The sequence below is a fragment of the Canis aureus genome, chromosome 30 (assembly GCF_053574225.1).
Source record: "Canis aureus isolate CA01 chromosome 30, VMU_Caureus_v.1.0, whole genome shotgun sequence".
NCBI classification, from domain to species: domain Eukaryota; kingdom Metazoa; phylum Chordata; class Mammalia; order Carnivora; family Canidae; genus Canis; species Canis aureus.
The window spans coordinates 38,547,275-38,619,363 of record NC_135640.1 but is presented as its reverse complement, the minus strand read 5'-3'; the positions used below and the strand labels follow the sequence as shown (position 1 = coordinate 38,619,363).

The following is a 72,089-nucleotide window of genomic DNA, read 5'->3' as shown; positions in this document are numbered from 1 at the left end:
TTGCTCAGAATGCTCTAACTGTGCAGAAACATAAAAATATTTTCTCTACAGTTCCCCAGATAATAATAACGATGGAGTGTCCAAGTTTCCATAAAAAAAAGTGACCAGAAGACGAGCAGAGGACCGTGACAGGACAGTATGGTGTGATGACTGGTTGTACATGTTACAGGGCATCCCAATATTTGGTTAAACTTTCTTCTAGGTATGTCTGTAAGGGGGTTTCTGGATGAGATTAACATCTGGATCAGTAGGCTGAGTAAAACAGAATGCCGTCTCCCATTAGAGGAGGCTGCATCCAATCGTTGAGGGTTCAGATAGAACGAAAGACAGAATAAGAAAGAATCTTTTCTCTCTGCCTCGTGGTCTTTGAGCTGAGACGTTTGTCTTCTCCTGACTTCAGTCTCCGATTCAGACAGGATTTTACACAAATTTGCTCTCCTAGTTCTCAAGTCTTTGAACTCAAACTAGAACTACACCCTTAGCTCTCCTGGGTCTTCACTGGCCCATTACAGATTTTAGACTCCTCCGTAATCATGTGAGCCAGTTCCTTACTGCAAATATGTAGACAATGTATCACATATTTTTTTTCTAATATGACATAATAATATTTTCTATTAGAGGAGGTTGGTTCTGTTTCTCTGGAAAACCCAGCCTAATACATATGGTAATGGAAGCTATCTGACAAGGCCAGAATTTTTGAGGAAAGTAGGAAGAAAATGGTAGGAAGAGGCCATGAGAAACAGAAAGGATATCCACCCTCCTCCCAGTCCTGTGCTCCACGGAGAATGAGAAGAAATAGCCAACGATGAAAAGGACTACAGTGTCCCCGGGGGAGAGCAGATCTCATTCTGAGAAAGAAGGAAACTTCCTGAGAGCTTGAAGGTCCAGGAAATCTTGCTGTGCCAGATCACATTGCAGAGGACACAGTAGAATGTTTTGAGTGGTAGGGAAGGGGTGGGAGACTGAGTCCTCTCAAAAGATATAAAGAATCTTGTGAGGCACAAATCAGGATAGGAAAAGATCACTAAAAGTCTTGGGGCTCTGGTGGAGAATGACCTAAAGAGAGATATGCATACTGAGTGATAAGATTGTTTCTGTTGGTCTTTTAGGAGAAATTTGGTAAACAGCTCTCATTTCATCTCAAGCAGGGAGGCTGGGGGAGGGGAGGTCTTGCTAGGATTGCCATGCCCTGTGCGCCCCTCCCCCTTAATTGCTGCAATGAGATGTGTGGCAGAGACATGTAGTGTCACTTGCAGAAATCGCTGGCTAAGCACTTGGCCAGGACTGAGGGGCTCCTACCAGGTGGCCTGTTTCCATCAGACTCAGTCCAAGTCACCAGCAACCTGCTCTTAACCACCAGGAGAATGAAAGGCGAATGAAACTCAGCACTTTGATTACACAATGGAAGATGATTCATGGTCAAAGTTCTCCAAAGAGGATCTGGCCATTCAGAAAGCCTCCCTCAGAAGATCCCCAGGAACCATCACACACTAATTATGGAAGAACCAGCCAAGGGTAGGTCCTTCCTAACGTTTCCCACCTTCCCCACTCTGGGTTCCACCCTGCTCCTCACTGACACCTGCTCTTCACTGGTCCACTGTCTGCTGCTTAGACTTCTCTTGGACTGTCCTCTGACCCCTGGGAATGTTACTTCCTCTTCCAGTGACTCCTTTCCCATGGTGCCCTTCCTCTCTTGCACAGTAAATCAGTACAAACCCACCACTTTGCTGTTGTCTTCCATCCTTCCCTTCTGCTTATGCACATCACATACTATGTCTCTTTATCCATTCCTCCAACATGGCTAAAATCCTGCCTTCCAACAACAAATCTTTCAAGCTGCCTAAAATGTGTGTTCTTCTCTAGAAAACATATTCAGTGTAGCGTTGGCCATGGTTCCATCTCCAAGTCATCTCTGGAGTCCCACTCTAGCCATGGATGCTCTCTCTTATCATCATCTCTTCCTAAAGGCAAGCAGTCCTTGAAACCCAGGAATTCACCATTACAGGAAAACAACAGCAAAATCTCCCAGCCACCCTCCCCTAAACATGAATTCGTAACCACACTCACAACCTTACCACTTGGTAATGACACTAATAGCTCACTCTTTTAAACATTCATTTAACTGTTTTCCTGGTTGACTCTACATTACTTAACCTCTCCCCTCAGTAGTGTCTTCTATATTTAAGCTTTTAAGAAGCCACATATCATAGCTTTATATTATGTAGTATCACATTCAGACAGATGTTACTATTTTTATCTTGATGATGAAATAAAAAGTCAAGGGTATGTTGGTGCTATCCTAAGCCATGACCAACAGTAGCCATGCAGATGCTCTCCACCACAATTGGCCATTAGTCTTTGAAACTCAGAATTGTGCATTTTCCAGAGAATGGATCTAAATTTTGCATTTTTCAGGTTGCGGTTGCACCTGCCCTTGTTTTCTCTGAAAAGACATATGAGTTAAAACATGTTACCCTCATTACTTTTTAAGTGTAGTTAGTCCTATAGGTCTTTAAGAGAACCACTTGCATAGCCATGACAATGGAAGAATGCTCGTCAATGCCCCCAGGCTTCTTCATTAATTTGTTTCCTTATAATTATCATGATCTAAGTGCAGCTGCAAGGACTGCACACTTTCTCAACAGTTTACCAAAAAAAAAAAAAAAAAAAGCAAGACTTAGACTATGGGAGTCCTTTTTTTTTTTTTTTTTTTTTTTTTTTTTTTTTTTATTTTTTTTGACTATGGGAGTCCTATGGGAGTCTTGAGATCAGAAGCTTGAGTCCTCCCTCTACTCTCTTCTGATCTTGGCTTGTTTGGCTATGGAGTCGGATAGGAAAAGGAAGGGGGAGACAAAGTCACTTGAGGCCAATGCTCCTGGTACTGCAAATCTTGTCTCCCTGATGCAGTGTCACAGATGTAGTGAAGAGTTCCCAGTGCACTCAAACTCATCCTGCACTGTGCAGCACCCCATCTCAGGCAGCCACCTGAGCCTCCCCTATTTGCACCCCAGCATTTTCTTGGCAGCTGGGAGGAAGGGAGGAAGACGTTAATGTCCCCAGTCAGTGTGAATGGAGCTCATGAATAAACCTGCTGTCCTTCAGGTGAATCTTTCTGGGGGTACCCATGCTCCTTGCAGGAGCAGCCTGGGCCTGGGCCCTCACGTCACAATTGCAAGTCCTTTTGGCTTGTGTGTATTATGGATAACATTCATACCCTCTACCTTCCCGCTCCCTACCTCACTTCCCTACTCCCTAAATCCTGCTTCCTGAAATCACCTTCTTTACAGGTGAACTAAAACCCTCCCCCCCCCCATCAATTCTGCTATGTGCATATGTCAGGAAATTGGGCAAGGAGGTAACTGGATTCATGAGCCAATTTAACATTAAATGACAATTTTGGATCATCTGAAAATTTCCCTATTCCCTCTAAAAGTCCTGATCTGTACATTGACTGCAATATAGCCAGTCTTTGAGGAAACATCGACAAACCTGAGAAGCAGAGATGTATTTCTCTTTCAGATGATGTAACTCATGTGAGAACCCAGGGGCAAGTCCCTAGTGTACCATCATGAGCAGTAGTCAGCCTTAGAACAGCACTTTGACAAAACCAATGATTCAAAAAGTCCATGCAGACAGTACCTTATTCTTTGCATCCTAAGAAACCTTGGAAAATCAATAAATGTTCATTGACTGACTGTAGCTTCGATTGAAGACAGCAACAAAGGCTCTGAAGCAAAATCTGATCCTCCATCCAAGTGATACTCCCGTGGTCCCAGAGCAGCCATATCGCAGGGGGAACCAAGGGTTCATCTTCAAAGTCGGATCATCTAATGATAGCCAATCTCTCCTTGGCTATTCATTTTTAATTTTTACATAATTTTCACTCCTCATATTTGCCAACACACATGACAGAAAAGTGTTGCATTGAGGTTTTCCTCTCTGTGTTTTAAACTAATGCAAATCTAGTGAAAGCAATAAGTATTCAGAGAATACTCCTTGTGTATTAAAGACACAGAAAAATATACTTTGGGAAAATGTCTGCTAAAATATTTATAGGGTTTAGTCACAAATTCTTATAACTCCAGGGGTTTTTTAGTTTGAGGGGTTTTGGGCTTTCTTGGGTTTCAGTTTGGTTTTAGTCATGTGGTCATATGTACATGAAAGGGCTGATCTAAAAGAAAAAAGAAGGAAATGTCTGAATTCGGTTACTGCTTTGTTATTGATAAGCTTAAAGATACAAAAATCATGAATTTTAATTGTAGGATATCAGTGCTAAAATCCGACATATATCTGCATAAATTATCTACATGAAGGAGTGCATTTGAATATCCTGTTTATAGATGACAGAAAAGTCATTCAGAGGGAGTCATACAGAGAAGTTTGTGTAAATGGCCAGAAGAAAATGTAGGTGACTTCATTACGGGCAAGAGCATTTATGGATAATTAATGTATGTGTAATGTGTAAAAGGGGTTGTAGTGGTCTGCTCTGGCTGTGTGCTCACATGGCCTTTCTGTGGGCACACGCTGGGGATGAGGGTGGGGAGAAGGAGCTGGCGCCTCCTTCTCCTCCTACAAGAACACTGTAGGGTTAGGGGCCCACCCTCATGGCCCTGTTTAACCCTAATTATCTCCCCAAATCCCCACCTCCAAATGCCATTGTAATGGGAATTAGGGCTTCAATACATGAATTTGCAGGAAATATAATTTGGCACATGAAAAAGGTCATCCCCTTCCATGCACTAATTTCTCTTTTTAGAATCTATCCTAATGTCCTGTTCTCAACTATCGAAAATACATGCATAAAAAAATCTTCCTTGCAAAAAAAAACAAATAGGGGAACTAACCTAAAATGTGCAACAGCAGGAAAAGACATAAGAATGACAAGTCCAGTCTAAGAATTATTATGTAATCTTTAACCATGGCAACCATAGTGACTGCAGCAATGGGGAAACACTTATAATAGGATGAGAGGTGATTTTTTTTTTTAAGTGGGGAGGCTTGAGTAAATCTAGTTAAGATGGAACTGGGTTTGGGCTGTTTTAGTTCTTGGTATCATTATGGACTGAATTATTTCCCCCCAAGAGTATATGTGTTGAAGCCCTACCCCAGCACTTCAGAATGTGACTGTATTTGGTGACACGACCTTTACAGAAATGATGAGGGTAAAATGAGGTCATAAGGAGTGTACTCTAATCCAATCTGACTGGTGTCCTTATAAGAAGAGAAAGAGACACCAAGAATGCATATGCACAGAGGCACAACCATGTGAGGATGCAAGGAGAAGGTGGCCTCTCAAGGTCTCTCCAGCCTCCCACCCTGGTCTTTCTGGAGAGTTCCTGATGGAGGTACAAGGAACAGAGTCTGTGAGTGCATGTGAATCCTCTTGCATCTGCAGCTCCCAGGGTCTCTGGGCTGACACGCTGGAGTCCATCCTGGGGCCAGGTGTAGTTACTTAAAATTTTAGCTGATTTCTTTGAAACACTTCTCTAGTAGAGGGGGCTTCCTCCTATGCTCTGCCAACTGCTATGTCCTGCCTTTGCTGGAGGGGAAGGGCTCTGTCCCTTTGGGTTTCAGGCTACTCAGTTGCCCTGAGCTCTCTGACTTCTGATGGCTCCAGGAAAAGCTACAATTTGGTACTTTCTCCAGCATGTTCTCACTGAAGTCTGAGTGACGTTCTTTCCAGCTGTCTACACCCCAGGCAAAAGTAGAGCCCCTCTCCAATGTTAAGCAGCCAGTTTGCGGCATATAAATACTGAATTCAGAACCAGAAGTTGCGAATAGACAATGTCAAGCGCAGTGCTATAAAGGTCTCCCGTGAAACTCTGATGTCACTGATAATTCTCCAACGCTCAAAACATTTTCAAAAAATGTGTAAATATCCAGGTAAAAGGAACACAGCTGGAAAGAGAAGAAATCCATACCTGAACATGCTAACTTGGAGGCTTCCTCTTCTTGGCTTTTGCCAAACCTCCTCCGGAAGTCAAATGTGATGCTATGGGAATGGGGGAGATGCAGAGATACCGTGAAGCTAGAAGGACATTGACAGATAGTGGAAAAGCTCTTGCCCTTTCGAATGCAACACCAGTTTGATAACAATTATTCTGCAATGCCTGTTTTACCATTCTGAAATTAAATTCATAGATAACTTACCTGTATACCTAAATTTCAAGATTAAATAAAACTCCAACATAACGCCCTGTATATGGTATAAAAGAGGTTTAACAGGGAAGCTGTTTATAAGACAGCAAAATGCAATGCTCAGTGGAACTCCATGTAGGACACAAGAGACAGTCAAATCCCTGCCTCCACACTGCGAATCACCAGAATGCGGCAGCTATAACTCTAGAGCGATCGCTGGGTCTCATGACAGCAGCTCAGATAGTGCAGGTGGTGGTGCTGCTGGTGATGCAGTTTGCCAAAATGGCAAACCGCCCTGGATGAAGCTCCTCACAAAGCCAACCACAGTCTTTCCAAGGTCATTGCATTTGTGGAAAATTTGGTTCCTTAGATGCACAACAAACACATTCTATGCTTTTACTTCTTGTGACACATTTACAGCGAAACATAAGCTCATATAAACAGATCTATCACTATCATTTTAAAGAAACCTGCCCTCAACTGGAAGCCACTGGCACCTGTCAATCATTAAGAACTTCAAGCACCCAACCATGCTCACACTTTTTACCAATGGGATTTAGCTCACACGAGTCAGGTGACATTCCCAAGGTCACCTGCGCAGCAAGCTTCTCTCTAGCTGTTTCACCTGGATCGTGCTGCTAGGAGCCTCCAGGCCTCCAAAAGAGAAAATCCCACTCAACAATGACCCTCTGACCAAGAAAACTCATGGTGATTACCTTAACAGTGTGTGTCTCTAGCAGTAGGTGGATGCTTGTGCCTCCTTCGTTTGTGGCATCAGGTGAGACAGTGAGTGGAAAGTGGCTGCTAACGTGCATCAGTTCATGGACCTTGACAGCCTAGGGATTTCAAAAACATGTGAACAATTGCCTAAAAACAAAATCAAGGTTCATGTGCCCTCACTGCTTTTGGAATAAATCATTCATTCGGCAGGTATTTATGGACCCCCATGGAATGTGCCTGCCCTGGTGGAATTAGTGCCCGGGCTGCAAGGGAGCAAGGCAGATGTGGAGCTGCCCACCCTCACAGAATCTAATGGGAAAGGAGGCATTCAGCAAATCGTTATACAAACAATTATGTCACCAGGTAGCACAATGAAGACATCTAAGGTGATGTGTTAACGCAGTCCAGGCATCAACCCAACAGGGAGTAGGTTTGTTAGAGTTGCATCAGGGAAGCACAACACTCCAAGTAACACAGAGTAAGGGATTCATTATAGGGACTCAACTTCACCCAATCATAGGAGACGCTGGGGAAGTAAAGGCCCAGAAGGGGAAGGTGAGAGGATCAGGAGAATCACTAACCAGGGACTATGAGGCGAGGCCCACGAGGAGTCCATGGCAAGCTCCTGCCTCTGCATCCAGGATGGGCCTGTAGTCATTGCCATCAGCAAGAAGAGTTGGGACCGCAGGGATGCAAACTTGGACCTGCGAAGAAAAACTGGGACCCCTGCCTTTCTCCCAGCTCTCCTAGCCCCCATGACACAGGCACCTGCGGAAACACACAGACACAGCACATATATGCATACACACACATGCATATGCACAACACACACACACATACCACACACACAGAGCTGCAAACACACACAAAGCATACACATGCATGCACACCACATACATGCATACACACACATCCACACTGCATACCCACACATGCACACCACATACACATACCACACACAGAGAGATGCAAACACAACCATAGCACACACACATGCATGTACATCACACACACGCACCACACAACTGTGAAGATGCAGAAGGGATGGGCACATTCTTCCAACACCTGCTACTGTCAGGTTACAAGCCTTCAGGCTAACCACATTTCACCTATTCCCACTCTATTTGCATTTTCCAAGGAAAAAAACTAGACCAACTCTAATGTTTAGAATCAGTTTTTGACTTAGACAATAATTTGCTATTATTTGAACTACCTCAGATTTTATTAGCCATGAAATTGAAGCATAATATTACCAATTGTTCTCAAATTAAGTTACCCTATAAAATACCATACTTTCTTAAGGTTCCTGAACATAAATATAATCAATACATTCTGCGCTGTATTTCTCCCCCCAGGCGTTACTGGAATCACTCATTTTCTGCTCTGTCAGCCCAGTAGGATTAGACGCCGGTCATGAATCTCTCAGTCTGAAGCCACTGGCTGGGCAGTAATTCTCACAAATCCTCCCACCAGTCCGTGGGTTCCAAATCCCATTGTGTTGCTAGAAATAACATGCCTCCACCAACGAAGGAAGGAAGGCAAATGTGAGGTGGCTTGCAGCCCAGGACCCAGCCTGCCGCTTCCCACTCTGCATTTCGCCCAGGTCCGGGGAGACACTGGAGCGCCTGCTTCATAAATGTTGGAGGGTGTGCCTCACCCGAGGCCATGGGCCGTGGTGTGATTTACAGGCCGAACTGGGTGAGAGTTAAATACTTACCATCTGCAGATGAGCACAGCTCTCTCCCCAGGCAGCAGGGACGGGGGATGTCTGCACACACACACGTGAGAGGAGCTTTGGTCCCAACAGCTGGGCCATGTCAGGTGAGGACGGGGCAGGTGTGTATGTGCGTGTGTGTGCATGCGTGTGTGAGCACCTCTCTGAAGGTAGGCACCAGGAAGAGACTTCAGGAGCCCATCAATCCCTTTGTTCTACTGATGTGTCATCAAAGCCGTGACCCTCTCAGGTTTAGTGCAGCCAAATTCCTCTCTTTCCCCCCAGTGGTGTCCTCTCTTGGTAAATGGATTCAGTGTTACGGAAAGGAAAAAGTGGAATGTTGCTCAGCCGTGTGTCTTTGCCCATGACTCTACAAACACATTCTCCATTCCTTGATCTCTGTTTCATAAATGTTGCCAGATGCTCCAGGCAGGGTATCTCCTACCTGCCTTCCATCCACATTCATTTCCTGCCCTTCTCCATCCTGTATGGATGACATCAGCTGACCCCATGGACCTCTGGCTCTGGTTGTGCTTGTTCAATGGGAGGCATGAGCAGGAGAGTGAGGAGAAGGAGTCTTGGTCACCTCACTCTCCACTGCCAAGTTTCCTACTTGGCAGCAACCCTGTATCTAAGGCCCAGCAACTGGCAGAGGCCTTCTCTAGACCAGTCTAGCCACCTCTCCCTGTCCTGTCAGCCCCATGGATAATAACAGCTCCTCAGGTCCTGCCCCAGTCCTTTTTTTTTTTTTTTTTTTTTTTTACTGGACTTCAATTTGCCAACATATAGCATAACACCCAGTGCTCATCCCATCAAGTGCCCCCCTCAGTGCCCAACACCCAGTCACCCCCACCCCCCCACCCACCTCCCTTTCCACCACCCCTCGTTCGTTTCCCAGAGTTAGGAGTCTCATGTTCTGTCTCCAGTCCTGCTTGTCACCCTGTCTATTCCATTCTACTGACCCCAACCCTTCCTACCATCCTGTCCCCCCTATCCCTTTCATCTCTGCTGCAAGTTCTCACAGGGAGAGCCGTCCTCCCCCTTCACACAGGATGGAGCGACATCCCCCTTCATGACATCCTGAGCACTTACATGGCATGATTCAGTTGCTGACACAGCATCTCCTATATGCTTGGCAGCACCCATTCACCCTTTTGGTCATCAGACTCTCAGGGTCTGGCAAGGCAACTTCAGCAACTCTAACGGTGTCCAAGGTCAGGGCCACACAGAGCGAAGGAAGTGCATCTATTCAATCCCTCCAATCACTTTCCATGTGTTGATGTTACCACTTAGGCCCTACTCTAAGTAAACTGTGGAAGGTCCCTGAGTTCAGGGGCAGGCTTGGAATCTGACAGAGGGACCAAGGTCAAAGATGCCTGGGAGGATGGACAGTGTTTTTGCACTGCTAGGATTTATGACACACACCTGTGAGAGATACTAGTTAAAGTAAACCTGCACCTCATAGCCACCCCTTAGCAGTCACCCCATCTGCCTTTCTGAGGAACACCCTTGGCCGTGACATTTTGCTGTGACTGACCCCTCTCACCTCATCCCCCTGAGCTTGCTTCAGCTCTCAGCAGTGCAGAAGTAAGAGATGAATTTACCACATCAGCAAAATACCATTTTCAGTTGAGAGCTGCCTTGGGGTTTACAGGGTTCCTAAATAGAAGCTGGCAAGTATACAGACATAACACTAACAGAAAACACCGATTGAGTGTTTGTGTAAAAAGAGGCCACCCTTGGCCCATCAAGGTCATTTCTAAGTAGCTAACTCCAGGTCAGCACAGTCCTATAGAATTTTCTGCAGCAGTGAAACCTTCTATCTACACTGTCCAACCCAGTAGCCACTGGCCATGCACGGCGACTGAGTACTTCACCTGTGGCAAGAAAATGGATCTTGTCTTTTATTTACTTTCAAATAACTTAAATGTAAATAACCACACATGCTAAGGTTTTGGACAGCGGAGCTACAGATAGCTCTGTTCAAATAACTTGCCACCTCTTGTGCAGTAAGCACTGGCTGGGGATCCCTTTAAGAAGCCTTACTCCAGAACAAGCTACTGTAGGAAAGTAGAAAAACACAGAAAAACTTCCCAGAGTCTGATAAATATTTTGAGGGTGATTCAACACGCACAAACCAAGTCGGAGACAATTCCATGAAACTCATTTGGCACCGGTCTGCAGAGTTCAAAACTTAAAGTTCAAGCATATTCTACATGCAACTCCCGCTGACTCCTAAAATAACCACAGAAATATGATTCTTATAGCAGGCGAATATTCGTTACACTTCGATATACTGTCTTTCTCAATATTGACCTGTTTGATCTGAATATTTACGAAATGCCTACAGAATGCTAGCTTCTGTAAAGGTTACAAAAGTCATGGATGACATGATATTTGCCTTGTCTTGGGATCTAGGCTCTGTGGTGGTTTAAGGAGAGCAAACCATGAAGTGAAAAGTATGGTGTTCACTCATTGAACTGCCCAAAGGGTCTCAGGACCCTTGTCTTTCCTCTTGACTTGTACCCATTCAGGATAGTGGTGGGAGACAAAAGAGTAAAGAAGAAGCTATATTAAGCAAGAGACTCATTCTTAAGCAAGTGAATTAGCAATTTTTTCCATATAAATTACCTTAAGAAAGTGACTCAGCAATAATCATGGGTTTTAGAAATTTTGTATTTTAGCTCTACTTCAGAGAAAATAGGCAGCCAATTCCCTCACTTTAGGGACATAGTCCTAGAAGAGATGACATTTTTTTCGGGATCCTCCAAGCAGTGGTGATATTCAAAATATTTGACAACCAGTACAACATGAACAATAGCCACTCAGAACAGATACTTATGAGCACCGTGGGTCAGAAGAGATACCTGCCACAGCCCCATTTGCGCCAGCAATTAGCCCTGGAATTAGTAATAACCAATTCCAAGAGGGGGCTCAGGGTAGAGGCAGCATGTATAAGATCATAAAAATATTTTCTAAATCATGGTGGTACATAGTTTTGTTAATCATTGAGTGGATTAGCAAGCAGGAGTGTTAAGTGATAAGAAACATCACCCTGATGAATTCACATCATTTAAGGAATCACTAAAATCTTAACACATCTGGAGGCAAAAGGTGACCTGTGAGGAAGGGGCAGATAGTGATTTGAGGGGGATGGGGAGGCCGGGGTGCTAAGGGGCTCTAGTTCTGCATGTCCCCACTCAAGGCTCATATACTTTGTGAAAAGTAACCAGGCTATATTACCTACAATTTGTGTGCTTTTCTGGACTTATGCTTCAATCAAATATTTTTATTAAGCAAATAAAGCTAAAATGTCATAGGCAATTATAAATCTTCAGGATTACGTCAAATGAGAAGAGCAATCTATGAAATAAGGTTTATGATGATCCAAATCTCACAAAATGCACATGTGTATGCATCTATGCAAACACGTGTGTGTGAACAGACACATACTTACCTAACAACACCTAATTCTGAACAATAGAATTAGGGGTGCTTTCAAAACCATTTTTTAAAACTGTGTTTTTAATTTTTTATAATAAACAACATTGATTCTAAGGAAGGAAATATGTATATTATTTTACTGTAGAAGGAGCCTGGGAGCAGCTGGAGTTTTTGTAGAGCCAGCACAGCGCAGGGAAAGCAGGTAGGGTATGTGGGTCCTGATGAGCCACCCCGCCTTTCCTCCCCAGACCTAATGTTTGTTCAGCACCCAGCATATACTAGCTCTTGTCATCAATACTTACTAACTCTAGGGATCCCTGGGTGGCACAGCGGTTTAGCGCCTGCCTTTGGCCCAGGGCGCGATCCTGGAGACCCGGGATCGAATCCCACGTTGGGCTCCCGGTGCATGGAGCCTGCTTCTCCCTCTGCCGATGTCTCTGCCTCTCTCTCTCTCTCTCTCTCTCTGTGTGTGTGTGTGTATGACTATCATAAATAAATAAAAAATTTTTTAAAAAAAACTTAAAATACTAACTCTAAAGCAGCACTAAAAATAAATAAATAAATAAATAAATAAATAAATAAATAAATAAATCAACACTAAAATCTCAACACATTTTAAAAGTCACATTCCATGTTAGCAGGACCATATTGGGCGTGTTGTTAATTACTGTCTCTAATTACTAAGCATCATAGAAATCTGTACCAACTGGCATAGCACTCAGCCAAATAATAGTCCTGCCTCTGGGGTAAACATGAAGAGATGGGCAGGAGATGCACTGACAATATCTACACACAAAATAAATATGTAGAAAATGCAGTAATTTTATTCTTCATAACTACGTTCATATTAACTTTATGAGGCAAATGTAATCAAAGACTAACATGAAGATATGATTTTATTTACAGACATCTCTGGTTTCACTTCTTAGAATTGCTTGATTCCTAAATATCATGATTCCTTAAACTATTACCTGAATAGTAAGGAATTAAGAAAGGCAATACATACGGCTTAGTGTTTTCTCTTTTATTTCTTAAAGAACATGTTATCCATTTCCAGTTTTTTCACAGCATTTGTAACATGTAAGGTACATCCCCCACAAAGTATAATCCACATCTAACCCATCGGACAACACGAGAGCAAGACTGATAAGGAGCAGATAAAAGTGAATGTCTTCATATAAATATCCAATGATGAAATATTTCACAATATGCGTATCGGCTTTGATTTTAATCTTACTCCTAACCCATAAGTTCTGATTTTCCAGGCAATCCTAGATTTCTGTTTGATCCTAATGTGTATGCTCTTTTTTCATGGATAATATACAATAATGCCCCATATATTAAACATACATAAATATCATCTTTATATGATTTAAAATAAAAAAATATTTTAAAAGTCATGGTAGGATATAGGCTTATCTGCATTTATTGGATTAGCAAGGAGTGTTGAGTGATAAGTAAATTAAGATGATGAATTTGCAGCTTTTACTTAGTTACTTGGTGGAATTCACTAAAATCTTGAAACATTTTTGAAAGCCAAATTCTACTTTGGAAGGTGAGGAAATAGATCCTTTTCTCACTATGAAGTGTCCATTCAGATTACTCCGGCTTCACTGTTTCCTCGTACCACTGGCAGAGCTGGAGCCCACGCTTGGGGCAGAGAGGAAGGACTATATTTGTTGATGCAGGTCATCAGCCTCGTGCAAAATGGAACTGAAGGGACATCTTCACTAGACCAAAGTCACGTTCCTGACAGTCCTAGGACTGGTCATGATGAAGGAAACCTGTGGGCGACCTACCGGGCCTGGCCGCTGATGGTCATGTCCCTGGTGACAAAGAGAAGATGGATTTAATCAATGGAGATGAATGTAAAAGGCACACCTGAGCAGAAAGCTCCACTCATCAGATAAGATGAAATGTGAGGGCCCAGAGAGGAACCAAAATGTCAACACACGTCCTTCCTTTATTTCATTATTTTCAATGACCACACACTCTAGAAGTTTCTGAGTTCAGGGCCTAATGAGCAATGCAGTTCAAAGAACCCAATATTTGTTTGTATGAAGGCAAATTAATAGCAAAGATGCATTGTTCCAATTTGTTTTCTTTTTTTTTTTTAACTCTTCCTATGGAAATTCTAACTTCTGTATGAAAATATAAAATATTTCTAACCTTCTTTAAAACCATACTTTCCTTCTAAAGGCAAGGGACAAATTTGAACAACCCCCTGTACAGGTCACCCCACTGTCCCCCCAGGCAGCCGTGCTGCTGTCTCCTCTCAGAAATGTAGTCTTTGCCATTCTCATTGGGAAATGTGATCCTAAGCAAATCACATACTCCTCCAGAGGGGCCAATGCCTGCTGAAGAGTATTGCCATATTGCAAAACATGCAATATGTTTTCCTGCCAGTCCTGAGAGTGTCGGCTCAGATTCCAGAGCACTGCAGCTGCATTGCACACCCTAAATAATGTAACTGGGCACCATGCATTATTTAAGTTGCAATAGAATGTCAATAAGTCTTGAGGATAGAATCACTCTGGTACATGGTCTTAACTTAGTGACTCCCAGTCCTACAGGGAGAACAGGAAGCTGGTGGAGCCACCTCAGCAACATGCTTTAAGAACTGGGCTTCCACTGTGAATATGCTTGACATTTTTGCAGTTGTTGTTTGCCTTTTGTTTGCCTGGCTGGGCTGCACAAAAGCATTGCCGTTTTCTAAATTTACCAAGAGTGTATTTCTGTTTATCTCAGGAGGGTGGTGATTAGCGGGGAAGACTTGATCCACATTTCAAGTCGTTCATGCGCTTACCCTTCAAAACTGACAGACTCAGGAGAGAAAGAAACAGAGTTTCCCAAAATAAACAGAAAAATGGACTGGCAGTGAGTTGAGGCCTGGAAAGAGGAGACGAGAAGGAAGGCTCTTTGTGTTAACTATTCATCAAGATGCAAAACATTTGCAAAGCCCATGAGTTTATATAAAAACAAAGGGTGCAAGAAGTTACTGTGGCTGAGTTCAAAAAGGGTGTTGCCTGGGTTCTCCTCTAGGATTTTGATGGACTCTTGTCTCACATTTAGATCTTTCATCCATTTTGAGTTTATCTTTGTGTCTGGTGCAAGAGAGTGGTCTAGTTTCATTCTTCTGCATGTGGATGTCCAGTGTTCCCAGCACCATCTATTGAAGAGACTGTCTTTCTTCCAGTGGATAGTCTTTCCTCCTTTATCGAATATTAGTTGACCATAAAGTTCAGGGTCCACCTCTGGGTTCTCTTTTCTGTTCCATTGATCTATGTGTCTGTTTTTGTGCCAGTACCACACTGTCTTGATGACCACAGCTTTGTAGTACAACCTGAAATCTGGCATTGTGATGCCCCCAGCTATGGTTTTCTTTTTAAAATTCCCCTGGCTATTCGGGGTCTTTTCTGATTCCACACAAATCTTAAAATAATTTGTTCTAACTCTCTGAAGAAAGTCCATGGTATTTTGATAGGGATTGCATTAAACGTGTATATTGCCCTGGGTAACATTGACATTTTCACGATATTAATTCTGCCAATCCATGAGCATGGAATATTTTTCCATCTCTTTGTGTCTTCCTCAATTTCATTCAGAAGTGTTCTATAGTTTTTAGCGTATAGATCCTTTACCTCTTTGGTTAGGTTTATTCCTAGGTATCTTATGCTTTTGGGTGCAATTATAAATGGGATTGACTCCTTAATTTCTCTTTCTTCAGTATCATTGTTAGTGTACAGAAATGCCACTGATTTCTGGGAATTGATTTTATATCCTGCCACGCTACCAAATTGCTGTATGAGTTCTAGCAATCTTGGGGTGGAGGCCTTTGGGTTTTCTATGTAGAGTATCATGTCATCTGCGAAGAGGGAGAGTTTGACTTCTTTGGCAATTTGAATGCCTTTAATGTCTTTTTGTTGTCTGATTGCTGAGGCTATGACTTCCAGTACTATGTTGAATAGCAGTGGTGAGAGTGGACATCCCTGTCTTGTTTCTGATCTTAGGGGAAAGGCTCCCAGTGCTGCCCCATTGAGAATGATATTTGCTGTGGGCTTTTTGTAGATGGCTTTTAAGATGTTGAGGAATGTTCCCTCTATCCCTACACTCTGAAGAGTTTTTATCAGGAATGGATGCTGTATTTTGTCAAATGCTTTCTCTGCATCTAATGAGAGGATCATATGGTTCTTGGTTTTTCTCTTGCTGATATGATGAATCACATTGATTGTTTTATAAGTGTTGAACAAGCCTTGTGTCCCGGGGATAAATCCTACTTGGTCATGGTGAATAATTTTCTTAATGTACTGTTGGATCCCATTGGCTAGTAACTTCTTGCAAGATACATCCACGAAGGCAAAAGAAACAAAAGCAAAAATGAACTATTGGGACTTCATCAAGATAAGAAGCTTTTGCACAGCAAAGGATACAGTCAACAAAACTAAAAGACAACCTACAGAATGGGAAGAAGATATTTGCAAATGACATATCAGTTAAAGGACTAGTTTCCAAGATCTATAAAGAACTTATTAAACTCAACACCAAAGAAACAAACAATCCAATCATGAAATGGGCATATACATGAAGAGAAATCTCACAGAGGAAGACATAGACATGGCCAACATGCACATGAGAAAATGCTCTGCATCACTTGCCATCAGGGAAATACAAATCAAAACCACAATGAAATACCACCTCACACCAGTGAGAATGGGGAAAATTAACAAGGCAGGAAACCACAAATGTTGGAGAGGATGTGGAGAAAAGGGAACCCTCTTACACTGTTGGTGGGAATGTGAACTGGTGCAGCCACTCTGGAAAACTGTGTGGAGGTTCCTCAAAGAGTTAAAAATAGACCTGCCCTACGACCCAGCAATTGCACTGCTAGGGATTTACCCCAAAGATACAGATGGAATGAAACGCTGGGACACCCGCACCCCGATGTTTCTAGCAGCAATGTCCACAATAGCCATACTGTGGAAGGAGCCTCGGTGTCCATTGAAAGATGAATGGATAAAGAAGATGTGGTCTATGTATACAATGGAATATTACTCAGCCATTAGAAACGACAAATACCCACCATTTGCTTCAACGTGGATGGAACGGGAGGGTATTATGCTGAGTGAAATAAGTCAATTGGAGAAGGACAAATATTATATATTCTCATTCATTTGGGGAATATAAATAATAGTGAAAGGGAATATAAGGGAAGGGAGAGGAAATGTGTGGGAAATGTCAGAAAGGGAGACAGAACATAAAGACTCCTAACTCAGGGAAACGAACTAGGGGTGATGGAAGGGGAGGAGGGCGGGGGATGGGGGTGAATGGGTGACGGGCACTGAGGGGGGCACATGACAGGATGAGCACTGGGTGTTATTCTGTATGTTGGCAAATTGAACACCAATAAAAAATAAATGTATTATTAAAAATAAATAAATAAATAAATAAATAAATAAATAAATAAATAAATAAATGGTGTTTACCCTTCCCATTAGCTATAATTGTTAGTCAAAATTTCTAATTTTATTGATTAGTTTTGTCTGCACATGTTTTGTGGGCAGTTATGCTTGAGTTTACTGTACTTCACCAACAGAAACTCCTTTCTAGAAAATAAAGTCGGAATGATGTATCCCAACTCTAAGTCCAGCCTGGATAGGGATCATCAGTGGAGAGAAGCATCACATTTTGGTATACGTCAGTTTTGAACATAACTTTCTTGTTTTCCTTTCTGATACTTCCTACAATTTAATACATGCTCTGGGGGCTCTACAACCTAAAATCTTGTTTTTCTTTCACATAGAGTGAATGCAGTATGCTTTAGGACCCACCTAAACTACAGGAGGTTTAAAAAGTGTTCCCCCATGATTGTGAAGAACTTCGATTGTCAAGAACCTCAGCATTGAGACCCTTCCATGTGACACTCATCATAGTATCACACAGCACTCCAAATTCCTCTCCATGCTTTTTTGGCAAGTTGAAGTCATTCCCATCGCACGATTGTAAGGAAAACCCCAGGACTCCGTGATGACTTGCCCTTAGGAACAGCGCTATACACGTCCATTACATTTTTATCTTGAGTCATTAAAATATCATCCTTGAAGCAGATCACCTGAAGAACATGGTTAAAACACCCATTCTTTGACCCTATCTCCTGGAAATTCTGATCAAGAAAGGCTGGAAGAGACTCAGGACTTGGCATTTTAACAAACACCCAAAGAGCTTCTGGTATACTGCTCCACTGAGATGTACCAAGGGAGCAGCAAGGTACCAAGATGCAGGAACTTATAGGTTCTGGATGAACCTCCATCCTCAGCAAGCATTTCTTAGGATCCAGGATACTGGGCACATCCTTCCTTTCTGCCAGTTGATGGTAGGAACAAGGACTGCCCCCATCTCTCAGCCTCTAGTGAAAAGTCCCATGTTCAGGGGAGATCCTAATAGGGGAGTGGGCTTAGAGGTGGGGATGAGCAAGGGGGAGAGCTCCAGGCAGATAGCAGGTACCTTTTCCTGTGTTTACAGCCCAGAGTTACCAACACACCAGACTCATGTCAGCCTGTCCCTGAGCAGAGCCCTCCCCCCTCCAAAGCTTTCTCAGGGCTGTCAGTTCTGAAAGCATCTGGACATAACAAGAGATCTGAAAAAGAGGATTCTCAAGACATCTCAGGCTGATCTTCCCCAAGGCCAATGGGTCTCTGGCGTTCTGGACCTCAATCAGAAGGATATTGATGGAGCAAGAGTTATGGAAGCTGATACAGCAACAAATGGGGTTTGTAGCACATCCTAAGTATTAAAATTCCAGCTTCCTGTCTTAGTAACTGTTGGGTGTAGGATGTAATTAAAATCATGGCTGGTGCTGCATGTTGAGGATGCAATGCATGGAGGCTCACCACAACCTGGAGATCAGACATGGGACTCTGGGTGGGGCTGAAAGTTGTGATCTTGAAGGTGAAGATGTGAATGACCCTGACACAATGCCTGCTCCTCAGAGCACTTCACTGGTCCCTAAGCCAGATACACACTCAAGGCTCAGGGCTGGACCCTCCTCTATTTGCAGGGGATACGCATGATTCCAATAAGGGCACAGCACCCTCCACCCCTGAAAAGAGTCCAGTACAACCCCTACCCAGTGTACTTAACATGAGTATTATGAACGCTCTGGGACACTAGCAAATCATAACCATGGGTGGTTTGCAGATACAACTTGCAGATAGGCAAGTTGGTTGGTGGCAATGTCCTACTGTCCCTTCCAGCAGCCACCCATTTCCATCTTGCTATAAGGTAGCTAATTGCTCTTAGACCCAGCCACCTAGACAACTATCTCATGTTGTCTTAAAACTCAGATGCACTCAGGCTGCTCCCCAAGTCCACTGAGCCAGGTGGTCCACAGGTAGGACCAAAAAATCTGGTCATCCTAAAGGCCACATTGACAATTCCTATATGCAGCCCTTAGCCTTTCAGGCTTCCCCTTCTTTGGTTGGTGTTTGAACAGGATACTCTTGAAAACCAAAGTGCCCAAGACTGCAAAGTATTAAAGTGGCAATCTGACATGGAATTATTCACTTTTATTCAATGACTCAAAACACAATATTTTTACAAAGCATACTAATTTATACCAGTGTAATAATATAGCTTGTCATGACCAGATTGTGATTATCCACATGGGGACCATCTCTACTGTACATACATTCCTTGTATCTCCTTGCTTGTGACACCAGAATGCGAGACATGGAAGACATTCTGCACTTCAACAAATAACTTTTAATGAGCACCTGGGAATGCTGTGCTGGACTGCATGTGGTCCATGGCCACCCATTAGTTAAGATCTGAAAATGCTGAGCGAAAATAAGACCAGCGGGTTGAGCAGACGAGAAAGCCAGCATGAAGAGAGAACAAGAGCATGTACTCAACAGTAGCTGTGCTGTCGGCAAAGCCAAGATCACCCCACTGTGAGATCTATTAATACAAAATGGGAGCCTTGGCTGCTGATGTGTACGCCATGCCTCCATGGATAAGATGTGCATCTGCCCCCACCAGCTCCATGGTGATGGGGAATGGGAAAAGCCTTTGCTGCAGGCTGACTCCCAGCTGGAAATCTCTCAGCTGGAGCTAAGGATTTTTCAGGACCCGAGGCTAACCCGAGGCTAGTACAGATTTTCTGCACAATTGTGTAGTCTGGAGTTAACAGTCCTAAACTCCCAACAAGCCAGCTTTTTGGGCAGGAGTCCCAGAGGAGCCCCTGGGAATGGAAACACCCCATAACAGCATGGGTGGCTCTGTCATGGGCCAGAGTCATACTGAGGCCTGTGGGGAGGAGGCCCAGATGAAAGAAAGATGAAGAGGGTCTGAGAAGCTCCCAGCTGCCTCTCCCGGGCTGTTAACTGTCAAAGCTCACTACAGAATGGAGAAAGGCTAGGAGACAAGAAAGCACAGGTTCAAGTATTCCTGCCCCAAGTCCTAACAAGCTCTGAGGAAGGTCCTCCTCCACCTGTACATCAAGAACATGGCCCCATGGACCAGGCAGGGCTGCAGGGCTGGCATTGAGAAGTTCTAAAAGGGACTTTTGTGCCACAGGTCACCTTGACCTGCTTCTATAAGAAGTGGCTTGGCCACTTGGCAGCTCTCAAGTGGCCAGTTGCCCACATGCAGGCCTGTATCCTCCGAGGCCAGACCACTCCCTCTGCCATCTGTCTTGCTCCCTCCGTTCACTACATGCTCATGGAAAGCGTAGACCACATCTTGAGTCCGGATTGTCTGGCAACCTGCAGACAGGGCCTAAGCCCATACCTGAGAGGCACTCTTTGGTTAATGATCGGAGATGGAACTCTTCAAAACTGTGCTTGCACTAAAGCTCTCACACTCTAAGTAGAAGAATACAGCTGATTAAATAGCTCTCTGCCAGTTTCTAGCCCAGGCAAAAGCAGCTCCTCTTCCTTACATTCTGTTTGGTTTCATAGGGACCCTAATGCTCTGGGCTGAGATGCACCTTCCCCTAGAAGCCTGACAGACACTTCAAGAAACACAGGTGACCATCCCCCAGGGCCCAGCACCTTCAGGCCACTGTTCTTTTTCCACCAATAGATTATTTAGTTGGTTACATATTTAAGTAGCAAAGACTTCTTAAGTTTCTCTCCCTGCATATTTTCAAAACATTCAAGCCTAAGAAGCATCTACTCCTAGCTCCAAAACATCATTCTCCATTCCTGTATCCAAATGCATCTAGAGTTCCCCTTTGTCTTCATTTCTACTTCAGTGGGGGGATCATTTGACATAATATTTTCTGACTCCCTCCCTGCCTACCTCATGCCCCCGATTCCAGACATAAGCATTTTGGCTTGTCTGGTGGAAAGACAGGTGACAGTAAAAGGTAACTATAGAAAAGTCGCAGAAATAAGGGCTGGAGGAAATGTGTTCTTGGGTGACCATGCTTTGTTCTGGGTGAAAAGAACTCTTCCATCAGCCCACAGCTCCCACTCAGGTCCAGTTGTGGAGGTTTGACAGGAAACATCCTTCACAGCCTGGTGATTACTCCCTTTTGCCAGTCACACCTTACTCAAGAGATGGCCCCTTGAAAGAGAACCTGTTATACCTCCCTAGCTATCTCTCCCTGGGCCAGATTGAATGCATCAGAAGATTTATGTGCCAAAGAGAGCAGCCGTGATGGAAAGAAATTTACCTCTCCATTTTCCTGACACCCAGCCTAAGGACATAGCCTGAATTTGTACCAGGAACCCAACAATTTGTCACTTATGCCAATGTTCTCTTGTGCCATAGACCCCTCATATGTCTTACTATCTGGCTACCACTTGTTTTCCACTAATGGCATCAGTTAGATCCCCCGATACATGGCTGAGCATTAATCAAAGCTCGCCTCCCCAACAAAGGCCTGGGAGGCACACATCACTGACAAGATATATGGATTAAGCTCAATCCCAACCATGGGGAGTAATATTATGGCCTGGAGCTGCCCAGCAACCCAAGTCAATATCTGCCCCCAAGAAAGAATGATGGGTCTGTGAAGACACTCCCCACAGCAGCACCTCAGACTAATAGGGACTCATAGGCAGAACACAGCCAAGACCACAGATCTCACGTCCTGTCAGGAACCCAATCTGCAAGTGAGCCTTTTCCAAGAGCTAAAGAGGAGGATATCCATAAACATCGGGACAGCATCACAGAGTCATATCAAAGTGCTTCTCATTAGAAGGTACCATTGTGGAGGTCAGAAAATACATATTTTGCCTAATACAATGGTGGATATAAAGAATCACATTTTCTGTGTATGCACTGCAGTTCACTCATCTGTGGCAACCAACACTGCTTTGTGTCACAAAAGTAACATACCGTGTCCTCATAGGTCCCGGGTGATTGTGTTCTTCATGTTCTTTGGAAGGATGGAACCCACCAGAGTTTGCCTAACAACCAAAAATATCTACAACTAGTGTTCCTTAGCTGGAACTCCAGACTTCACATCTAACTGCCCACTCAGCATCTCTATGTGGGCGTGTAAGAGATACCCCAAGATCTACAAGCTCTCACCTACACTTCTGTGCAAGAGGCACTACATGTCCTCCATGCTAGCAGGTTGACCAGTGAGCAAAGGCCTCATTCTTCCAACCTGAACATAAAGCAAGTACTATTTTATAATCACCTACCAACAGGCAAGGATTTTTAAATGGCTAAAAATAAAAATCTCCAAATAGGGAAAATAGTCTCAATCACCTGATGTGGTTGCCTGTTTCTGTGTTGTTCCAGAGCACTGGATTCGGAGGACTCTGGCGAGAGAGAAGCAAGCTCTGCAAGAGAAGAATGATTTTAGAGTGTGAGTGACAAAACCCAAATAACATCCAAGCAATTCTGATTTATAAAGAAACACATTGGCTCTTAGGTAGTAGCCCTAGCATAAAGTAATCCTTAACCACAGACAGACTTGTTTTTAGCGTTCCCTTGAGGTCATATACTTTTCAAATCTTAACTTTCTAATGAAATAAAAATATGCCAAACTCACAGTCAAGTCCTTCCTTGACTCATTAGCCTCATCCAGAGACAAGGTGAATCCGTAGCTTTAATAAATAAAGGGAAAATAAATACAGAACACAAGAGGATAAAAAAGACAAAGAGGTTTGGTTTGGGCCATGATTCTGGTCAAGCTACTTGATTAATTGCTTGAAACACTAATAAATAAACATTTGCCCATAGGATATTTTGTAAGCTGTGGTCAGAATGTGAAAGGACATGGTCATGCTTTGTGGAAGCTGAAGTGAGCCATTTGGAATGGACATGGGAGGTGCCCATGGTGAAGGGGGAGAGATGACCATGGAGGGCAGCCCCAATCTTAGTAAGAACAATTTGAGGGAGAGCCTCTCAGCAAGAACTAACTAACCAAACACCTTTCCATGGAATTTGTTTTGCCAGGCAACTTGTAATGGCCGGGTCTCCCTCTCCTACCCATGTGTACTCCCTTCCTCTCTCATCTGCCTTCCAGAAGGATCTTAGATCAAATCCTACCCCTGCCGCTTGCTGGTGGCCAAGCCATCCAAGATGCCCCCACGAGGACTGTGTCCTCGAAAGGGAAGATGTTCAGGTGCTACAAAGACTTTTCAAAGTTGGGTTTCCTTTTTTGATTCTCCCACACCCTCTAGAGCTCAGTAGGAACAGATTTCTCCTTGAGTTTCAGTTTTATTTGACATTTGGGGCAAGTGACCCTCAATGTATTAAAATGCCTCCTCACATGCTTTACTAAAGATAGAAGGCTTTTACAAAAGAGAAAGCATGAAAAAAAAAGAAACCAGAAAATTTATTTTAAAAGCCTTTAAATTTTCATCCCACTTTACTTTAAACTTTGGACAAATGGGTGGGTTTTTTTTACTGTTTCTCTGCTCCTAGAATACTTCTAGTCCTGAAATTTTTCCTTCTTCTGAAAGTTACTCAAAAAATAATGACCCACAAGGGCTGAGTCCCCTGCATGGTGCAGCCAGCCCCTCTTGCACATGCCCAGGTCTTCTGACTGCCCCACATGCCCACTCACTTGCTGTCCTCGGTTCATCTGGGCTATAGGCACTGTTTTCACTCCCACTTTTTAAGTTTATCTCAGAAGTTTCTTTGTTTGTCTTCATACTTGCAGAGTTCCTGGAATTAGACCATTTTAAAAAGCCAAATGTTAATCAGCAGTGGACGTTCAGTTCACACTGCTCCACCCAGAGCATTCGTGCCTGCTGAACTTACCACAGCATCAGGAAAGACACTCAGAGCCACCAGCAGACTGTGCGATTGATCTGTCTCTCATGCTCCCATTGAGGTGGGGAGAGATGGAACTTCATCATGATAGCCCCATGGACTCCATTCCCCAGTCGATAATCAATCCTCAGAAGCCAGTGACCAAATTAAACAGGGTTGGCAAACTAAGACCTACATGGCAAATACACCACCTATTTTTATAAATAAAGTTTTATTGGAACACAGCCACACCCGTCTGCTTCCATATTATGTATAGCTATCAACAGAACTGAGTCATTGTGATAGAGAGTGCGTGGCTTGCAAAAGCAAAATATTTACTATCTGGCCCTTTATAGAAAATGTGTGCCAATCTCTGAAATACAATAAAAATGTGTGCAACACCCCAGGGGAAGAAAACTTGACAATGGATATCCAAAGATTTAATAATATTCATGCGTGACCACTAAGAACTTATTATAGGGAAATAACCAAAGGTATGTGCAAAGATTTACTTGAAAGAATGTTCATTCATGCTATTGATAACAGCAAATACTGCAAATGGCCTAGTGCCTCACCACTGAGGACTAGTGAAATACATGACAATACATCTTCAAAATGAAATTCCATGCCACCTGTAAGAATTATTACAGGTGAGAGCTCTCATGCACTGCTGGTGAAAGTATAAACTAACACACCCACTTCAGAAAACTGTATGGCAATGCTGTCTGCCCTACCTACTCTGACTCTACTACCCAGATCTCACTGGTAGATATAAACCCAACCTACTACAAACAGGAAGGAGTACTTATGAACTTGTCGCCAAAGATCCATATCAAATTGCTTAGTGCCAGAGAATTCATAATGACCCCCAAAACTATCCAAAATGCCCATGTAAGGGAAAAATAAGTTGCATATATACCCAGAGTGTGGTATTATATGATAAACCATCTACATCTTCATTGAACAATATGGACCAATCTCACAGTGTGACACTTAAGAAAACCAAAATGAATGAGTATATATGATATGATTCCATTTATATAAAGTTTGTATTAATCTAAAATCTAATCTCTGGGGATGTGGGGAGAGACAGAGGTCAGAAGACATAACCTTTGGGATGCCTGGGTGATCAGTCACTTAAGCATCCGACTCCTGATTTGGGCTCAGGGTTGTGAGATCCTGAGTTTGGCTCTGTGTTGGGCATGGAGCCTGCTTAAGAGTCTCTCTCTCCCTCTTTCTCTGCCCCTCCCTGGCCCCTCTCTCTCAATCTCCCTCTAAAAAAATTTTTTAAATAACAATAATAAAAAAAACTTTAAAAAGACATGACCCTAAGGAAGGGGCAGACAGGATTTGAGAGGCATGAGGAGATTGGGGTGCTAGGAATGTTCTAGTTCTGCATGTCCCCACTCAAGGTCCATATGCTTTGTGAAAAGCAATCAAGCTATACACCTATGATTTGTGTACTTCTCTGGATTTACATTATACTTCAATAAGGTATTTTTATTACGCTAATGAAACAAATATTTTGTTTCATTAAAAGAAATTTATTTATTATAGAAATTTGTTAACAGAAATAATCTTCAGAATAGTGCCAAATGAGAAAGCAAGCTGTGAAATAACATTTACTATGATCCAAATTTCACAAAATCCATGTGTGTGTATCTATGTGACACAAAATGCATATGTGTGTATCTATGTAAATGCATATGTGTGTGAGCAGACACATACTTTGATAATAATACCTGCTTCTAAACAATAGAATTAGGGGGAGATTTCAAAATCATTTCTATTTTTCTTAAAGATTTATCCATTTATTTTTAGGGGAGGTGGGTTAGAGGGAGAGAGAGTAACAAGCAAACTCCTCACAGAGCACAGAGCCCAATCTGAGGCTTACTCAAGACCCTAAGATCACAACTTGAGCAGAAATCAAGAGTTGGGCACAATTGACTGTACCACCCAGAGGTCCCTCAAAATCATTTCCTAAAAGCATATTTTTAATTTTTTTCTATAATAAACATGCATTGATTCTATAGGAAGACATATGCATGTCATTTTACTGCAGAAGGAACCTGCGAGCAGCTGGAGTTTGCACAGCCAGCACAGTGCAGGGAAAGCAGGTAGGGTACAGGGGTCCCAGTGAGTCACCCTGTCTTTCCTTCCCAGGCCTAATGTATGTTCGGCACCCAGCGGATACTAGCTATTGTCATCACTACTGTCATTTTATTGCTGCTCTTGTCATTATTCCTCTTATTCTCTACTTGACTCCAAATAGCTGTTGACCACTGTACTATGTTTTGAAATCATCTAAGATCCTAGAAAATAGAAATAAAAGATGTTGTGAAGTCAATAATGGTGAATAGAAGAATCCAAGCTGCCCTCCTTCTGATGACAGCAATCAAGAGAAATGCCAGAACAATTACTGGAGTCCATTTGCCTTCCTCTCCTCTTGCCCTAAGTCAGGCCCCAAAGGAGGTGTAGTTTCAGACTGCTGCTTCATGGTGTCCTCAGAGAGACCACAGCCACCTCTCCTAACACCACATTATCACCATTGAGCGATTGGGGTCAAAGGGAAAATAGCCAGTGTCTGTTACACAATGATGACACACATCTTCATTCACCACGTGTAGCCAAAGGGTATTTTAAAATCACAGCATTTCAAAAACTATAATTGTCTAATAAAATACTGAAAATTAGATATGGTTTTGTTATAACACCTCCAGCAAAGTCACTGCTATCTAAAAATCCCTCCTTTTAGTGCATTTATACTTGTGTAAATATTGCAGACATTTCAGCTGGTTATTGTATTATTGTAGGTCCTTGACATAGTAGCTACCTTAAAATTGCTTGCAGCTACTTCTGGACAGCTGTGGGAATGGCAAGGATTTTTCTGTCCCCTCCCCCATTAGTGGTACAAGCAGTAAACGCTACCTAATTTGTCTGCCTGGTCAGCTTTCGTGTGCCGGCAGCCATCCAGCTGGCTTCCTCACTGCTCTCCACTGCCCCAGAAATTCCAGCAGGACCTCCGCCTGGTTCTTTATTATTCTTAAAATGGTCCTCAAGTCCCCTAGATGGACTCAAAACAGGAGGGACAACAGTCACGGTGCATACTGTCCTCTTGTGGAAAGAGTTGCAAATGCCAGACACCAAGCAGAAAATCTATTTTCCTAAGTGAGCCAGGGCAAGTCAAATGTAGGCAGGAGCTCCATCCCCTATTTTATTTTACAATTAATTTTACCATATGAGTTTGCATTTGGCATACGTGTTTTCGGAGCTGTCCATTTTCAGTACTTAATTTTGATTAACACAATTCTGAAACCCCACAGTTGTGTGTGTTAATGGTGGTAGGGTTGGTGTTGCTTGGTTGTTTTTCAGTTTTTTGGTTTTGTTTTCAGAAAATTGATGTGATTTCAAACTTACCTTATTTGACTTTGATAACTAGATTCTGAAAAAAAGGGGGGAAGGGGAACAAAATCACATTAGCAAAATGAGGATAATTATTCTGAAAATAAAATCTAATCAATTTTATAGACCCCCTCATTTTAAATACATTGCTGAGTATTTGTGACCGTTCAGTATTATTAAATTCCCCCATACTGAATTACCAAATGACTTTCAAGCATAAGGAAAGTAGAATTCACTATTAACTATCATATCATTACTATACCTGAAGTATAGCAGGTACCTAATAAGTATTTAATGAGTATTGAATTTGACTAGCGAGATACAAAGACTCCATTCACCAGGAGGAGGCATTCTGCATTCCCAGTCCCTACTGCCATTCACTCAGTATTCACTGTGTGCCAGCACAGTGCAAAATATTATTTCATTTAATCATTACAACCACCCAAGAGGTAGGTGTTAGTGTCATCATATTTTTAACAAACTAGACATTATTATATTTTATTACTATACTTTAACAAATAAGGAATTACATCGCTTAAGCTCTGCATTTCCTTAATTCTAAGATACCTTTTCAATCAACATGTAGCGATGGTATCAATGCAGAGTTGCATTCACCCCCAGAAGCTGTCATTAAAGTACTAATGTTTTTAATCAGTGGATTCTTAGACTAAAAGGAACTTAGAACCTGAAATAGTAACAGAGCCACAAACCAGTCTCCAATCATCTGTCTCAAAAGAACACTTTGCAACTCTGCTGTCCTGTCAAGGCCTTCTATTCATCCAGCTTTACTGAGATCTAAAAGGTTTTCACCTTCCTTATCTTTAGATAATGTTCTCACTTACTTTCAGTTGTAGTAACATCTGCCAATTCACATCCCAAATTGAACCTCAGAAGCAATCTTACTTGAATTGAAAGTCTGATATGTCACTAGTGTTCCCATAAAAGATGGACTCCAGGAGATGGGAGCTTGGTTTCTCTGTTCTATTAGCACAAGCAATCCCAAGGCCCTCAGGCCACACTGAGTGGGGTCAGTGCCCAGTTAACCGGTCAGAGCACTGAGAATTTTCCAGGCACCAGTAAAGCAAAGTGCCAGAAAGTACTTCTGAAGAAACTTGATGTGTATTATTTTTAAGCATGGAAATAATTGTCATGGGGAAATCTAGGACCACTCTGCATCCTTTACATTTATGTCAGGGTGAAGTGCAGTGTCCATTGTGAATTCCACCTAATGGGGTAGCATTTGTGAGAGAGGTGTCACAGGCCCTGCTCATAGCACCTACCTGGGCCTGTTACAAACCAGGGCAATAAAAACAGCATACTCTTTTATGAGCTTTTCATCTCAAAGTTAAATAGAGGATAAAATCTACGGTGGAAGTTTCACATATCAATGTATTTTATCCTCACAACCAATCTATAGGATGGTACTTATTCTCATCTTGTAAATGAGGATGCTAAGAATCAGAGTCACCCTGGTGTACATCTTACATGGACCACCAACCATCAAGCCTTCTTACCAGGCTAGAGAAGCAGAAATCCAAATAACCAGAATGTCCTCCAATGACACCACAACAGATAATATTGAAAACAATTAATCTGAAGGCACTGAACAATCCTAGTCACTTCTAAATTAAAATTTAAATTATCCAATAGTTTTCATTTAAAATCCAGTGTATTTTGCTTGAGTAACCCATCTGTGGCATATAGGGTAACTCCCAGGTAAAAGCAAATTCCCACCAAATCTGGGCCAACAGAAGCTTACTACTTTTCATGTGCTGTTGCCTAGGGAATAAAGTTGTATCATGGAATTAATTCCCAATCCCAAACCAAATCCATGCAGGGGCTAAGGCTAGACAATTAGCCTAGATATGGCTTAACTATGCACTTTACACAGAGTATCTCACTAAGAGAGATATTCCCTGTAGGATAATAAACACGGTGCCTGGCACATCCACAAAAAGTGCTCATCAAAGGGCAATTAGTATTAATAAAATTTTAAATGCAATTAAACTGACATGTAGCCTAATATCAGAAGTCTGATTTTAAGAAAAATTAACTGTAGAAAATATTCAAATAGGCATAAGTGAGGTTTTATGAGACAAAGAAAAGTAAGGCTGGACACACATTCAGCACTTGGAAAGTCCTGATCCACCTACATGACAAAGATCCTTGGTTTTTAGAGTCACAAACGATTCAATTCTACAACAAGCCCACCCCAATGTTGAGCCTGGCTCCCAAACAAGGCCACTGCTTTTGAGTATCTCTAAAGACATCATTCAGAAGAAATGTGTAATCATCTTTATTAATTTATCTATTCTATTTTTACTGACAGAAGACCTTCTTTTTTTCCTACCTCTACAACATTTTGCCTACAAAAGGCAATTTGGAATTACACAAAATAGGAAATATTGTTTTAATGTGCTCAGATAGGTAGTCATTATTCTAGAAAAAAAGCATAGTATCTGAATGGCAGATTACAATGCCCTTACAACCTCACAAATATGCACAAAACTCAAATAGTCCGTGTCTTCGCTGAGAAAGGTGCTGTCTCTTCACCTTCCCAAAAGTGTGAAGATCTCAGTATGCCCCCAAAAGGAATGTATCCCTTCTTTAGGAAGTCCTTTCATTCTCTGAAGCTCACATGTCCAGTTTCAAGTAAAGTACACTCTGAAGGCCAATGCACCTTACGGAAGAGCTGAGGAACTAATGAAATTCAAGTGCTTGTGCCAAAAGTTCAAAAATATATATGAATCTATATGAACAAAAAAATTACCTTTTTTCTCCTTCCCGGAGACATAACAACAACAGAATATTATAATCAGAATAATTATCAGGATCAAAAGCAATGACAATGATACTGCAAGCAGAACTATGGCCCAGGTAGGCAATGATGTACCTGGTTTATCAATGCTACCTATAAGGTTGAAAGAAGAAAAAAAAATTGTAGTTAGTGGTGCTTGCTACTGTGTAGGGCACGTAATCAAAATTCAGTTATATTTTATTTTCTGATAATATTATAACAATTCCACCCATTACAGCTGGGTGTCATAGGCCAACTTCTCTTCAATATGTACAGATGTCCAGTACTCTATAGGATCTTCCATTACAATACTTACTGCTGCCAATAAATACCACTGAGCAACACAGCCCCAGTATTCATTGGTTAGCACCTCTATCATTCCTAGAGGGGGAGTAGACAGCAAGGGGCAACAGCTCCCCGGTTGCAGTAGAAATTACCACACTCTAACATGCTTTATTGAGCCAAAGAATACTTACTGAGCAGCTACTGCTGGTCAAGACTGCAAAGACTAGCATTTGGTTCTCCCTCCCATGTTCCCACCCATCAAGGGTCCAGAGTCCAGAAAAACTGAGGACACACTGAAGAAGTGTCACGCCAATTCACACCACACCCACAGAACTCATTTATCATCTGATAATTGCTGCTTTCCATGGTTCTCAAGAGCCACCAGCCTTAGGATCCGCTTTGCCCTCTTGTTGTATCCAGTAGTCATGGAGTTGGGAAAGAGAACAGATAGGCTAGTGCCAGCAGGGAGTGAAAGGGAGAAGAGAAAGCTATACCAGGTAGGGCAATCCTGTCTTAGGAAGAGCTGTCCAGCACACTTTACACGGTTATCTAAATTGAAATTAAATTAACCAAAATTATATACCATTAAATACTCAACTCCTCAGTTGCACTGATCACGTTTCAAGTGCTTGATTCTAACAGGTGTAGAGCATTGCCCTCATCACAGCATTGCGCTGTTGGACAGCACTGCCCAGCCAAGGGTTTGTGGGAACTACCAGAAGGTCTTGGAGGGAGCTCTTACCCACCATCGCACTTCCCCTCCTGAACAAGGCTGAGGTCAAACCACATTTAAGTTGATCTGTTCAAATGTGAATTGCTACTCAATAAAATCTGTCACTCAGTCCTGAGTGCTTGGTTGGACTCTCATTGTGAACAAATGCTATTTTATTAAATGCGAGTCATCAGAAAATACTGAAACAGTAGACTTTCTATGAAGGAAGATAGAGTTTATAAAACAACAGCCTTTCCAGCTTTTTGGAACCATAGGTTATAGTGGGAAAACAGTTCTTGGGTGTTATTCCTTAAAGTCATCCATGAAAATTGACCTTGAAATCATAATTTGATAATCCTGGGTCAAAGTTAAATGTTCAGAGTACCTTGCAGGAATGGTTAGAGATGATCACTAATGCTCTGGTTTCTACAATCATCAACCACCTGGATTCTGACTCGTGGGCAAGTAAGGATCACACTGAAAAATAATACATGGTCTGATCTCAGAGCATGTGCCAAAATTCAGAGACCTCTGTGCTTTGAAGAATTATGTAATATAAAAAGATACTTGTCTTCTGCTCTTCATGCAAAGCTTCTGCATTCCCTGCAATGTTTTTTTTTATTTCCTTTTTTTAAAACATCTCCTGTTCATTGCCACCTTAAATGTTTGTGAAATTGATGGCTGTCACTTCCAGTTCTTCTTACACATCTGCTACTATCTAAACTAAACTTAGTCCCCTCAAGGTCAAGGACTGTGTCTTATTTTTCTTATATTCCAAGCACCTAGCACATATTGGGTACATCAGAGGAATGGAGGGAGGGACAGAGGGAGGAAGGGAGGGAGGGAGGGAGGGAGGGAGGGAGGGAGGGAGGGAGGATGGATGGAGCTTCACATCACCCACCATTTTTGTGAGATAATTTGTGACAGACAGAAATAGGAAAAGAATTCTCCAGGAAAGGTGGAGGTGGTAGGGACAGGATTCTACTCTCCCCATAACACCCCTCCTCAGCCCCAGAATTGGAGTTTTAATATTTTCTTTTCATTTATTTATTTATCAATTTGAAAGAGAGAGAAAGAGAAAGAGAGCACACACACATGGGGGAAGAAGCAGAGGGAGAGGGATGGGGAGACTCCATGCTGAGCACAGAGTCTGGGGTAGGGTTGGATCTCACAACCCTGAGATCATGACCTGAGCCAAAACCAAGAGTTGGATGCTTAACTAACTGAACCACTCAAGCACCCCCAGAAGTCAAGCTTTAAAACAAGCCAATGTCTTCACATCCAGAGAGTGATACAAGTTATCCGCTGCTACACAGAGAGCAAAATCCCAGCATCACCTGGAATGCCTGTTACACATGCAGATCCCAAGCCCATCCCCAGTGGTGCCAAGTCAGCGGGTGTGCAATGGCACCCAGGTGATCCTGACACAGGTGGTTGGTGATCCACACATTGAAAACGCCCAAAATGGAAACACTTCCTAAGCAAACTGCCACATTACAGAATGTTCCCATAACCTTCCTCTTATGGATGTGATTAAAAAAAAATTAAGTCCAAAACCACATTTATGATAATCACAATCTGGAGTTTAAACTCAGGTCACCATGCGGAAGCTTTGCGACTGACAAGAAGCTTTGGGCTTCATGTCAATGGATCCAGTGAAAGCTCAAGGGCACTGTTTTCCTTGTGCTCCCTCTGGCCACTGGCTCACTCATCTGCAAGGATTCCTGCCCCGTTCCCTCCCCTAAGGTGTTCAGAGACTCGGGATGTATGTGAAAGTGCTGAGAACACCGTAGGGTACAACACACGCGTTCAAGATTGCTGACGTCACCCTAAGTCAGTCTGATGAACTTTTTACAAATTGAAGTTTGCAAATATTAGCAGCTTTCTTAATAGGGGAGACAGCTGGGGTTAAACATTAAGGTCTGACTCAGGATTCAAGAGATGGGCTTGGAGTTTGTACTGGAAAAAGTCAACACACATTGTTGACTTAAACATTCTCTATCAGGGCATTTTCTTCCCCTGCTGAAGAAAATGTTCAGTGTGCCAAGCTTCTGTCAATCAAATCTTGACGTGACAACCTTTCCTCTGATGAAGCACAGAAACATCTGCTTATCCTCAGGGAGGAGCTCTTTAAAGGAAGGGACCAGCTACCTCACCGGATTCGGTGACCAAACCAAGGAAGAGAGCAGGTGATATTGTGACCTCACTCACTCTCTTGTCTCTTAATTTAACCACCAAGTTTAGCAAATTGATGCCTGCTCTCACCTAAAAGCCCCAAACTCTCATCAAAACAGCAACTGCTGTCAGAAGCCACAAGGCTCTTTCTTTTGCTTCCTATATGCTGTGATCACAGTCCACTGGGGGTCAAATCTCCCCCAGAGTTCCACACCGGGGGAAGACTTAACCTTCTCTCTCTACTTCAGTAGGGCTCCCCAAAATAGCATGGTGTATGCACCATGAGGAGGTGTAATTTGCTACTGGAGCTGCACAGAAGAACCTTCCTTGGGGCACCTGTGTGGCTCAGTGGTTGAGCATCTATCTGCCTTTGGCTCCGGTTGTGATTCCAGGGTCCTGGGATTGAGTCCCATATCGGGCTCCCTGCAGGGCGCCTGCTTCTCCCTCCGCCTATGTCTCTGCCTCTCTCTACGTCTCTCATGAATAAATAAATAAAATCTATTTTAAAAAAAGAACCTTCCTTATTTTAATAATGATTTTTAATTTATCACATATGACATATATATGAAAACATACATGCGTATTTATTATAAACACTTCAATGTGATACTAATGTTTATTTTTCTCTTTTTTTTTAGATTTTCATTTATTTATTCATGAGAGACACAGAAACAGCAGCAGAGACACAGGCAGAGGGAGAAGCAGGCTCCCCACAGGGAGCCTGATGTGGGACTCAATCCCAAGACCCCAGGATCACAACCCAAGCCAAAGGCAGACAACTCAGCCACCACACCATGCAGCCATCCCTAATCTTTAAATAAGCACATTTATAGTGGACTGAAAGAAAAATAAATAATGGTCATATATTGATAAAAAGCATGACAGTGGACAGAAAGCCCAGAATCTTGAAATGACCTTGTCCACAATCCAACCACTTCATTGTGTGGATAAGACACAGGACAAAGAGGCTCAGTGAACTGGACAAGGGCACTCAGAACAGGGAAAAGAAAAAAAAAAAAACAACAACCCAGGGCTGAGACTCTCGTCTTTCAAACTCATGTTGTGTGTCCGACCTGGAATATCTTCTGGGAAGATATAGCCCAGGTCTTACTGGAAATGGGGAGTCCCGCTGGGCGTTGGTCCCTGACTTGGGCCCTAGCGAAGGCTGTGGCCATAATGGTTCAAGGCAAACAGCAGAGTTGCTGGAAGGGATTCGTCTGTGCATGAGGCGACCCAGGAAGAGGATTTCCGAGCTCAACCCCACTGGCCTTCCTCCCTGTGCTCCCTCACACAGGACCACATTACCGAGTTTACTGCACGACTTTTCATCACAACTTCCAGATTGTCCTTCTCCCATCTGTGCAGAAAAGGAAGCTAGTACTTCCCAGATGCTCTCACAGAAATGCTCAGAGTTTTAAAAGGCCACATAGAATTTCTCGAAACAAAATGTCATCAGCGTCATGTGCAAAGTGTGCTCCTGTGCAGACTGGATGGGACACAGGAGACCTCTGAATCAGTGAAACAAGTGACAGCCACTGCCTCCTCTCCCACCCTGCGGGCTTTGCAGCAGGGACTGTCCTGAGTGCTTCAGACATGGTAACCCGCTTCCTGATTACACCAACCACAAGCCCGTGAGGTAGATATTATCATTATCTTAGTTTTACAGATGAGAAAACTGAGACACAGAGAGGCTAAGTAACTTGCCCAAAGCCACACAGCAAGGAAGAGGCAATCTGTGTGGATAGTGGCCCCCTGATGAGGCTGGGTCAGGCGACAAGGCCTTCTTCGGGATTTCCCTCTTCTGTAGTCCCCGGTCTGACTGCCCAGGAATCTGGGAGCTTCCCTAAGAATGTCAAATTTCCAGGCAATTCAATCAGAACCTCTGGCGTGGGGCCTGAGCATCATCCTGTGCGTTAAAGCTCCTGGAGACTAACGGGCAACCCGGGAGAGAGAGGTCCTGTCCTATTCTTCTCCCTCTCTCTTTTTATAAGCAAGAAAACTGAGCCCAAGAGGTCATTGACTTGCCCAGAGACTCACAGCCAGAGCCAGCACTGTGACCCAGGACTGTCACTGCCCCCCCTCGGTCTGTGCTCAAAGTTGCCACTCCTCACAAAACTAAGGTTATAACCTGGAGTCACTACACTCTAGCAGGTGCACCTCTGTCCTAAAAATGTCGCTTTGCTCTAATGCTTCGCAGTCTGTACACTTGAACGAGAAAACAGAGAAAGCCACGCAGCTGGATGCCCAGGGGGTGGACAGTGCTTATCTCAAGGCGTGCATGAGAGGTGCTTCCACCTGCCAGTTGAACACCTGTCTGCAATGCTTGAAGGCTGCGTTGCTTCTGGAATCAAGAACATTGAACTTTAAAAAAAAAAAAAAAAAGAAACATGAGCAGTACCCTTTTCAGCCTGCTTTTCTTTCAATGATTGTTTGGCTTGAACTAATTAGCCTTCCTAAACTGCCATTGTCATTCCTGCAACGACTCACAGGGACTGCTCCAGAAATGAGCACAATGAACAGAGACTCCTTGCACTTTTAGGAGGAAATGGGTTGGCGGGACATGATGATGCTTATCGATTCCTGGAGAAGCCTGCACAGCGCACAGGAGGGTGCATTCTGGGTGTTCCACACTCCTGGCTGTGCTCCTAGAAGCCTCCCAGACACCAGCAGCCGGGGCTGTAATGAGGCCTTCAGCTACTAAAACTTGCATAAAATACACAACATGCAGCCAGCCACCAGCTGCTCTGAATCTTGATGAATAATTTAGGAACAAATTACCCTTTTCCAAATGAGTCCAATAAAGTAAGACTCATTGCAAGGCACCCACTGTGCTTCCCTTTGAGGCTGCAGGGACTCCAGCTGCCATAATTAAGGCCGCTAACTTCCCTAGTCCTAGCTGACGAGGGAAGCACTCCACGGAATTAAACCCGATCAAGGGAAATTATGTGTCCCTTGCCCTTCCCCTACAAAAGAGAAACTTTGCAGGCAAGTGAATCTCTAAAATCCATTTATATGGGGCATCATCAGTCAGACCAGAGCTCCTTGTTGCACTGTTACCTTGTTAAGATGTGTGCTTTAAATAGTCGATTTCATTCTATTTGGTGCTAATAGGACTTCTTAAAAAAATCTTCCATTTCAAAGCTTGGACCATACTTTATCATATTTATTTATTTATTTTAAGATTTTATTTATTCATTCATGAGAGACACGCAGAGAGAGAGGCAGAGACACAGGCAGAGGGAGAAGCAGGCTCCATGCAGGGAGCAGCCCGATGTGGGAATTGATCCCAAGACTCCAGGATCACGCCCTGGGCCGAAGGCAGGTGCTAAACTGCTGAGCCACCCAGGGATCCCTCTTTATCATACTTAAATAGCTTCAAAGCCAGCTGGATTGGCTCCTTGGAGAAATGGCTGATTCCAGGATAGAATAAGGAAAATGCAAAGGGAGTTCAGAACATTTTATTGGGCCAAGTGCTCAAAAATTAATAGGGCCATGTCAAAAGGACACCAGAGCCAGCTGGAAGGGATTCCCACTAGCCAAACCTGGAGCAATCTGGAGCATCAAGATGAATAATGACAGGAGTAGATTATAGTATTGAATAAAAATGAGTTCATATTTGAACTGTTTTTTAAAAAAAAAAGAAAAAGAAAAAGTGAAAGAAGGCTCTTCTTTACAGAAGACTACCAACTAACAAAGATAAAATTATGATGGAGCCAGAAAAATCATTCTTTTACAACCGCCATAGAAACAACAGAGTCAGGCAATGACTTATTGATGAACGCAAAAGCTATTAGGTGAAAGCCCGCTGGGAAATAAGATATTCATACAGTATTCATTGATTACATATTAATTATAATGGAGAAAGGGACCTTTACAATGGAGAAATCATTAACCAGATGATCAAACTTATTACCATTGATAGAGAAAATTGACATCATGAGCCCATGTGACATTACCCTTGACTTGCCTAGAATAGACAGCCTCAAATCAAAGGATGTTGGAAAACCTCAGACAAATCCAAATTGAAGAGCATCTTGCAAAAATGGCCTGGACCCTTCAAAAATGTTTATAATCAGCAAAGACAGGAAAGGTAAGGGAACCATTCAAGAGTAAGGGAAAGAGACTGCAACGCCTGACAGCCAAAGGCAAGGCATGGCCTTTGACTGGATACTGGTTTGGAGAAGAAAATCGCTATAAAGGATACTTGGTGAAACTTGAATATGCAGTGTATATTATATAACAGTCTTGTGTCAGCAGTACGTTTCCTGATTGCCAACTACATTGGGTGTGGTTAAATAGAATGCCTTCATTCTTATGATACATATCGGAGGTATTTAGGGATAAAGTGTCATCAACTCTCAAATGGTTCAGAAAAAAAAATGAGAGAGAAAGAGGCAAAGATGACAAAATATTAATATTTGTTGTATCTAGGCAAAGGTACATGGATATTCATTGCACTTGTCTTGCAACTTTCCTAAAGGTTTTTGTTGTTAAAAATAATAAACTGGAGGGGTGCCTTTGTGACTCAGCTGGTTAAGTATCTGACTTCAGGTCAGGTCATGATCCTGGGGTCCTGGGATCAAACTCCACATCGGGCTCCCTGCTCAGTGGGGAGTCTGCTTCTCCTTCCTCCTCCACCGCTCCCCCCTGCTTGTGTTCTCTCTCTCTCTCTTTTTCTCTCTCTCTCAAATAAAATCTTTAAATAATAATGATAATAATAATAATAATAAACTGGAGGCAAGAAAAGTAAGCTGGGTTTGAATTCTAGCTTTTTCTTCTTATATAGTCTTAATAGAGAATAAGCTGAATTCCTCCAAATTTAATTAACTAAAATAAATTGATCTTGACTTAAAACCAAAGAAATAAAAAAAAAAAAAGAAATACAGATTTCTGTGTCCTTTGCCCTCAAAAGTATTGATATTCACCAGATCCACATCAAAAATCTGGCAGTCCTGGATCCCCTTTCCTGTTGGCAACAACCACCTGGTGCTGGTATGGCTGCTCCATGTGGATGGAGCATTAGGTCTGGTTCCCAATGGGCCCCTCCACTCCCCTCCTACCTGACACGTGTATTCACTCATGCTTTCATTTCTGTTGTCCGCCTGGTCTCTGGGGGCATCTGAGTCAGAGACAGGAGGCAAAATCCTAACAACAGAGGAGCAAGCTTGGGCTGACTGCACTGAGGACCAATCACTACAGTGCAAAGCACAGAATCATTGTACTGACCACAAGGTAGACTCTGAATGGCTTTTTACAGGCTCGTGGAGACATTATCATGGGTTGACTTTTGTTCCCCCCTAAAATTCATACATTAAAGTACTAACCTCCAGTACTCCCAGAATGTGACTTTATTTGGAAATAAAGTATTGCAGACATAATTTTATTAAAATGAGTTTATACTGGATGGGATGGGCCCTCTAATCCAATATGACCTGAGTCCTTAGTTTTAAAAAAAAGGGAAATTTGGGGATGCCTGGGTGGCTCAGTCAGTTAAGCATCTGCCTTCGGCTCAAGTCATGATCTGAGGGTTCTGGGATTGAGTTCCACATGGGGCTCCCTGCTTCCTCTCCTTCTGCCCTTCCCCCTGCTCATGCTCTCTCACTCTCTCTGTCAAATAAATAAAATCTTTAAAATAAATAAATAGGGAAATTTGGATACAGGCAAGCACGCAGAGAGAGCACCATATGAAGATGAAAACAGAGCTCAGGCTGATGCTTCTACAAGCCAAGAAACACCAGACTGCCAGCAAATACCAGAAGCTAAGAGAGAGGCCTAGAGATTGTTCCCCTATAGTCTTCTGAAGGAACCAACTCTACCAACATCTTGATCTCAGACATCCAGTTGGATGAGGATCCACTCAGGGACCTGTTGTGCACGTTAATTTGGTTAATATCAGAGAAGCACTTAAAATAGACCCTTTACTTGGCAAATTCTGTGAAGCATTGTTTCTTCCCCTACTCCATCTCCCTCCCCCCCTCCTCCTCCTTCAGCTTTCTCCTCTTCCTCCTTTGCCACCTCTTCCTTCCTCCTCATCAGTCTTGCTCTGGCTGCAGTTTTGTTCTGAAATTTATTATTTTTAAGACTTTTTATTTATTTGACAGAGACAGAGCACAAGCAGAGTGAGAGGCAGAGGAAGAGGGAGAAGCAGACACCTCACTGAGCAGGGAGCCCAACCTGGAGCTTAATACCAGGGCCCTGGGATCATGACCTGAGCCGAAGGCAGGTGCTTAACCAACCGGGCCACCCAGGTGCCCCTGTTCTGAACTTTAAATAAAGCTGTTTGAATAAAGGGAAAATCTTTGTGTCAAGAGAGAACCATTTCTTGACTTCTGGGCCCAGTTCCACCCCAACCTGATGCATGTCCTGGAATAGAGCACAGCACCTCTCTGGGCCTCCTTTTCTGTCCTAGTTTGTAAAATGAAGGAGTCAGTCAATCTCTAGCTCTGGGCCCCATGTTTTCTCATTGGCCTGGGCTGACTCAGAGCTTAAGTAGGCTCTGCAGCCCTGCAGGTTGTGTAGTTTGAGGTTTGAATATGCCAAGGACCCTACAGTAGGTTCTCTTGGGGATCAAAACTTTATTTTTTTATTTAAAATCAATTAATTGACATACAGTGTATTTTTAGTTTCAGAGGTAGAGTTCAGTGATTCATCAGTTGCCTATAACACCCAGTGCTCATCATATCAGGTGCCCTCCTTAATGCCCATCACCCAGTTACCCCTCCCCCACCTTCCAGCAACTTTCAGACTGTTTCCCAGAGTTAAGAGTCTCTTATGGTTTATCTCCCTCTCCGACTGCATCTTATTTATGTCACTTAGTTAGGTACTTTCAAATACATTGTGGATTTGCCAGATTAAAAAAATGAAACTATAATTCTACTAAGGTTGGAAGAAATCCAAGAGCACCTGTACACCCTCCTCAAATATTAGAAGAACTTGTCTCATACTGGCCCAGGGTATGGGATCAAACTGGAACAACAGATAAAAGTTACAGAGGAACATTGACTTCAGGTATTTATCACTGATCTTTTTTTTTTTTATGATAGTCACAGAGAGAGAGAGAGAGAGAGGCAGAGACATAGGCAGAGGGAGAAGCAGGCTCCAAGCACCGGGAGCCTGACATGGGATTCGATCCCGGGTCTCCAGGATCGCGCCCTGGGCCAAAGGCAGGCGCCAAACCGCTGCGCCACCCAGGGATCCCTATCACTGATCTTGATGGTGTTTTGAGATAAATAATTGTCAAGGTTCTTAATGGTTTCCATAAGTAAGTAGATAAGAAAGACACTTGAAGATGAAATTTAAAAGAAAGTGGAATCACAGGGTCATTAAACAGATGCTGATTTGTCTCCATTACCATCCCCATCCAAAGTCAAGGTCACCATACAATTTTCCTAGGCATTCTTGATTAAGAGCACCACATATAAAATATAAGCATGCAACAATAATTTTTTTTTTTTATATAAAGCAAAATGTCTTCACTTACCCATAGAAGGCTGAACCACAGTAAGATTGACAGTTACAGACTTGTGGGCAAGCAACCCCTTCATGTTAGCCACACAAGTCAAAGTCCCATTGCCCTGAGGCGTAAGAGTCAGGACACTCACTGCACTTTGCAGGTTGTTGGGCTCCGGACCAGAATAATGGCTTGACTGGCTCACCAGAACCCCGATATTCCAGGAAATATCTGGGAGTGGGATCCAGCCCAATGCACAGCAAGTCACATTACAGGGTTCATCTTCAGTGACTACAAGGTTGCCTCTGGGAATGAGCAACTCCCCCATAACTAAAGAAGAAAAGAGAAATGTTCTGAAGGACTGACCATGCGTCTCTTGGTTCCAAATTTTCTTTAATTTTTCCTTCAAATCACATTTCATGAGTGCTAACTGGCTATGTCTATATCGAGAGTCTTAACTCAGGTTTTATCTGTGTCTTTATTTATTTTATCTGCCAGCTTCCTGAAAGAAGGTGAGGTTGCTCACCAGAAAATCTATAATTCCAGAAAAAAATGAATAAATAAAAATCAGGGTCCAGGAAAGTATAAATTATATGGGAAGGAGAAGGTAAATGCGCCTGCCATAATAGGCTACACAACCACTGAAGTGGAGTTACAAAGTTGTCCTGGGCTGTTCTGGGAGCCAAAGCAAAAAGGGAAAAACCTTTGCATTCTTTCCATTGTAAGAAGACATCTCAAGGTCTTATGGAAAGCAAGTCTTTCCTGGTCTTTGGTCAGTCCAATTCATTTTATTTATTTTATGGGTCACATATTTTTAAACATAACTTCCTATGATATTTCCTTAAAATACTTTTCCAATTATAAATTAAATCAAAATAAAATCTAATTATAAAAATATTTGCCCTAAATCATGTATCAGAATAGAATACTCAGATAAATTATTTTAAAGTTTTTATTAAGGACCCACCTTAATATATTGGCATATGCCAGTATGAACATTGTAAAAAACCCATATGAAAATAGTCCTTGTGCCTGCTAATATTAATAAAATAACCTGAGGATTGGCTCCAATAAAGACATAGCCTTAGTGAAACATATAAACGTTGGAACATCCAAGTTAAAATATCCTCCCTGCTGCATAATATAATGGGAAGAACACTGGACGAAGAATCAAAAACTCTGTTCTCAATCTTGGATTTCCTACAAAAATTGCCATCACCTGGAGCAAGTCATTGACATTTTCAGGCTCTCTGTTTTTCATTGGTCAAATGAAACAGTTTGACTAAATTGGGGTTTTCAAATGTTTAGGTTTCAAGACCTTTTACAATCTTAAAAATCATGAGGACTCCAAAGACCTTTTGTTTATGTGGATTCTATCTACCAATATTTACCAAACTTGAAATTAGAATTAAGTATTTGTTTATTTTTAAATATTTATTTTATAATAACAATGATAACCCATTACAAGTTAACATATGTTTATGAGGAAATACCTATATTTTTAAACCAAAATAAATTATCAAGAAAAACATCATTGCTTTATAATTATGCAAATCTCTTTAATACCCAACTGGATTCTCATATCAGCTTCTGCATTCAATCTGTTACAATATATTGCTTTATTTGGAGTATACAAAAAAATCTGACCCCGCATGGATATGCAGGTGGAAGAATGAGAAGGCTTTTCAGATAATCAAGGATACTCTGATTTCCCAAACTGGGCCAGTAGTGGTTTCTTACAGGTTAGTTGCACTGTGGAAACTGAAAGTATATAAAGGAATTTTCATTCTCTTTTACGTTAAAATCCATCACTCTATCTTTGATTGATCTTTCACTCTTGCAAGACTTTGTATCATCACACATTGGTCATTTAAGAAATGCAGGTCCACTAAGCTAGACAGACCTTCCTAAAATACAGTAGAAGACTCTCTGTGCACTACTTAAATGAGAGTAGGAAAGGCAACTCACATCTTAGTATTATTATGGGAACAGTTGTGACCTCACAGACTCTGAAAGGATCTAGGGTAGGGGATGCCCAAGAGTTCCCAAACTAGATGGAACTGGATCAGCTCTGAAAGCTCTTCTTTCTCTGAAATATTGCATTCTCAATTATTCCTTTCCTCAATAGTCTCTTGGAATAAATAAAGTACCTTTGCTAAAGCAAGGATTATTGTAAACTCAACAATGAGAGGGGAATGGATTTGTCCCTCAAAGCTAAAGGGTTTTGTCCTTATTCCTTTTTCTCCATCCGTTGTTTCATTTTGGTGCAGGGCTTTCAGATGATAGAAACTGGAAGTAATGGAATTGCCTCAATTAATAATGGATGATCTTGAACTCAAGTCTAGTGGCCCACAAACACAAGAGGTCTAGAGTTTGGTATGTGATTCATTGGTAGATTGGATGATGGATGGACTAGTGAAGCAGTCTGAAGCATTTCCTTTTTCTAAATATATTTATGCTTCAACTTTTCACATTGGCTTTCACAAATCTTGTTGAGTAGCACGACAAACACTCTATACAAGGGTGATGACTAGAACATTCACATAGATTTTGGATGACTCACTATGGGACTTATGTAAGCTGTCTTTATTTTTCTTGCTGATACACCAGGAGGAAAAAGTAAATCTTTGGATAATTCACTTTAAAAATAAAATGAATGTTTCCTCTTTTTTTCAAAATTCTTTTCCCTTGAAAGAGATCCTGCTGCTTAGAGAACATTTGTTCCTCTAGGAACAAAGTGCCATTCAGACCATTGCAACCTGGTAATATGACAAAGTTTAGTCCCTGCCCTATGGGTTCGTTCTGCATGACCTTGGAAAGAATTTAGCACCTCTAGATGCTTATTCTTCCATCCATATTAAAACCAAAAGTTATAGTAATTATCGACATATTAAAAAGCATTTTTAGGCATATTCAGACAATTTTATAAATGTATAGCTTTGAGAAAAGCTGCTATAAAACCACATGGGTTTATGAATTTGAAATGTTACAGACATATCAGTAAGTCATGCCTTTGAATCTGTTTCTTTGATCCAGGGGTCCCTCTTCCTTTCTTGCTTCTCCATTTTGCCTATCATTCCCAGACCTTGAGAGCACATAAGGGCATCTCACCATGGAGTTGTCCATGAAGGCTTTTTTCATTGTCCCTTCTCCCTTCCCAAGTCAAACCTGAGCTTGTCTCCATCTCAGGGTATTTGCCAGTCTCTCTAAGGCATGAACATCATTCATGCATTATCTACTCTTCATTAAGGCTCTTGAGGACAGGACTCTGTCTTACTCTATTCATCACTGAGTCCCCCTTTCAGATGCCTGACACAAAGGTGTGCTTCTATTAGGAATGCAATAAATAATAGCAATTGGCTGTATGGAGACTGCTAGGACCCAGGTGCTGTTTTAAAGGCTTTACATGAACCTACTCATGTGATCCCACAGTAACCCTCTGAGAGGAAACTAGGGCATGAGGTCATTCAATAACATGGTCAAGGTCACATACACAGTAAGTGATAAAGCCGGAATCTGAACCTAGCATTCAGGCTCCCAAGCCTGCATCATGAACCACTAGACCACTCTGGCTCCCAATTGCATGTGTGATGAATTGAAACAGACAGGACTTTGGAGTCTTCAAACCATCCTCAGTTATTGTTTCATCTGATCCTCACAGAAAACCTGTGAGGTGGGCAGGGGACCCTTATCCCCATTTAAGAGATGAAGACGTTGAGACAATCTGGGGGTCACCAGGTTGGTAACTGATAAAAGCAAAACCAGAACTCATGTCTTTGACTCTATTTTTCCTGTGTTCTTTCCCATATACCACAAATTATTAAAATAAGAATCTAGTCATGCAAACTAAGCCAATAATCCAGGAAGTCTCATAAAATCACTATTTAGAAAATATCATTAAACCTCATAAAATTAAAGACACATAAGAGTAAAATGACAACAATTTGGCTAAGAAAAAAAAAAGTAGAAGTAAGTAGACATGCATGTCTACCAAATGTTATCAAGCTAGATTTGATGCAACATTAACACAAATCAAAAGTTTGGAAATTTCTCCTAGACAAGCAAATAAATAGATAAAAGAAAAATTTCAAAAATATGACGCAGTCTGCTGTAAGGAATGCTGCCATAGAAATCAGCTCCAATGCATCTATAAATACCATATAATTATATAAGGAATGCAAAGTGATTAAACTCTGATAAAGATATTCTGAATTCTTGTAAAGCATCCTTTTATTTTTTTTTTCACTATATAGCATTTTGGGAGCACTTCACAATTACCTCTAAGAATGAAAAATAAGTTACCCATTATGACAAATTTCATTTGCTCTTTTCTCTAAAATAGGTGGTATATTTAGTGAACACACATCTTTGACTCTAAGAACAGCTAAGGGCAGAAAAGAAAAAAAACAGATTGAGGGAGTTCAGCTGGAAAGAGGTAAAGGGTAAAGCATGATTCAAAGCGCATACATGACGTAAGGCAAAGAAACAGGGTCAAGCATATAAAAAAAACTAGAGGAAAGGCAAAGATTGGCAACTCTCCCTAAATCAAAGAGCAGTGACCGCAACTGGCCAGGGGAGAATGTGGAGTATATGCCACAAAAGCTACCAGTACGGACATGGACCAGATGGGAAAGTTGTAAGACCTGTCTTGAAGAATTTTAGTGAGAGGGAAGCCCAGGTGGTTCAGCAGTTTAGCGCTGCCTTCAGTCCAGGTCCTGATCCTGGAGACTGGGGATCGAGTCCCACGTCGGGCTCCCTGCAGGGAGCCTGCTTCTCCCTCTGCCTGTGTCTCTGCCTCTCTCACTGTGTGTCTCTCATAAATAAATAAATAAATAAAATCTTTTTAAAAGAAATTTTAAAAAGAGAAAGGGAAAGGGGAAGAGAGATAGGAGAAGCAGAAAGAAGGGAAGTAGGAAGGGAATCAATGAGGAAGGGGGGGTGAGAAATCACAAATAGCATAACAACAGGTATTTGTTGGTTTGGAATAATTCTAATAGCTCCAGTTGAGGGCAGACCCATCGTCACACATGACATGAACTCTGAAGGGTCCTTCCTTTGCTCTGGTCTTGCCCAGAGGACTCCACTTGCTCCCCTCAGAGGCACCTGTGTACCCACCTTGGACAGAAAGGAAAGCAGAGGCATCCCGGTCACTGTTCTGGAGGCTGCACTTAATAATCCCCGCGTCACCAAGCTGAACGTCGTGGATTATCATCTCCGAGATGGAGTTGCCGCCCTCTTCATAGCTGGCAGAGGTAAAGCGGTCGTTGGTGATGATGGGCTCCGTGGGAGTGATGCTCAGCACCACCGTGCCATTCAGAGACCACATGATGAGCCTCCAGCCCTGTGAGACGGTGCAGTTGAAGCGAGCCTCCGAGCCCTCCAGCACCGTTGCATTCTTGGGACCTTCTATGATTTGATAGCTGGATCCAGAAGCTGGAAGGCAACCAGTTTTTCAAGGCAGTAAGTGAATGGACCTACGTGAGTCAACCACACAGTTTAACTCTTCTGTGTTCACCAGCTGTGACCTCTGGATAGCCAGGGATCAGACTCTATGTCTTCTTAGTCCCTCACCTTGCCTCCCCAGTGGACAGGAAGCCAACCATCCCTCATGTCCAATCCCTCCTTCCACAGTTCTCAGCACTCCCGGCAAAATTGGGGGCCAAAAGAAAAAAAATGCTGTTCTTCTATCTCCAGAAGAATGTTACCTTGAATACTTGATCCCAGCCTGGCCCTGAGAGCACTCCCCTAACCCAGCTGTGTTATTTAAGGCAATTTTTCACCCTTGTTATGACATGAGAGTTATCTTCCCAGTAAAATGAGAAGGATCTTTGATTCCCACCTGTATGGAAATCCCAAGGCTCAGAGGCAAAGGTGGAAAGTAGCTTCTCTTCACAAAGAGAATGGGGACGGACACCAGCATACAGTGATCACAGCCCACCGCACGCCCCTGCACCCTTAGAGCCCCCAAATGGGATACTTAGGACAATGTCTGGGGCTGGTGGATAAACAAGGTTGATAGAGAACAGCTGGAGAGAGACAACAGTTGTATTCTGAGTATGCGGTCATGGAGTGATAGGAAAGTCAGCCGCCAAGTATCATGAGAACTGTACTGTCATTGAGGCCATGCCTCTCCTCTTAAGGACAAGAAGGGACATGAGTGGGAGAGATATAAAGAGAGGGAAAACAGGTAGAAGGAGGTAGGAGAGCAGACTCTCTTCATGAGAACCATCAAGCGATGCTTCTGGAAGGAAGCTTGGTGCAAGTCTCACCACATCTAGTGCTGGGTTTAAAGCTCTAGCAGACAGGCAGGTGGCTCACAAGCTTAAGGCCAGGGACTCTCAGGTGAGGCTCCTGGCTCATTGGACACATTGTCTCAACTTCTCCATGCCCCACTCCTCTCAGCTACAAAGCAGGGACTCTAGTACCACCGTGATTTGTTTCAAAAACCAGATATGATCATCCACGGAGAGCCCTTCACATGACCCTCAAGCACGCAGTAAACATTCCCCACTATGTGATGTGCAAGAAGAGACAGTGTTTTTGAGTTTCTTCCAAATTTCTTCTTGTGATTGAGTTCTAGTTTCAAAGCATTGTGGTCTGAAGATACGCAGGGGACAATCCCAATCTTTTGGTATCGGTTGAGACCTGACTTGTGACCCAGTATGTGGTCTATTCTGGAGAAAATTCTATGTGCACTTGAGAAGAATGGGATGAGCACTGGGTGTTATACTATATGTTGGCAAATTGAACTTCTATAAAAATATATAGATAAAAATAAAAACAGTAAATTGATAAATCATTAAAAAAAAAAGGAAGGGATTGTGTTGACCTGCAAGATGGGATGCGTTGATTTATAAAAACAAGCCAAGAATGCCACAGACTTAAGTAAAACTGTTTCCTTCACACTTCTCACAACATTTCAACCCTCCACTCACCAGATGCACCCTGACACTGGTTTTAACTGGAGTGACACCTTCTGACTGGTCTTCCACATGATATACCTCAAGGGCCTCTCCAGCTCCCGTGAACTCAGTCATGATCACCTGAGGTGGAGCATGCTCTACACCCGAAGAGCCCAAGAAATCTGTTGGCCATCTAGGACTGATGTTCTAGTCATCTTAGAGGAGCCAGTTGGCGGCCAAAGTTTTCAAGACCTTCCCACGTTTGTAATAATGACCCAAAGTAGAACTTGCACAGCAAAGGATGGTCTTCGAAATCTCTTACACTCATTTTTTACCGCCTCTTGTCTAACAATGAAGAAATGAAAAGCAGAAGAGCCTCAGGACCTGGGGTCACAGTGGTGAGCTGGGACCCAAACTCAGACCTTCCCACTTTTTCCTACTTTTCCCTCTGATTTCACTCAGTTGACAGCAAAAAGACCTCCTGGTGGACCACATCCGTGGTTCCTCCTCAGCCCTGCCTCCCATGTCGATAAGACTACAACAGGCTCCTCTTACCTTCTGGAGCCTTACGACTCTAGCAGGTCACCAGGAGGTAGCCTGCCATATGCACTGATGCCCCCAAATCACTGCAGCCCCCTCTCCTTCCAACCTTATAAGGTCAACTTGTAAGACAGGTCCCAAAGGAATCTCATTACAGCCCTAAAGTTTTCTGGGGAAAGACCACACCGTGGTCACACACTAACACGCCACCTGAGTACCCAGAATGCACTGTCTGCCACAGAGGCAGGCTGATGGGAGACGAGGAACTGCTGCATGGACAGTGCCCCAGAGGCATCAGGAGCAGGGGAGAGGCAGCCAGGGCCTGGGTCAAGGAGGCAGGACTGGGGAAAAGTCAGAAACAGCTAAGACTACTCCTGTGTCTGGGCATGGCAGGAAAAGAGGGACAGTGAGGCTCCTACTGGGAATCCTCCCTTATCCCTGGACCAGTTTTTCTGATCCAAGGATCCCTCTGATTTGGGATTTTAGAAAAAGAAAAAAAAAAAAGAGGCCTGAGGAGGGAAGTCAGAAATGATTCCCCAGGGAAGCCACAGCCACTGTGCCAACTTGGCTCTTTCCACGAGCCCCGAGTTGCATCTTACGAGGAAGGACAAAAGAAGAGAAATAGCCAAATCTCCACCCCGAGGAGAGACGGCTCTCCCCACGGCAGGGTGCCGAGAGCGCTCTGCCCCCACTCGGGGTGCAGCTCGGTGGGGGTCCCGTGGACGGAGCCCAGCGGCGGGGATGTGGCCAGTGCCGGGATGACCGAGACCCAGGCTTCTCCGCCAGGAGCCCCATCTAGGCAGCTCCTGCAGGACACGCAAACCCACCTGAAACCCTGGTGCAAGGTGGGGAGAGCCTCTCGCTGCAGGCCCTGTTTGCCCCAAGCCAGCAGACTGCGTGTGTGACCAAGAAGACGTGCAGAGCACACACCCTACCTTACAGGTGGGAGATGAGGCAGCGGGAGGCCAAGTGGGAGCTCTTTGCATTTGAAGCTGACCCCTGCATCAAACGGGAGGCACCCCGTCCCGAGCCCTCTGCTCCCCTGACAGCATCACCTGCGGTCTCGGCTCCCACCATGAGTCAACTGGCCTTCAGCCCTGCCTCATGACTCAGAAGCTGGATCCTGATAGTGTGAGGTCCTGGGGCCTCCTTCCTCTCCCTCAATCCTATCGGCTGTGGTGTGTGCAACCCTGCCCTGCACAGAGCAAATAGGAGAAAATGGTAAATAAGACCTTTCATCAAACACAAATCCTCCCTTTCCCTCTGCTGCCCCTTTCACTCTGCAGAGCAAACAGACCAATCGGGGCAGAGCCACGGGAAAGATCAGCGTCCCCCTCCCAGTGTCCCCCGGCGGCCGGCTGTGGTGACCACCCAACTCAGGGTCCCGCGCCACCCTCTCGCTTCCTCCCCTGCCTAGGATCCCAGCCCGCCAGGCATCTCCATGAACCACTGGCTGCAGCTGGGACCGAAACGCATCTCTTCGACTCGCTGCACCCTCTCATCTGCAAAATGGGGATCACTCAGATAGTCGCTCCTCTGCCTGCTCCTGGGCCTCCTGCGAGCCGTCCATAAATTGATCCCAAAGGCGGACCCTGTCACCCCTCTACCGAGGTTCTTTCTCAGCTCCCTGGAGTAGCAGCTGGCTGTCCCTCTTGGCAGGGGGTTAGACACTCTCCTCTGGCCACTCTCGCTGCACCTGCACAACTCTCACCATCGCCAATCTCTCACTTAGCACAGGAAAGAAATAGGCAGACCATGAAAAGCAGAAGGGAGAAAGGGAAGTGCAAGGGGTTTGGCAGCAGAGAAACGGTTTGGTGTGGCTGCTCTGAGGAAGAAAACGGGAATCAGAACACGTCAGGGGTTGGGACCGTCAGAAGCAAACTGAGAAGGGAGGGAAGGATCCTGAGGCCCCTGCAGGTCCCACTGATGATGGCAGGAGGCCCCAGCATCACCCCTGCGCCAACCACCACCCAGCGGGACCTTCTCAGCAAACCGGTATGAGCAGATACCTCCCACCCCCACACTCAGTCTTTGTTTAAATATTTTAAACACATCCATTTGGGATAAAGACCAGATAGCCCCTAACATTATCACATCTTAGAACCCTACTTAGTATTGCATCTATCAACTTCCGTTTGCCCCAAACTCCACCCTCCAGTTACCAGGCTATTCCTAAATTTACCCAACTCATCAACTCTTTCTGGCCCCAGGGCCTTTGCACAGGCAGTGATCAGCCTGGCACGCCAGTCTCCTTCCTCAGCTCCCAGTCTTATTGTCTCCTCCCCGAGGAAGCCTCCCCAGACTTCCACTTTAGGTTGAATTATCCTATTATCCTATAACAGGCTTTCAAAGCATCGAAGCAATCATCACAATAGTGATTTTATACTGATTTTTCAACTAACACTTGATTCCCCAGCTAGGCTCTTAGCTCTTTGTTAGCAGGGACTATGCCTGGCTTTGCCCATCACCACATCCCAGTGCCTGCAACTAAATAGCACATAATAGGTCCTACATGAAATATTCACTGAGTAAATAAATAAGGGTGTCGGATTCTAAATAAACCATTACGTGGGGACAAGGTGGAGAGGAGAGAGCTGGCAGGGACCCTTTGGATGTGCATGAAGGTTGCTCACAGCTAATTCAAAGCCAAGACTACAAATGAAGGAGTCCCTGCCCCAAGACTTTCCAAGATGAAACATCCAGGGGCCCAGGCTTTTGTGATGGACCCCAGCCCCCAGGGGGTGGGGGGGTATTGGAAGCAGCCCGTAACCCTCTCCCCTCCTGGAACAGCCATCCCCGGGCCTCAACCAGAGCCATCCCTTCATTCAAAACAGAGCTTCAGGAAAAACATCTCAGGAAAATGGTAGGCCCCATAGCACATCCCTTTCCCGCTGAGCTGCTAGGAGACTTTTTGCCACTGTGGCTGAAATAGCCGCGTTGGAGCCTTGCCCCTAAAATGTGTGCTGAGCGTGGCCTGCTGGCCCCACAACAAGTCCTTACGCTCCACGAGCAGGGACGGTGTTTCGCTGTCCACTCTGCACACAAACGTTTATGCAGCAACCTACTAAACACCTCTCACTGCACGTGCCATAAGCCGGCCTTTCCGAACATCTTTGCCCCCAAAATACATGTTCACACCACAGCCTGGGCCCCTGGGCTTACTGTGGCCACGTGTACCCCAACCAAAACTTACAGAACAGTCCTTACAGCCCATAACACACTCTGATAGTCCCTATCCTATTTTTTTTTTTTTGCCTTTTTAGTTTCTCAATAAATATTGAATATTGGGGGAGAGGATATCAGGGTGACCAAAAGGGGGCATTTGCGGAAGGTGTTTGGTCTCACTGTTGATACAAGAAGGTGTTCCATCTGTGAAAATTCATCAAGCTTGACCTCTATGACTTGTGCACTTCTCTATATGTTTGTTATGCTTCAGTGCAGTGCCTTAAAATTGCTGCATGAGGAATACAGGACAGGTACCCTCTAGGGTTTAAAGCCTAGTTGGGGGCAGCCCCGGTGGCTCAGCGGTTTAGCACCACCTTCAGCCCAGGGGGTGATCCTGGAGACCCGGGATCGAGTCCCACGTCGGGCTCCCTGTGTGGAACCTGCTTCTCCCTCTGCCTGTGTTTGTGCCTCTCTCTCTGTCTCTCTCTCTCTCTCTGTCTCTCATGAATAAATAAAATCTTTAAAAAATGAAAAATTAAAAAAAAAAATAAAGCCTAGTTGGGAAAACAAGATAAATACACCTGAAGCAAAGAAATCTAGACAAGACGTAATCTGGGGAAGCCAAATCTGGCCGCCCCAAGGACCCCGCCATCTGCTCGCTCCATCTCCTGTAAAGCAGAGTCTGATCCGGAGACCCTGGCCTTGGACACCCTGGAGTCCTTTCCGACTGGCTCCCTGGGGGGAGATGAGGGTCAAGGAGAAGCTGATGGGAGGAATGGCAGGCCTCACAGGCAGTGGACCTGTCCCTGTCAATAAATGGGAGCTGGGATTATGACCCTGAAAACTACCAGGTCAGGAGGGCTTCAGGGAGGCAGTGATGCCAGGATCAGACCGTCCTTGAAGGCCGGATATAAACAGAAGAAGAGAAAACTGGGCAGATGATGGGACATTTCAACAAGAGCCATGAGTAATAGGGAAAGACGGGGGCGGGGGGCGGGGGGGCAAATGCCCACAACAGGGACAAACCAAGGAACAGGAGTGGTGGGCTGCAGGCACATGAAGGGCACAGGCAGGGCCACCCCCACCACTCAGCAGAGCAGAAAATGGGCCCCATAGAGGAGACTCCGCTGTGAGCAGGGCCCGAGGAAGAAGCTTCTGGCAGCCACATGTCCAGGCCACCTCGCTGGGCTCCCTTCCGCCCACTTCAAGCAGATGCCCAGGCTCGTTCCACCAAGCTCGTGGGAGCCCTACCTGCCAGCCCAGCCAGGACGACCAGCACGGCCGGGATGCCTTTCCAGCTACTGTCCATCTCCACACGTTTCCTTCAGTCCTGGGAAAATAAAGCAGGCAGGTAACAGCCCATCATGATGAGCATTCGCCGTTCAGAGGACGCGGGGCCCCTACCAGCCTGTGGGTGCCTGTGGATGGATTAGTCAGAGCCACTCAGTGTGGGTCAGCAGCACCAGGCTCCCTCCCCCAAACACTGGATCAGAAAATCCAGGGATGAGCCCAGAAATCTGTCTAAGCAATAAAATAAGGAGCCACTTCTGGCACGTGCTCAAGATCGAGAATCGCCGTATTAAATGATCTTACTCCCAAGTCCATATGTAAATCATGGACTGCAGATGGCACAACGTTTCCACGGAAGCCCTCCCTGCGCCATAGGGGCAGGGGCCTACTGCCCACCCTTTCAAACGTGATGTTTTCATCAGAGGAAAAAAATAAATCCTGCCCGCAACAGGTTCACATGAACAAAAGGGAAAACGGGCGATAAAATGAAGAACTAGAACATAAGCTTATTAGAAGTTGCCAAACATACAGAGGAACATAGAACAGGAGCGCGTGTGCAAGTGGTTGTGCGTGTGGAGTGGGCTGGCTATGACTACCTCTAGGGAAGTCAGAGAGAGGCTCCCGAGAAGGTGCTCTGTGAACAGTGGGGGAGGGAGGTGGGCAGCCGCATAGGTATCTGCAGAGGAGCAGCAGGTGCAAAGGCCCTGGGGTGGGACCGTGCTAATGCGATTGAGAGGGCTCTGCAGCTAGGGCAGGGCGAGGGAGAGCAGCACAGGTCAGAGCTAGGGGAGGTCAGGGTAGATGCAGTAAAGCCTTGCTGGCCCCCTGGCAGGGGTCCTGTCCTGTACACGTCTTGGCCCTTCCTGCCAATCCCTTGTTCTTGGATAAGCCTCTTGCTCACCTTCCAGCCCCGCATGTTGTCTTTTTATTTTCTCCTTCTCCCCGCGCCCAACCTATGCGATGCCGTCGCGGAAAGTCACCCACTGGCCATGCTGGGAACTGGCCACAAAAATGACAGCCCTTTAGCCTCAGAAAAAGGCTCTTTTTCTTTCACATGTGCTTCACCACCGCCGTGTGGAACACGGCGCCCTAACCAGGGGATGGTTTTCTGTGGCTTTGGCATCCGCACAGATGTCCCAGCCCCATCAGCAGGTGGAGAGGGAGCCACCCGGACCCTCCAAGATGTGGGGCAGCGGTTCCACCAGAGACCGCCCCCCACCCCCACCCTGGGATTTTGTAACGAGCTGGCACCTACGCGGAGCTTCATTCTCCTTTCTTCTCGTTCAGGCCGAAAGAGGCGGACCCCACGGCAACACACACGCAGAAACACAAGACGTGAAGCAGGGCACCGATAAATAACCGCCACGCCTCGGTCTGGTCTGCGGAGCACACAGCATCCCGGTGGCTGAATAAAACTGAGTGACGGTGTGAAGCATCGGGAAAATGCTCGGGCCTGTAACCCGTTTCCCATTCAGGTGAGATACTGGGTGTTCAGAGCTCGTGAGGAGGAACACGGGCTTCCCACCCCTTTGTTTCTCTGATGTGCCGGGAAAGCAAAAAGCAGCATGTGTGCAAAACTGTAGCCACTCATGTGCATAAGGTAAGGTTCACAATATGTGTGCTGCAGCCCCCTGCCCGGCGCGGGGGTCTTCAGTGGGGGGGTGGGGGGGGTCAGCCCTGCAGGAATCTAAAACAGGCCAGAGACCCCCACAAACGGGCCTCAGCAGCCGCACACGAACCAAACTGAAATCTCAGCCTTCCTTCCCAGCCCCGTTCCAGACCCCGAGCCAGGAAGCACCGAATGAATCATTTACTGATTTCAGGGTTCGACGAGCACGACTCAGCAGCTCGGCCGACCAGGCCCTGCACTGGGCCCCCAGCGTGCTGCTCCCCGGGCGCGGCTGGAGGAGAAGCCGAAGCTTGCACCTTCTCCCCAAAGCAATAAATGACAATTGCGCAGCCAGCGCTATTGAAACTGCCGGGGCAGCTTGAGGTCCCCTGGGGAATCCTGATAACGGAGCTGAGTCAGGCCTGGGACAGGGGCCAGAGTGCTGCATTTACGACGGGCTCGGTTGTGCCGCCGTCGGGCTTATTCTCCGTAGAAGAAGGGACTCGGTTTCCAAAGAGCCCAGAGGAACCCACAAGGCGGACGGGGTAGGAGCACCCCGAGAGCTGCAGGAGCCCCGTGCCAGGATTGCTGCGAACGCACAGGTGTGCCGGGCTGGGTGTGAAGGGTGCACGCAGGAAAGAGCTGTCAGAAAGCCGATTCCAGGTTCTCACTGAAATCAGACCCTTTGTTTTAATCAAATGAGGACCTGTGGCAGGTAATTTGCAAGTTAGTACCCCTAGAGAGTGGTCTGAAGTCATCCCTGAGATGGAACTGACTTCTCATTCATTTTGGTCTTGGAGACTGGAAGTGCCTGCTTCTAGTAGAAAAACTGCAAAGTCTTAAAACCTGACACCTTATTAAATTGTATTAAATAGATGGGATTTAACCACCAACCAATTCCTTACAAGGGTTAAACAGGAGGAGGGATCTCAGGAAGGAGATGGCTGATGTGATCATCTCCCTTAATTACTCACACGCACATTTCTGGGTTCCTGGAAATAGCGTGATATCCTAAGATCCGAAGGCGCCTGCAAACGTCCCGTTGTTACAGGCCGCGCCACGAAGCCGAATCCCAAAAGGAAGGACGAGTGCGTGTCAGGGTGGGTGAGAATTAGCTGCAGCCAAACACATGCCAGGGGCTGCCTGCACACGTCTGTGCGCAGATATAAATGGGCACCAGCACAGCTCCCCTCGGACACACCCGCCCCTGCACCCCGACCTCCGGAAGGGCTGCCCTGCCTGCCCGACTCAGGGCCCTCGGAGGGCTTCCGGAGGCTTCGGAGCAGCTCTCCTTCCCACGGGGGAGGACACACGGCGTTGGCAGGTGCACGGAATGAGCAACGGGGCCACGGTGATTTTCCAGCCCTGCAACCCTGACCTCCCAAACTCCAGCGGGGGCTCGGCTTCCCCCGCACCCCAGAGCGCAGCGCCCCGTGAAAGGGGGCTCTCTTAAAACCATCTTGAGTTCCTCAACTCCCAGAGCAGCCTCCTTTTTTAATGTTTAACTTTGTGGGAGTTGGGAAACAAAGAGTATGTGTCTGATCCCGAGCCGCTTCTCCTGGGAGAGCAGCTCGAGGCCTGCGGCCAGGCGGCCCGCCCCTCGCCCGAGACAGGTGCCTGGGGACAAGCCCGCTGGACAGACGCCCGGCCGCGGCCCGAGCAGGCTCACCTGCAGCACGACAGCCCCCGCCCTGGGGCTTCAGAGAAGGTCCTCTGATCCCAGAGGCATCTGGCCCACCGTCCTCCGCCTCGCCCCACGCAGACGCAGACACAAACCTGTGTGGCCGCCCAAGAATCCCGACCCACGTCACCAGTCAACAGGAAGTTCCTCGCGAAATGGCTGTGGCACGTCACAGGCCGGGCCATCAACACAGGGGTGGCCTCTGCCTGCACCGGCCCCTGGCTCCCGGAAGGTGTGCGCGCCCCGGAGTGATGGTTTTTTCCTGCTAATCATTAGCCAGCCCCAAACAGCAGCCGGGGCAGGGTGGTGGGGCTGAGGATGGCAGGGCCACCGGGCCACCGGGCCACCACCGCTTCCCCCAGCCTCCACCCGGCTCCTCCTCTGGGCCTCTCGCCCGGTCCCACAAAGCCAAGCCCCGCCTGGGCCCTGCTGGCCTGGCCAGTGGTCGTCTGGCCGGGCCAGGGGTGGGGGTGGGGGCTTCCCAGCTGCAGACATGGGCCTGGACAGCCTCGCCGCCCTCTGGCGTCAGCGCAGGCCTGGGTCCGGCCCAGCCGGTTCCTTCTCGGGCCAGGCACCTGCACATCCCCAAGCGCAGGTGCTTCCCTGAAAGGCCAGAAGCCCTGATGATGAAGCCCTCTGGAATGCGGCCTCACCTCCCCGGGTTTGTAGGATGACCTCCGAGAGGTTTCCTCGGCCTCCCTCGCCCACACCCGGCCGGAACTGTGTGCTCTCGTGGGGTTCTCTCGGAGCATCTGGATTCTCTCCCCGCACTGCGTTCTCAGCTTGTCAGGGGACTCGGGGTCAAGAACAGAACAGACACCACCCGAGGGTGTGGATCCTGTACTTAGCGTAAGACCCCGAAACAAATAAATAGGGGGAAACGTTTCTCTCCAGTTGAACGGGATCAGAATATACCACCCCAAAAGATGCCAGTTTGGCAGAAAGATTATTTTACGCTGAAAATTATATTTGACATTTAACAGATTTTTTTTTTTTAAGTCTTCTCAGAGTTTCCCTTTTCTGGCTAAAAACAGCAGCTACTGGGAAATAAGGCTGCTGTAAACTCTTCTTCAGGGTGGATCTACCCACAGAAGGGAGAACACAAAGCCTACTCCAGATCCCTTCTCCAGGGGGAGTCTGTGACCCCGAATAAAATCGAAAGACCACTTATACCCGTGTAGATAAACATTATCACAAACTTTCCCATCTCCTGTCTGTTTTCCTGAAAATCTATTTGTCCTTCCAAAAAAAAAAAATCTATTTGTTTTTCCTATAAGATTCTTTCCCTCTTCACTTTCCCCTTCTAAATTAGGTATACAAGCCGTTAACTCTAATCACCTGGTGAGCCAGATGCTTCCTCCGTCGGTTCCCATATGCCTGCAGAATAAACCTTTACCCTGTTAACCTGTGTTCTGATAGTTTAATTCACAGGTTTCAGGCATGGCACCTAAGAGGGTGAAGGGAAAGACTTTTTTTTCCTCCTCCCCTACAAGGTCCTGTGCTAGGAGCCAGTCAGAAAAAATGGTGCGCACAACAGATAGATTCCAGAAATCAACACGTGAGTCAAATAATCTCTCAAATGCACACAAGATTGTAGCATTTTATTTATGAGCTATGTCCCTAAAAGCGAAGCATAATTCAAAACTCATAATTCCAGAACAATGAGCCACAAAAATGAACACCCAAGGCCAGTGTGGCCGATTTTGTTCCCTGATATACTTCTTAAAATTTTTTCTCAGTTCAGGTGACTCAGTGGTTGAGCGTCTGCCTTGGGTTCAGGGTGTGATCCTAAGGTTCTAGGATCAAGTCCCGCATCGGGCTCCCCGCAGGGAGCCTGCTTCTCCCTCTGCCTGTGTCTCTGCCTCTCTCTGTATGTCTCTCATGAATAAATAAATAAAATTTTTTTTTTTAATTTTCCTACTGTTTAGAGTATCAGCACCAGGAGTCGTGAGGACTGGCCTTTAGAGAAGAGTCTTAGCCTCAGCACTACCACTGGAGAATATTGTCGGAGCTTCTAGACACTTTAAGTTATGGTAACCGTGAGTGTGTAGGAGAAGGGGGAAAGAAATTTTCCTATATGCTCGTTGGTGTTGTGGCTTGGGCCCTGAAAATTAAATTGACAAAAGACACACAAGAGAAAAACAAGAGAATAAGGAGAGTTTATTAATACAGGCTGCATGCATACAGGTGGGGGAAACTCAGCGCAGAGTAACCCAAAGGAGTCTTCATGGGACAATACATTTGAAGAGAAGTGACAGGACAAAGGAAACGAAATGTAGGCTTTTAGGCGTGGCGAGCCGTGGAAAGGTGAATGCTTGGGAGAGGCTAAAGGGTTGTGTCAGGAAAGTTTGTTCCGTAGATTGTGATAAGAGTGTCCCCATGCAGGAGAGGGGAGGGCTCGTCTGGTGTCTGCTGTGTCTCACTTATCTTCAGCTTACCATAATTCCAGCATCTTCTGGTCCCCTGCAAGTGCCATAACAACCTGCGTGTGGAAAAACAGTAACCACCACAGAAGTGTCACAGCAAGTGCAAGGTCTACGCTGCTGACCCCGGGTGCGGACACTTCTGTCCACCAGCCACCCAGGGTGGAAACCCTGTTTACAGGTCATTGGAAATGCAGCTCTGAAGCTCTGCGGTCCTGAGGGACTTTTTTGGGGGGGCGTGGGGGGGGCAGGGGGCAGAGGGAAAGGGTACTTTAGAAGGTTTGCATTATTTCCAAGTTTAAGCAGAAAGATTTACTAAGATTTTTAGCCTATGCTATTTGAAAATCACAAAGTTCAGATTTACATAGAACATATTCACACTAAAATTCAAGTTGTGGCAAAGTCTCTAAAAGAAGCTTTGATGAAGGTGCAGGGGTTGGGAGGGGGTTTCCCTGAGGAAACAAAGTTTGAGCTCAGGTGGGGGTGGGTAGGAGGGTGAAGTTGAGGAGGATCCCCTCTTGAAGCAAGGCAAGGGGGGCGTCCGTGCAGCAGGTGGGCGGTGGGAGGTCCTCAAGCCCGAGGAAGTCAGAGGGCCTAGTGGGGCCTGAATGCAAAGGGATGAGGGTTGGAGGAGGGCAGGGTCTTCCTTTGGTCCAGAGGAGAGCCAGGGTCCAGACCAAAGGGTACAGTCAAGAATTGGGTTTTTATCTTCACATATAAAAAGAAATGTCCGAAAAAGCAGCGAAAAACTTTGAAATGAGCAAAGAAGTTCGTGGGGTGTCGTGAGCACACTATGAAGGTGCACACGTAAGGTGTGTCTGCCCCAGGGCCGGCTTTATTCGGTCCTCAAGCAAGGTTCACGCGATGATGAAGCAGGTCCAGGATTCCAAACTCAGGGACATTTCACGGCGTGTTGAACTTGGCTTCTTGCACGTCCCACAAAACAAGGCAGGAGACAGGCCACACAACAAATGAGGTGGAACAGGACGTTGTAAGTGAACCATCCCAGGCGAAGTGAGTGTGTGGGTGCACAGTGGAGATAAGGCCTCTGGCCCGTCCGGGTCCGCTTCCAGCTGGCACTGCCTCTTACATCCCAGCAGGCAAGGATCTCTGTTGCTCCTGGGCCTCATTTGGGCAGGACCTTCCGCAGCAGCTGTGTTTTTGAAGTGGTCAGATGTGGAGGGGTCAGTGTCTGGGAAGTCTGATGGTTTGCTGCAAAAATCCTCCCTTGTTGAGGGATGTCACCCGTCTGGGGCCCCTACAGGCCTCCTATGCTTCTGCTGGCTGTCAGGTCTGGGGGTGTCATCGGTGGGTGCTGGTGTCACCGGCCAATATCTGGTCTTGGCTGCAATGCCTTTGGCTCCTTACATCACTGTTTGATATGAGTCACTGCTTGACATGAGCAACTCCATCTTGCTCTCCACATGGAGTTACCTGATGCAACAGGACCTGAGCCATCTTCAATCATTATTGAAAACTCTAAGCGTATGATGGTTCATTCTATACATCAACTTGACTGGGCTACAAGGTGCCCAGACAGCCAGTTAGACACGATTGCTGGGGGTGTGTGTGAAGGTATCTTGGTAAGATGTTAACATTTGAATCCGGAGACTAAGTAAAGCAGATATGGCTCCCGAATGAATGCAGGCAGACTCATCTAATCCAATGAGGGCCTAAATAGAACAAAAGGGTGAAAAACAGTGAAATTTCTCTCTCTGCTTATTAATAATAGCAATTAATAATCCACCTTCTCCAATATCCAATGCTCTTGGATATTGGCACTCCTGGTCCTCAGGCCTTTGGACTGAGGGCTTCAGACTCTGATGAGAGCCACAGCACCAAGTCTCCCAGGTCTGTACTTCCTCACCCTCCCAAATTGCATGAGTGAGCTTCTCATAATACACCATACATATATATATACATGCATATCGTGCAGCTGTGCACCAGCAGACTCTAAGCCCAGGGTGGGCGGTCATCCCACGAGACTCAAGAATTGACCCAGAGACAGCAATCAACATAGGGATTCACTGGGGGAGCTTACATTAGGGAGTCCAGAAGTAGCTCATTGGGCAAACCACCTGCTGCTTTTATAATGTAGCAACTAGCCTAGCAACCACCTGTCACCTTTCCTCCTTGCATGGCCAGCATTCCAAGGACATGAAGACCTGCCATCTGGACACCCCTCATTATGTTCCAGGTTGGTTGTCTCCTGAGCACCTGACCTCAAACACTGAACAACACATTTTTCTACATTTCTTGCTCAATGGGAATATAGTGGGAGGATGAGATCCATATAGTCTCAAGATAGTGATTAATAGGGACGTTCAGGGTGTGCTTGCACAAACCAGCCATCCAGCACGTACCACACAACACACCTACTGGGTCTATTTCTAGAGAACCCGACTAATACAAAGCTCTAAGAAACTGATAGTAATACTAATTACTCCTGTATATGGATATATAGATATGCAAGTGAATTTTGGTGAAGATACGCTTGATGTTTGCTCTTCAGATATTGGCCAGTTTTGCATCTGTTTGGAAATTTTTCAGCATCCGTGATAGCGTGTACATGTGTGTTCTTGGAATTCTCCACTGAACCTGTTGTAATGTCTTGCTAGTTGGTTTCCTCATTAATTAGTGAGTTAAATAAAATCTCAGACATGTGTTCCTTTTTAGATTTATTTGTGTGAGAGTCACAGTCTTAAATCCCCTCAACAGGAGCCCTTTGAGGAACCTAAGTGAACAGGTGACATAATCCCCCTAGAATTTTTTTAATATTAAAAGTAATAATATAAAAGTGCTTACGCGTAACCATTTTTTTTCCTACAGAAAGAGCAATTTCATATTAGGCTCAACCTAAAATGAAGAATAAAATAAAATAAAAACCGTCTATAATCTCAACATCACCCATGGATAAGCATTATCCATTTTTAATGAACGGCTCCTATTATTTTCCTTATTTAAAAATTAATATGTATTTACTATGAAAAAGAGTTAGGAAATGCAGGTGATCCAAAAGGAGAAAAGTTTGAATCAGATTGCTTCTAAGCACACCATGCAGACAAGCTCTGTTAACAGCATGGCATGTATCTGCTTGAAAATGTTCATATGGGACCTATTGTTCAGTAGTCAGATTTTATTTACTTAATATATTACAAACCTCTGCCCCCAGTCAGTAAATACTGTAAATTATTTTTAGTGACTGTGCATAATTCCATCAACTGAAGGTAGCATCACTTACCTAAGCTGACTCTATCAGACTTCATGCCACACGAGGTGGTGAACACCGTGTCTGTTGGATCGGGAAGGCTACGCCTAATGATTTCCTTAGGGTCCGTTCTGCAGACTGCGATTGCTATTACAGAGACTGTAAAAAGATCTGTGATTGCTGGGGAAGTAGGGGAATAAATAGGCAGAGAAGAAAGGATTTTTAGGATAGTGGAAATACTCTGCATGGTACTGTAATGGTGGGTAGGTGTCATTACACATTTGTCAAAACCCATATCACGTCCAATACCAAGATTTAATAACTCTAAGGTCAACTGTGGACTTCGTGTGACTATGACTATCAATTGTAGATCCATCATTTGCAACAAATGTACCACTCTGGCCTGGGGATGCTGCCGGCCGTGGAGGGGATTATCCATGTGTGGAGGGAACTCTCTGTACCTTCTGCTCAATGTTGCTGTGATCCCAAAACTGCTCTAAAAAATAAAAAAATCTAGATGGGCATTAAGGGAGGGGGGGAACTTGAAGTAATGAGTACTAGGTATTGTATACAAGTGATGAATCATAAATATTACCTCCAAAACTAATAATAACAGTATATGTTAATAATATTGGATTTAAATTTAAAAATAAATAAATGAAAGTTTAAAAATAAAAGTAAGTCTATTTTTTAATGCAATTGCTGCTACAAAAGACACGCACATTGCAAGAAGTCTGAAATATCCTGGATTGGCAAAATCCCTCCAGGAAAGTTGCTTGTAGCAACTAATGTGCAATGCAATCCACACGATCAGCTATTTTAATTTTGGACAACTTAAAAATTAATTTAAAATTAAATTAATTTTGGACAATTTAAAAATTAATTTTAAATTAAATTAATTTTTTAATTAAATTTAAAAAATTTTAATTCAGTATTGTTTTCACTATAAAAGAAATGTGTTGTCAATGTAGAAAATGTGGAAAATTCAGGAAAAATAATAACATCATTAAAGCAGAACCCAAAACCTTGCGATCCAGAGAGACCCACTCTGGAATATTTCTTCTTTTTTTAAAAGATTATATTTATTTATTCATGAGAGACACACAGAGAGAGAGAGAGAGAGAGAGAGAGAGAAGCAGAGACACAGGCAGAGGGAGAAGCAGGCTCCATGCCGGGAGCCTGACATGGGACTCGATCCCGGGACTCCAGGATCACGCCCTGGGCCGAAGGCAGGAGCTAAACTGCTGAGTCACTCAGGGATCCCCCACTCTGGAATATTTCTTACAAAGCCTTCCAATCTTTAAAGTGTACATATGTGCATCTGTATGTCTACGAGTGTATGTGTGTATGTCAAGTATAATTTTTAACTTTTTGGTGAAGGATTATGTATAATTTTATATACAAAGTCTGACTTTTTTAACCTCACCCACTAAACTGGATTAAATAGTGTCTCCCCAAAATTCCTATCTCCCTAGAACCTCAGAGGATGACCTTCTTTGGAAATAGGGTCTTGGCAGATGTAGCTAGTTAGATTAGGTGAGATCCTACTGGATCATAGAGAGCCCTAATCCAGTATGACTGGTGTCCTTATAAGAAGAAAGAAACGTGGACACAGAGACATACACAGAAGGACATTCGCATGAAGACACACACAAGGAGCGTACAAAGTGATAACAAAGGTGGAGATTGGCCTGATGTGCCTACAAGAAACACCCAGAAGCTACAAGATGCAAAGAAGGGGTCTCCCCCAAACCCTTCAGAGGGAGCCAGGCCCTGCCAACACCCTGATGTCAGACTTCCAGCCTCTAGAACACAGAAAGAATAAATGTGTCTTATTTTAAGGCACTTCCATCAGTAGCCTAGGGAGCTAATACAACCGCTTAACCAAATGGCCTCAGTATCTTTCCATAAATTTATGTATCCTTACAAAACAATTTTAAGTGGCTAAAAAGTATTGTTTTGTGGATGGACCATCAGTTATTTAAAGAATTCTTTAAAGGGGAACCCTCCTGCACTGTTGGTGGGAATGTGAACTGGTGCAGCCACTCTGGAAAACTGTGTGGAGGTTCCTCAAAGAGTTAAAAATAGACCTGCCCTACGACCCAGCAATTGCACTGTTGGGGATTTACCCCAAAGATACAGATGCAGTGAAACGCCGGGACACCTGCACCCCGATGTTTCTAGCAGCAATGTCCACAATAGCCACACTGTGGAAGGAGCCTCGGTGTCCATTGAAAGATGAATGGATAAAGAAGCTGTGGTCTATGTACACAATGGAATATTCCTCAGCCATTAGAAATGACAAATACCCACCATTTGCTTCTACGTGCATGGAACTGGGGGGTATTATGCTGAGTGAAGTAAGTCAATCGGAGAAGGACAATCGTTACATGGTCTATTCATTTGGGGAATATAAAAAATAGTGAAAGGGAATAAAGGGGAAAGGGGAAAAAATGAGTGGGAAATATCAAAAAGGGATACAGAACATGAGAGACTCCTAACTCTGGGAAATGAACAAGGGGTGGTGGAAAGGGAGGTGGGCAGGGAGATGGAGGGATTGGGTGACGGGCACTGAGGTGGGCACTTGATGGGATGAGCACTGGGTGTTACACTATATGTTGGCAAATTGAACTCCAATAAAAACAAATAAAAACAAACAAATTTGAATTCCAGAGAAACAACAAAAAAATACAATAAAGAATTTTTTATTATTAAACATGAAGCTGCATCTATATTTTAGCTACTAGAAATCTTTGACTTGAAGAACCAACTTTCATGTATTATATAGTAGAATGTGATTTTATATCCTTCTTAATTTAACACTATATCATAAGCGTTGTTCCCTATCATTAAAAACCGTTCGTTCACACTGTCTCAATGGCTTCATGGTAATATGCTCTATTATGATACATAATATAACATCATTATGTGTGTATCATAATGACAATAAGAATACCCATGTGGTTAAACATCATGTTGCTTCCATCTCTTCAATTTCAAATAATACTGAAATGAATGTATGTTTGTGTAGAGAGGGTTGGGCTAGGCTGTATTTTGCATTTGGTACTGTATCTACATTAGGCTCTTTTCATTCCAATAATGTAAAAACATTAGTCACTTTACAATGATTGATAAAGTTAAAAGTTTCCAGAACGATGCCAACTTATGATCCCATAGGCAGTATCGAAGATGACTGGTTTCACCACACCCTCAGCAGCATGGGAACCTGTCATATTTGTGAATGTGGTTAACTGGAATGCAAAGTTAATAAACCACTCTTGTGACTAGGGATTTGCAAGATGCTCTCCTTCCCTTGCACTCCATGATTCACGAAATCCCAGGAGGGAAGTCGGCTGGGATAATGTGCCCTTAACAGCCGCAAGGGCTGTTTTCTCCCCCTCAGGTAGAAACGTCTTTAATGGCTTTATGTTCCTTTTAATATCATTCACATCATGGGTGAAATAATCAGCAATTTTGGTCCAGGGCAAAGAGCAGAAAATTCACCCTGTATTTACAGCGCCCCAAAACTCCATGGCTAAAAACAAGGACAATCATTTATCTTGCAATCTGGACAGGGCTCAGCGGAAGTAGCCTGTCCACCTCACACAGCATCAGCTGGGACAGATCGACCACGGCTAGAGGACCCCCTCCCTGCTCCCCACATCGCCACTGCTCTGCCAAGGCGGCTCAGTCACAGGCTGGAGAGTGGTCCTGGCTATTTTCGGGGCGCAGGGCTGTGGCTGCACAGAGTCTCTGTTCTCCACAAGGGCCTCTCCTAGGAGCTCTTGGGCTTCCTTGGAGTTGGAGCCCAAGAGCCATTGTTCCATTATACAAAAAAGCCATTGTTCCACATATATAAAAAAGCTGCTAGTCTTTTAAAGCCTGGACCAAGAAATTAGCACAATATCACTGGATGAGTTTTCTGTGATTGAGTGACAAACCACCACAAACTTGGTGGCTTCAAGGAGCACCCATTTATTTCTGTAGGTCAGAAGTCTGGGCAGGCTCCCTGCTCAATGGAGAGTCTGCTTCTCCCTCTCCCTCTGTCCCTCCTCCCTGACTCATTCTCTCTCTCTCTCTCACTCTCTTAAATAAATAAATAAAATCTGAAGAAGAAGAAGAAGAAGAAGAAGAAGAAAAGAAGAAGAAGAAGAAGAAGAAGAAGAAGAAGAGAAGAAAAGAAGAAAAGAGGAGGAGGAGGAGGAAGAAGAAGGAAGAAGAAGAAGAAGAAGAAGAAGAAGAAGAAGAAGAAGAAGAAGAAGAAGAAGAAGAAGAAGAAGAAGAAGAAAAGAAAGAAGAAGAAGAAGAAAAGAAGAAGAGAAAAGAAGAAGAAGAAGAAGAAGAAAGAAAAGAAGAAGAAGAAGAAGAAAGAAGAAGAAGAAGAAGAAGAAGAAGAAAGAAGAAGAAAGAAGAAGAAGAAGAAGAAGAAGAAGAAGAAGAAGAAGAAGAAGAAGAAGAAAAGAAGGAGGAGGAGGAGGGAGAAAAGAAGAAGAAGAAGAAGAAGAAGAAGAAGAAGAAGAAGAAGAGAAGAAGAAGAAGAAGAAGAAGAAGAAGAAGAAGAAAGAAAGAAGAAGAAGCACCAGGGTGGCTCAGTGCTTGAGCATCTGCCTTTGGCTCAGGCCATGATCCTGGGGTCCTGGGATCAAGTCCCGCATTGGGCTCCCTGCATGGAGCCTGCTTCTCCCTCTGCCTGTGTCTCTGCCTCTCTCTCCGTGTCTCTCATGAGTAAATAAATAAAATCTTATTAAAAAAAAAAAAAAGAAGAAGAAGCCCAGAGGTAAGCAGTGCTGAACCAGTTCCCAGAGTCCTGCTTTCTTCTCTCTGCCCTCAGCATGAAGCTGTCATTCCCAGCATCCTCTCACAGCCCAGCTGGTGGCTGGAGCAGGAAAGAAGAAAGCTGAGGAGGACGTACAGGCAGGCTGAGCCACCCGGCTGCCAGGCCTCCCCCTGGGAGCCCCATATCACACAGTGGCCAGACTTCACTCAGATGTCCACGCCTCCTGCAGAGGATGAGAAATGTACTCTTTTAGCTGAACACATTGTTCGCCCAAATAAAAAGACAAAGAGGAGGTGAGCAGAAATAGTTCCACTGGCTTCTGTTACCAATGTAGAGATATAAACTTATTATGTTACCAGAAGACACAAAGTATTTTTAGGTTCAAGAAATTTGTTTCAATGGAACTGGAGGGTATTATGCTTAGTGAAGTAAGTCAATCGGAGAAGGACAAACAGTGTATGTTTTCATTCATTTGGGGAATATAAACAATAGTGAAAGGGAATATAAGGGAAGGGAGAAGAAATGTGGGGAAAATATCAGAAAGGGAGACAGAACATGAAAACTCCTGACTCTGGGAAACGAACTAGGGGTGATGGAAGGGGAGGAGGGCAGGAGATGGAGGGGAATGGGTGACGGGCACTGAGGGGGGCACTTGACGGGATGAGCACTGGGTGTTATTCTGTATATTGGTAAATTGAACACCAATAAAAAATAAATTTATTTAAAAAAAAAGTATTGACCCAAAAAAAAATTTAAAAAAAAAAGAAATTTGTTTCATCATCTCAGGCCATTAGAAGTTGATTTCTTTTTGAAAGTAAATCTAAATTTTCTATTTCACATTTTAAAAAAGAAAAAAATTAGAAATGTATTAGTTGGGAAGCCCTGGTGGCTCAGCGGTTTAGCGCCGCCTTCAGTCCAGGGCCTGATCCTGGAGACCTGGGATCGAGTCCCACATCGGGCTCCCTGTACGGAGCCCGCTTCTCCCTCTGCCTGTGTCTCTGCCTCTCTCTCTGTGTCTCTCATGAATAAATAAATGAAATCTTAAAAAAAAAAAATGTATTGGAGCCCAGATTCTGACCCTAGTGAGAACGAAGTTAGTATTTGTATGATGCTTCAGGGAATACAAATTACTTTTTCATCCATAATCACCTAGAGTTCGTTCTTTCTTTCTTTCTTTCTTTCTTTCTTTCTTTCTTTCTTTCTTTCTTTTTTTTTTAGACAGAGAGAGTGCACAGGAGTGGGGAGTAGGGGAGCAAAGAGAGAATCTCAAGCAGACTCCATGGTCAGCACAGAGCCCAACCCAGGGCTTGATCTCATGACCCTGAGGTCACGACCTGAGCCAAAATGAAGAGTCAGACACTTAACTGAGCCACCCAGGCGCCCCTCGCCTATAGTTCTGATACCATCTCCGTGAGGTAAGTTCTGGGAAGCAAGGTCTTTACCAGCGCACCTGCCACATGGCCCTGGGCAGGTGACTTCATCTGTCTGAACTCCCAGATAGTCTCAACAGCCCTTGCATCCTGGCATTCGTGCTTTTGTGTAAATTCCTCCTTTTGAGCATGAGTGAGACTTCTGAGTGGCTTCTAACCAATGGACCAGAGCAAAAGTGATGGGATGTCCCTTCTGTAATCACATAAGATTGTAACTTCCATCTTGCTAGCAGATGCTCACTGTTGCCTTTTCTGCTGAGCGTCTGCCTTGGGCTCAGGTCATGACCCCGGGATCCTGGGATTGAGTCCCACATCGGGATCCCTGCAGAGAGCCTGCTTCTCCCTCAGCCTGCGTCTCTGCCTCTCTCTGGTGTCTCTCATGAATAAATAAATAAAATCATTTTTTTAAAGAAAAAGTAAAATGAGAGTAATTCACCTATACAGAAAAAGAAGCATAACAATATTCAGCCACACGGCTCTGTGAGAACTAAGATCCTGCATATCACTCCTGATGCAATACCCTGTATTTAGTAAGTGCTTCTTTATATGGTCAAGGCTTTCAGTGATGTTGATTAATTCGCATAATAAATACATACTACACTTTGACAGCAATGAGCACCGTAGAAGTCTCTGCTTTGGGGAAGCTCGTATGCTTGAGGGGGAGATAATCAATAAATGAACAGATAAGTGTATGCTGGATTGTGGTATACGTTATGAAGACAAGTAAGGTAGGGTCCGAAAGACAGGTAGTAATGGGGTACTCTTTCAGGTAAGGGCTGTGGTTGATGGTAGGTCTATCATTCAGGGTGCGCTAGGCTCTGTCGCAGTAACGTACAACCTCAAATCTTGGTGGCCTCACACAGTCCAGGTCTACATCTCACTCACACTATGTGGGTTGGCCGGGGCATCTCACTTGCTCAGCTGGCCAGGTGAGGGAGGCTCCCTCAGAAAACTGCTGCATTGGGACAGAAATGTGACAAATCACATGCTAGCCCTTCAAGTGTCCTTCCTAAGCAACATGTCCTTCCTGCTTATGCTTCACTGTCCAAATCAACACCTAACATCAAAGTGGGCAGCGAAGTCCATGCACTTGGAAGGAAGGAGACCCCATGTTTGGAGAGCAGCACTGCTGGCTTCACATGGAACTCAACCATGGTCACGATTTTCACACAGTAGCTCTTGTTGTGAGCACTGAGGTGCCCTGTCCTCTCCCCCCACACACACACCCACATCTGCCCTCAGCAGCTGCTCTTGCAAGCTTCCTTTTCCACTGTTTCTAAAAACATCCCTTTGCAATTAGTCTATCCTGGGGCAAAGTCCAGCCCAACACCTATCTTTGTAAATAAAGTTTTATTGGGACACAGCCATGCTCATCCTTTTATACATTGTCTGTGGCTGCTTTTGCTTTGCAACAGCAGAGTGGAGTCGTTGTGACAGAGATGTATGGGCCACAAAGCCAAAAATATTTACTATCTGGCCCTTTATAGAGAAAGTCTGCTGACCTCTGACCTATATAATTCAGAATTTTAAAATAAGTTGTCATCTTTCATTTGGTAACTCCCCTTTCTTAAAAAAAAAAAAACAAAAAAAAAAACAACCAGGAATGTGATCATAGTTTATACAAAAGAATGTATAGTAAGAAAGTGCTCACAGTAGATAGATGACAGTTGGATGGATACATAGATGATAAAGATGATAGATAGATAGATAGATAGATAGATGATAGATAGATAATAGATAAACAGATGAGTAAGTTCCATGTGTTAAGCTGGATTGGATAAGTTACAGTCTCTGGTTATTCAATTAAACACTGATCTAGGTGTTGCTGAGAAGGCACTTTATAGATGTGATGTGTCTATAATCAATTGATTCAAAGTAAAAGAGAATATTTTCGATAATCTGGGTGGGCTTGATCCAAACAATCTAAAGGTTTTTAGAGCAGAACTGAGGCTTCTCAGGAGAAATTCCACCTTCAGATGGTAGCTTGAGTTCATGCCAAGATTTCCAGCCTGCCCTTCCTGATGGCTTATCCTATGGATTTCAGCCTTGCTTTGCTAGAAATATACGTAAATAATATGCTACTGGTTCTGTTTCTCTGGAGGAATTCACATTGATATAAGTAAATGGATAGATGATGATTGATTGATTGATTGATTGATTGATAGAAATATAATTTTTTGGCCTTCAGCCCTGTTCCTAGCACAGAGCTTCTAAAACCCTTGGAATTTCTATAAAGATGCCTTTTGTCATTCATTAAAAAGCCCTTTTCAATCACACCTGAGTTTATGTTATTGAAGTGTCTTTTGGAAAGTCCCTAAGGATGGAGGCTGGTTACCAGGGTAACCAACCCTGGAACTGGCAGGTTGGAATTCTCAGCCCCATGTTTTGTCTCTATCTGGAAGAAGGAAAAAAAATGGAAGTTGAATTAATCTCCAAAGGCCAATGATGTAATCAATTGTGCCTACAAAATGAAGCCTCTATAAAACCCCTAAAGGATGATGGTTGGAGAGCTTCTAGAACACATCCTTGTGCCAAGAGAGTGGTGCACCCCAAATCACAGGGGCAGAAGCTCCTATGCTCGAGACCCTTCTGGCTCTCTCCCTGTGTATGTCTTCACCTGGCTACTCATTCATATCCATTAATAGCCCTTGTAATAAACCAGTAATCTGGCAAGTAAACCGTTTTCCCAAATTCTACAAATAGCTCTAGCAAATTATTCAAATTTAGGGTGGGGGAGCCTTATTTGAATATTCCAAGATTGCTACAATGAACACACTACTTTTGCAATCTGAGAAGGCAAGACTGAAAACCTTGTATTCTGAAATTATTCTGAAGCTTTATATGGCTCTACCTGGCTCCTTCCAGGTTGTTCTTCATAGCAGATCCACTCAGCCCCCTAGAGACACCCTCAGCACACATATCTGAGGGTGAAAAAAGCCAATAAGTGACCTAAACATCAAACCTAAACATCAGAAGCTCTTTTTAAATTAAAATTTAACTAATTAACATGTAGGATATTATTAGTTTCAGAAGTAGAGTTCAGTGATTCATCAGATGCATATAACACCCAGTGCTCATCCCATCATGTGCCTTCCTTAAGGACCATCACCAAGTTACCCTAACCCCCCTCCCACTTCCCCTCCAGCAATCCTCTGTTTGCTTCCCAGAGCTAAGAGTCTCTCATGGTTTGTCTCCCTCTCTGATTTTTTTCCAATTCCATTTCCCCTCCCTTCCCCTATGGTCGTCTGCACTATTTCTTATATTCCACATATGAGTGAGACCATATAATAATTGACCAGAGAATGATTGACTTATTTCACTCAGCATGACACCCTCCAGTTCCATTCACATCAATGAAAATGGTAGGTTTTCATTCTTTCTGATGGCTGAGTAATATTCCATTGTGTGTGTGTATTTTATATACATATATTGCATCTTCTTTATCCATTCATCTGTCAAAGGACATCTGGACTCTTTGCACAATTTGGCTATTGTGGATCTTGCTGCTATGAACATTGGGGTGCAGGTGCCCCTTCATTTTGACATCTGTATCTTTGGGGTAAATACCCAGTAGTGCAAACCTTATGACCCAGCATATGGAAGCTCTTTTTAAACCACTGTGGCTGGCTGCCCGGCTGCTTGTCTGTTTGTTTTACTACCTCTCTCTGATCCTCTGTTTGTCCTTAGGACACTTTCCGCAATGCTCTGAAAGTAAATGTCCCTGCTCCCCACTGGTGAGTATGTCATCTGGTTTGGCAGTGGGGGAGAAGCACATTATTTATATTTAATGCTGCCTCATTAGATCCAGGATCTGACACTGTCAAGAGAGGAATGTCGTCCATATGGGGAAGGACACTACATTTTTTAAGCACCTGGTTATTTTAACTGTAAATTATAACCTCATGGATTTAGATATCTTTAATTTAGAATTTACGGTAATATCAAATTTTTGATTATTTGAAACTATTCTGAATCAAATGAACAATGCAAATAAGATCCTGGGATTTAATTTTC

At 44.2% G+C, this 72,089-nt stretch overlaps 1 protein-coding gene and 1 long non-coding RNA gene across 9 annotated transcripts; both read right to left on the bottom strand.

Moving 5' to 3' along the window:
- Positions 1 to 13,025: 13,025 nt before the first annotated feature.
- On the bottom strand, positions 13,026 to 56,751 carry IGSF5 (immunoglobulin superfamily member 5). 8 transcript variants are annotated; one of them, XM_077879257.1, is made up of 10 exons: positions 56,226 to 56,747; positions 55,531 to 55,584; positions 52,909 to 52,987; positions 46,166 to 46,483; positions 41,081 to 41,380; positions 30,402 to 30,542; positions 27,647 to 27,671; positions 24,042 to 24,142; positions 22,736 to 22,809; positions 13,026 to 13,842 (listed from the first exon to the last, which is right to left on the bottom strand). In XM_077879257.1, exons 3-10 carry the CDS (start codon positions 52,964 to 52,966, stop codon positions 13,747 to 13,749), a joined length of 1,113 nt encoding a protein of 370 aa, XP_077735383.1. In that variant the 5' UTR covers positions 52,967 to 52,987; positions 55,531 to 55,584; positions 56,226 to 56,747; the 3' UTR covers positions 13,026 to 13,746. The 8 variants fall into 8 exon arrangements, with proteins under 8 accessions (XP_077735383.1, XP_077735384.1, XP_077735382.1 ...); XM_077879258.1 differs by having other exon boundaries at positions 55,537 to 55,584; XM_077879256.1 differs by lacking the exon at positions 55,531 to 55,584 and having other exon boundaries at positions 56,333 to 56,747.
- A 1,629-nt stretch (positions 56,752 to 58,380) lies between these two features.
- On the bottom strand, positions 58,381 to 62,452 carry LOC144301979 (uncharacterized). The gene is made up of 2 exons (XR_013368904.1): positions 61,902 to 62,452; positions 58,381 to 60,333 (listed from the first exon to the last, which is right to left on the bottom strand). It is a non-coding gene; the product is annotated as an uncharacterized LOC144301979 (long non-coding RNA).
- Between the last annotated feature and the right edge of the window lie 9,637 nt (positions 62,453 to 72,089).

Bases quoted from the DNA above. Each gene is read 5' to 3' on its own strand.
- IGSF5 (XM_077879257.1), bottom strand. From the start codon at position 52,966: ATGGACAGTAGCTGGAAAGGCATCCCGGCCGTGCTGGTCGTCCTGGCT. The intron at 41,381-46,165 runs GTGGGTACACAG...TTTCTTCTTTAG, and splicing joins TGCTTTCCTTTCTGTCCAAG to TTATGGGGGAGTTGCTCATT. The intron at 22,810-24,041 runs GTGAGTGGGCAT...CTTCTCTTGCAG, and splicing joins AGATGAACCGAGGACAGCAA to AGCTTGCTTCTCTCTCGCCA.